The sequence below is a fragment of the Amblyomma mixtum genome, chromosome 1, assembly GCF_055824585.1.
Source record: "Amblyomma mixtum isolate Tamu chromosome 1, ASM5582458v1, whole genome shotgun sequence".
In the NCBI taxonomy this organism is placed as follows: Eukaryota; Metazoa; Arthropoda; class Arachnida; order Ixodida; family Ixodidae; genus Amblyomma; species Amblyomma mixtum.
This window is the reverse complement of record NC_143012.1, coordinates 295,383,504-295,454,022: the sequence shown is the minus strand read 5'-3', so window position 1 is coordinate 295,454,022 and position 70,519 is coordinate 295,383,504. Positions and strand designations below refer to the sequence as shown.

At 49.5% G+C, this 70,519-nt stretch overlaps 4 protein-coding genes across 5 annotated transcripts; 1 reads left to right on the top strand and 3 right to left on the bottom strand.

Annotated features, from left to right (window-relative positions):
• The first annotated feature begins 5,856 nt into the window (after window positions 1–5,856).
• LOC149372130 (uncharacterized) lies at window positions 5,857–18,449 on the top strand. The gene is made up of 7 exons (XM_089585815.1): window positions 5,857–5,959; window positions 8,095–8,209; window positions 12,814–12,925; window positions 14,905–15,023; window positions 15,552–15,606; window positions 17,239–17,372; window positions 18,206–18,449. Exons 2-7 carry the CDS (start codon window positions 8,111–8,113, stop codon window positions 18,356–18,358), a joined length of 672 nt encoding a protein of 223 aa, XP_089441941.1. The 5' UTR covers window positions 5,857–5,959; window positions 8,095–8,110; the 3' UTR covers window positions 18,359–18,449.
• Window positions 18,450–23,194: 4,745 nt separating this feature from the next.
• LOC149372129 (phospholipid-transporting ATPase ABCA3-like) lies at window positions 23,195–57,182 on the bottom strand. Of its 2 annotated transcripts, XM_089585806.1 has the most exons (24): window positions 56,937–57,182; window positions 55,364–55,608; window positions 54,232–54,469; window positions 53,307–53,495; window positions 51,822–52,003; window positions 51,411–51,542; window positions 50,351–50,644; window positions 49,648–49,803; window positions 49,132–49,342; window positions 47,077–47,237; window positions 42,770–43,069; window positions 38,821–38,981; window positions 38,041–38,254; window positions 37,169–37,405; window positions 35,817–35,991; window positions 34,508–34,633; window positions 33,531–33,694; window positions 32,661–32,781; window positions 31,876–32,138; window positions 30,216–30,431; window positions 28,927–29,114; window positions 27,693–27,866; window positions 25,196–25,338; window positions 23,195–23,499 (listed from the first exon to the last, which is right to left on the bottom strand). In XM_089585806.1, exons 1-24 carry the CDS (start codon window positions 57,121–57,123, stop codon window positions 23,255–23,257), a joined length of 4,722 nt encoding a protein of 1,573 aa, XP_089441932.1. In that variant the 5' UTR covers window positions 57,124–57,182; the 3' UTR covers window positions 23,195–23,254. The 2 variants fall into 2 exon arrangements, with proteins under 2 accessions (XP_089441932.1, XP_089441926.1); XM_089585800.1 differs by lacking the exons at window positions 23,195–23,499; window positions 25,196–25,338; window positions 27,693–27,866; window positions 28,927–29,114; window positions 30,216–30,431 and having other exon boundaries at window positions 31,762–32,138; window positions 50,351–50,626.
• A 186-nt stretch (window positions 57,183–57,368) lies between these two features.
• On the bottom strand, window positions 57,369–58,918 carry LOC149372128 (uncharacterized). The gene is made up of 2 exons (XM_089581702.1): window positions 58,501–58,918; window positions 57,369–57,423 (listed from the first exon to the last, which is right to left on the bottom strand). The coding sequence occupies exons 1-2, from the start codon at window positions 58,881–58,883 to the stop codon at window positions 57,369–57,371; spliced, it is 438 nt and encodes a 145-aa protein (XP_089437828.1). The 5' UTR covers window positions 58,884–58,918.
• Window positions 58,919–60,646: 1,728 nt separating this feature from the next.
• LOC149372127 (uncharacterized) lies at window positions 60,647–66,100 on the bottom strand. The gene is made up of 2 exons (XM_089581690.1): window positions 65,121–66,100; window positions 60,647–60,651 (listed from the first exon to the last, which is right to left on the bottom strand). Exons 1-2 carry the CDS (start codon window positions 65,875–65,877, stop codon window positions 60,647–60,649), a joined length of 762 nt encoding a protein of 253 aa, XP_089437816.1. The 5' UTR covers window positions 65,878–66,100.
• Window positions 66,101–70,519: the final 4,419 nt, after the last annotated feature.

Genomic DNA, 70,519 nt, shown 5'->3' with positions numbered 1-70,519 from the left:
ACACGATGCCAATAAAAGGTTTTATTAAGTCATCTGAAGTGAACATCCGCCTGCGTGACGGCAAACTCAAGGCCTGGGCTTTCCTTCTTCAAGAGCACAATTCCCTTCCTCGCCTCTCTGGTTTCTGCGCGTACCATTCTCCTTCCATCCCTGATCGCCGCTGCATCGCTTCCTCCCTCCATCCCGGTAAATCTGCAATTTATGTTCATCGTTCGGTTCCCCATACACCGATCGATCTTTCACGGTGGTGCAACACTCGCCAGGAGGTCGTTGGCCTTCTCGTAAAACCTGCACATACACCACTGATACTTGTATCTTTCTATGGTCGTCCGGGAACAGTGTCTCCCAACCTAGGTTGGATTCGTTTTCTCCGTAATAACTACTCGGGCACCCCTATTTTAGTTGGCGGAGATTTCAACGGCGCTCACACATCGTGGGGCTACCCTTTGGATTCCTCCCGGGGTGCTCACATTCATGGCACCTTTCTAGATCATTCATTTCAACTACTAAATCAACCGCAAACTTCAACGCGCCCTCGGGGTGGTCCGTATTCGCCTGATTTGTCTTGGTGGTTAGGGCCCAGCTACCCTCGTTGGAATGTTGAACCAGACACTTGGGGCAGTGATCACAGCCCTATTTTAATCTCCATCACAACTTCGCGTCTCCGGAAAATACGCCGCAGCGTGCGCTTTACATCATGGGATTCCGTACGCGCAGATAATAGGTTGTCTACGCTGAACCCATCTACTGTTCTGTCTACCCACTCAGCTGTTTTGTCCACTCATACATTCGCCACTACTGTAAATGAGGATGATCCGAACCCGGACATGCATCTCCTTAATCTCTGGGCTCTTCGTCGCAGGGCGGATCATTATGCTTCTCGTAATCCCGACGACCCTTCAGCTCTTCCAGCTCTTCATCGGGCTACTGCACGTGCGCGGCGCTACTCAAAGCGACTTAGCAGACAACGCTGGGCTGCATGGTGTGCCCGCCTCTCCTCTACACAGGGTAATAGACATCTTTGGCGGGTATTTCACGCCATGGAACGCACTTCTCAAGTAGCTGATTATACCGAGAGCATTCGCTTGGCTCTGAATGTGGATGAAACTTCATTTGCACAACAAGCAGCCCGTCAGTTTTTCCCACATCATGACTGCCTCCCCACCCCTTCTCCCATATTATCGATTTCTGAGCCCCCTGATGAGGTTACTTCAGATTTTACCATGGCAGAATTGCTGGCCTCCATAGATCGCCTCAAAACAAGCACTGCTCCCGGGCATGACGGTGTACCTAACTCGTTGTTTCGCAACTTGGAAGGACCTGCTCTACATTCCCTCCTTGATACATTCAATGAGGTGTGGCATTCTGGAGTTATTCCTGCAGAGTGGAAACATTCAATCGTTGTCCCAATCCCCAAATCAGGTCAGCCGCCGGTTTCTCTTTCGGCCCTCCGCCCTATTTCACTTACGCCTACTATCTGCAAGCTTTATGAACACATTCTAGCAGCTCGCTTGTCGTGGTGGCTGGAATCGAATGATTGTTATCCAGAATCTCAAATTGGGTTCCGCCCTCACATTGGAACAGAAGACGGTCTGGCTGTTTTGGCTGCGGACGTACTAAACCATTCTCCCCATAGTCATCTTGTTCGCACGGTGATCGCGACTGACATCACAAAGGCATATGACAACGTCCTACACTCTTCTATTCTTGGCACCCTTCAAGATCTCGGTCTCCCGCATCGCTTTCTCCTTTCAATTCACTCATTTTTAACAAACAGAACCTTCAGTGTACGTATCCATGGGAAGCCTTTTGGTCACTTTACCTCCAACCGCGGTGTACCCCAGGGCTCCGTCCTCGCCCCCACATTATTTAATGTAACTTTTATACCTCTTGTCCGAGCCCTAGAGAAAATTCCTTCTGTGCGCGTCCTTGCGTACGCCGACGACATAACCTTGTGGTCCTGTAATCCAGATGCGTCTGTGCAACAGTCGGCGCTTCAGCAAGCGCTGGATGCCTTAACATCACGACTACCCCCTTTGGGTCTGACCCTCTCGTGTAATAAATCTTGTTTCATTCGCATTGGCAACAGAAGTGGCTTACGGAAAGCAGCACCTTTTAGCTTTACGGTAGACAATTCTCCAATTCCTCAAGTTGAAAGTGTGCGTGTTCTAGGTCTCCTACTTCATACATCTGGGACTGGGACTCCGTGGCTAAACGCGACCCGTAAATCGGCTCACGCTACTCTCGGTCTGATTCGACGCATAGCTATGCGCTCTGGCGGAGCGCGTTTTGATACTGCCCGTCAGCTCGTGCGCTCCATCCTTCAGCCGCGGATTGTGTACCAAGCGCAATTTCATCGCCTCACCCGACGACAGTGGGACTCCCTTGAATCAATCAATCGGGAGGCTATGCGCGCCATAACTTATCTTCCGCGTATCACACCCATACCCATTCTCCAAGAGTACGCTCAACTTAATACATTGAGTGAACTTATCGACCAGCGTGAGGCAAACAGAGCACGCAAGATGTCGCTTCAGCTTCATCGTTTACAGACTCTTCCCCCATGGTCATACTGTCAGCTCACAGACAATCGCCCCTCTGCTTCGACGCCGATATCAGCCGCCCATCTTCCTTCAGGGTGCATAATATACACCGATGCATCACACACAGCAGTGCAGGGAGTTACTGCAGTTTACAGTCCCTCACATCCTCATCTCAACTCCCGCGCTACATATAGCTCGGATACTTGCTCCCCCCTGGCCTTGGAGCTTCAGGCGATACACAATGCCATTGCATCTCTTCCACTCGTACCTACTTTCAATATTGTACACATTTACACCGACTCCCTTGCCGCCCTTAAACAGCTTAAGGCTGTCCGGCGCACATTTCAAGTTACACAATCCATTCACCAACTTTGCACAAAATACCCTTGTCCTGTGCGTATACACTGGATTCGCGGGCATGCCCAGGATCCGCATAATATTCATGTGGATGCAATGACACACCTTGACACATCCGATATCCCGCCACCGTCCCCTCTTCCCTCAGATCCGTTCCTGTCCCATGTTTCCGAGAAACAGTCTTTGCGTCAGCGAACACGCGCTCTAATTCCTCCGTGTTCGTACCCTCTCCCCCGGAGTCTCACTCGGGAGGAGGAGGTATCTGTGCGCCGGATTCGGGCAGGAGCGGCTCTGACTCCTTGTGTGCGTCATCGGTGGCGTGACAAACGTTACGAAGTGACAGACAAGTGTCCCCATTGTGGTGCTGCGCCCGACCTGTGTGATGAAAAACACTTGCTGTGGACTTGCCCGGCTACAGCTTCCGTGAGACGACGTTTATTAAAGGGTCAGTCTACTGAATTTTATCGACCATATTTTCTTTGCGGCAACCGATAGCTGTTTACTCAAATTACTGTTTAGCTAGCTGTGGTGCCAAGGAGTGCGGTAGAACATTTTAAAATAGAATTTATTGATGTGGGAACACATCTGTATGAGATGGTAGTCTCATCTGGCAACCATCTGGATTTCCGCCGCGCGGCGACAAACATGGCGGCGCCCGTCGAAGCCGGACCTCTCGCTTCGGACTGAATTCTCGTTGTTGCTGCCTTTTTAAGTGCGTTCACTGGCCATAAATGGGGCGCCTGTCTTTCGCTTCGTCTCATCTCGCCTATAAGAAAACGCATAAGAGATAAATTTGCTTTATTTTAATAATTAGAGTGACGATTCTGCCGCTCCTAGGCTTGAGTGGAGAGTCGATTTGTTTACAGCAATGGTTCCCGTCCTGACGACCAGATGGCGCCACTATAGGCTGAGTTTATTTTTGCGTCTCTGCTAGCATACGCTGAACTAAAAGCAGGAATGTGCCTGCTTTTTTCGTACGTGTAACTATAAATATTCATGTGATTTACAGAAAAAGCGAGCGGTACGCCTTCTACAGTTTACTAGAACAAAACGTGCGTTTCTCTGACATTGGGGCACACAAATGGTACGTAGTAAATTCACTTATGCTTCTACAAAAAAAGACTACCACTTTCTTGAACAAAATGAACGTTTGGGGTCGCCACCATGCTTTTTTACGCGACTTTTAACGCCGAAATAAAATATAAATTCCTGCCTAAACCGGGCGCAGACTCCTCGTTATTGATGTTATAGGGTGCCAACTACCAGAATATGCCATTATTTATACACTCATCTCGGTGAGTAGACTGACCCTTTAAGAAAGGTTGGCCTGCGATGGGACGTTGCAGACGACTATACCAAGTGGACTCTAGATAATCGCTATATCACGAACTTGTGCCGCTTTTTAAGCGAGGTTTGTTTGCACTCCTTTTTATAACTTTCTCTCCTTTTTCATTATGCCTGATGACAAACAGCTCGAATAAAAAAAAAAAAAGGTTTTACTTTTCCGAAATGCTATTAAAAAACCTCTTAAAGTATCCAAGCAACAACATTTTTTTTAAAACATATTTACTTTTAAAAATGCGCCTGTTAGTTACGAAATATTAGTTTTTTTAGTGCTCATCATTTGGCCAATAGGAAAGCTAGTCATCTCTTATTTTGGGCAAACTTTGCACTTAAATGCTTTTCTGCTCGTTTGTTGCAATCATTAGACAAGATATTGAATGTTAGGACATTTGTAGTTATCGAACAGCTTTATTTTTCTATTATTTTTTGGCCAAAAGTTGTAGTTCTGCAGTCGGTAGCTCACCGCCCCATGATGATTTGAGCGCCCATGGTGGCTGAAGTGGTCTCTAGGGTTCTCCATGCAAACTCCCATAGAAGGGTCGCCAGCTTTCCCTCTAGGTAATAGTAAGAAACTCTATGCACACGGCGGTTAGACGGCGGTCACGGATTTTAAATACTGACTCTATGTTGCGTCCCCCTACTGGAGGTCTGTGGTGCATCTTTTGACAGATACATCTGTATACCTTAACGCATACCTATCGCTAGCGCTGTTTTCTCTCACACGCCACAAGTTCTATCAATTATTTCAACGAATATTTTATTCGCATTCGATTCGGGTAATTCACTTTTCGATCCGTATTTGATTCGGTCGTTAGCTGCACTATTCGTATTCGATTTCGAATAGTGTGCAATTTACGTGCGAATACTTGCACTTCGAAGTGGGCTATAGCAACGCTGCACTATTCGTATTCGATTCGGTTTTGAAAAGTGCTATTCGCACACACCTGCACATTAATACAAGAGCCAGCGAACGCATCCTCTCCCCTCCTTCCTCCCCCCCTCCCCGACGCACACACGTGGGTACGCACCATGACTGCCTATAAGACTATTTAAAAGCTGAAGTCCGAAAGTAACTCGCAAACCTTCGCATATAGTATGAGTCTTTAGCCGTCCTCCACCACACCATTCACTCGCGCGTATAAAATTTCGAGGCGTTTTCTATTTTTTCGCTGGAAGGCTCGTTGCCATTGCGGAGTAAGAGCTTTGCCATAGTATTCCTGAAAAAGTTAATCGCGAGTCACATTTGACACTATGCTCAAAATCGTGCATGCGGAATGTCATGCGGATTTCAGATAACGAGACGCATCTTTGCGGTCGAACTTTTGAAGCTCGTGTACAGTGTCTGCTTGTGGAAATAGGCGTAATTTTGCCACTGGCGCAAAGCAAAGGCACTGTCCTCCTCTACTGGCATGTAGCCAAGCCATCTGCACATCCTGCCCTGCCGTGAAAGCGTACTGGGGAGGCGAAGCCTGCCCGGGCGTAGAACACCTGGTTACAGAGCGCAGCGCGTTTACCCGCCAGGCTCTGTTTCCAGTGCGAATCCATTTCCTGTCAGCCAACGCCTCCAGCCAATCGCTATACGTACACACAGCTCAGGACATCTGCCAGTAAAGTATACTCTCCCCAGCTCATCGCATGTGCTGTTCCTCGTCTAGCCGGCGGCTTCTTACGGTGCAGAGGACTTGCTACGAAACGATACATTCCACTTTCAACAGGTAAATTGCTTCGATGCGAGAGATCCCTTTTGTCACTGTGGATAGAGCTATATATGGATCGAATTGAATGATTGAAGGTAGCTAGAGAGAGAGAAAGAAAACTTTAGCCAAAAGAAGGATTTGCGGTAGCTGGCTGGTCGGTACACCGCTAGTCCAGGGCTCCGCTGGCGGCAGCTACATGTCTTGCGGATCAGCTGGATGATCCACGCTTGCTGATCCACGTTGGCGCTGCTCAGGGCCGTTTCCCACTGCTTGTGTGTCGAGTGTGGCACTGTTAGAGTTTTGTCTGGTTTGGCCCGGCATTCCCTAGAGGTACGATAGAGCGTGTGGCTTACTCCGCCCCAAGGAGAGTATAATCTGAATATTTTGTGGGACTAAACATGAAGTTCAGGAAATGTGCTAGTTTTGTATCCTCCTCCAGTCTATGCCGTTCGAGGAGTATGGTTGTTTGTGTTGTGGTGAGAACTGTCCTCTTTTTAGCCGGTTCTATCTAGCCTGTCATCGTACAGTCCTAGGAAAGGGCTGGATGGAGGTAGTTGTAGAGGATGGCCCCCTGTCGATAAGGATTTGGGGCCTTACGTCCCGAAGGTTTCGATGCCACGGCTCAGCAGCCTAACACTACAGCAAGTGAACCACCGCCGCAGTTGGCCTAAACGAAAGCATAGCAGTTAGAAAATGCAGCCGTCCTATTTTAGTACCAGATGGAAAAGAAAAGAACGAGCACCATATTCGTATTTCGCTGTCTAGAGGAGCTGTATCAGCATAACTGCTGTTTGCACCGTGAATAATTGTAGCCATTTCGAAACAGTCACCCACTTTTCAACATATGCAATTTGCAGGATTTTCCTTTCCTTTATTTGTTCCTCAGAAACAGTCGAAACGCGCGAGGACTCAGGAATGGCGCTTCATATTCCACCGTTATCTTCATGGATTCGACTGGCTTGTCGCTAACGTTTACTCTGAATGTTTTTCCTGTTTGTATATACGCATAGACGGGGTCCCTCTTGAGCAATGAGGAGCATTTTTACACGCATCACAATGCAGATAACGCGTGTTTTTTTTTTTTTCTTCACGTTTTGTTTCCGTTTCACTTTCCCATATCATATTCTTTTAGTATTCATTTTTTTCCTATCCTATTCACTATGTGCGTTCAAATACGTGACGCACTTCGAAAACATCTGCCCTTGAGGACGTATAGGAAAGATATTGTTATAACGCGGCATCACCATCATCATCATCATCAGCCTGACTACGCCCACTGCAGGACAAAGGTCTCTCCCTTGTCTCTCCAATTAACCCTGTCCTTCGCCAGTTGCGGTCACCGCATCCCCGCAAACTTCTTAATCTCACCCTATTCGATAATGCGGCATACTTAGCTGCATATCTGAGAGCAAGTTTCACTAATTGTCGCTTCTGGTCAGCCCACTTTAGACACTGCTGATCTTTAGGCGCTCATAGAAAGGTAAGCGGGAGGTTGTGAATCCGCGGTGTGACTTTCGCAGTTTCGCACGTGAAGGTGTACTTTTCTTGCGAGCTAAAGCTGAATGCGCGAAGGTGAATGCGCGGCAGTGCTTAGAAACTAAAAATAATTTCAACGCGATAATGTTAAATGCCCCGCGTTCACAAGAAAATCCAGTGTAGACGCTGTCGGCGTCGATGTTGTGAGCGAAAAATCATGAGCATGGCTCTGGCAGGTGGTCCCCAGAGAGCAACCTAGGAGGAAGGTACAGCCACCTAGGTCACGTGATCTTGCGGCGTCATCACAAGCTGCCCACCAAGGCAGAAGGCAAAAGCACTGTGCCAGGTGGGGCATGAGGGCTCCCAGGGATCTATGAACGTAAAGTAGAGAATGACCTTCCGCATATATGGGAATTAACCCAATACGCTATCTCGTCGTACCCTTAAGGCGGAGCTTATTGTGAGTCCCCTCCAATATTTCCCCTTGAACTATGAGCATGGTTCATACGCTGCCAGTGCAAGGAATCAAATATATGCCCCCCTAAGCGAGCATGCTCATTTGCTTCAATATATTCACAGCACTCAGAGGCGTCATTAAGGAAGCGCAGAACAAGGGTAACACACAGACAGAGACCGCCTCAGTGACCTCCGCAGTATAACGGTTTCGCTTCTTCCAGATAACCTTGGCGCACCATGGACGCTTTCGCTAAGACTTCTCTGTACGCTGGCGACGCCGGGGAGTACATCCTTCGACACACGACCCTTCACCCCGTCGTGGAGAAACTGCGTTCGGTAATCACGTTTTCATGAACCCAAGTGTGCCACGAGCTCCGGCTCGTGCAGGACTTTAGATACTTATCTGGGCACTTCGCATGGGTACAAAACAATTACGAGACATTGCGTTGCAGTTCCCATTGTCCATCTTGCATCCTGAAAGTCCAGGATTCGTGGACATCAATTTTAAATATGAGGCAAGTGTGAAACCTTATAAGATCTGCTGAGGAAATATTGAAGGTAATGGTCTAATCTTCCGATGCGTTGCAAAATCTTTCTTTTAAAGATTGTCCTTCACTCGCATCGAGTATATACCCATAGAAAACTAATGGGAAACGTGTTTGACGATAGCAAAAGCATTAATAGCAAAAAACTATAAGCCCGAGGTTAAATCTGCGGATTTACTTATTTTTATAGGGTAATCATACGATATGTGACAAAACTGCGTTCATAAAATGCTTCCCGCTGAAAAATGCTTTTCTCCGGAATTTCTGAATACGAAAATGTTTGCACAGTGAATAAAACAGCTCTTTTTTCGGCAGTTCACGTCGAAGTACTTTGGTTTGGGCTAGTTGGTTCGTAGCAATGTTGGAAACAGAGAAGGCGCGAATGGGACGAGGCCAAGACGGAACGTAAAGCGCCTGTCCGGTTGGCTAACGTTCCTTCTTGTCCTCCATTCGCCTCCATTCTTGTCCATTCGCGCCTTCTCTGTTTCAGGTGTCCTGGATCTATGAGACTCCAGTGACGCGGCTGGTGGTGGTGAAAGACATTTATTAGCTAAAAAGGAAGTCCCCTGTGCGGGTTGGAGCCCTCAGTCCAAGACTCCTATAGCTTTTGTTGTCAGCTGGGCCTGGTGCACCTGCTGCCGTTGGTCTTTTAGACTAGAAATGCTCAGTGCGGCCTCCCACCGCTCAGGGTGGGGTTTGGGATTACTGGGGCTGCTTGTACTTTTGGGCAAGTCCATGTGGTGTGGTGTGAGACAGAGTGGAAGAGGCGCCGCAAAATGTGTATTTGTCAGGGTAGAGTGTGGGTTGTATGATGTGAAGGAGGCTAAGATGTTAAGCCGGTTAAACGAATTACATGCAGTGTACTGAAAGCCTTCATCATCGTGTGGGTGCTGACAAACCAACACCTACCGGGTGTTGCGAGCTTTCAGTACACTGCATGTAACTCGATTAACTAGCTTGGCTGCAGCTTTGCCGCTATGTCCATGACGACGGCAGATGCGTCCAGTCGAACAGGAGAGCTCCTCTCATTGTCAGAAGCCTCCATGCAGAACGCATTCACCAGAACACTATGTCCCTCGGGGTGTTCGGCTGACTGTTCCAATCCCATGCGAAATTCCGCGGTAACTTTTTGAAAATCCTTCTATTTTATTGAGAGCAACGGCTCATAAGCACGTACGACTTTCATCTAGTTCATTTCTGTACTTTTGTGTATCTTTCATGAACGCTTTGAACGTGCCTCTCTTATATATTCGAGGTTTTCCTCATCGTTATGCGAAGCATCAAAAGAACAATACAGCAGTAGAAACGCGTTCGCCATATAAAACTAAATCAATCGCGGAATAGATTCCAGGCCGCGGAAGGAATTTAACATAGGTGTACAAAAATTCACGATGAGTTCAGAACTCAAAAGAAAGAATACGTCGGTTTTGATAGGCTAAGGTCGAACGGCTAACTGAATAATATATACGCTACAGGAGAGACTGAATGCTGAGCAAAAGATGAAGGGTTGAGCGGCTAATTGACAGATATGCAGTATGCTCACTAGGGGAGGAAGAGGTGAGCAAAAGGTGCATCCTGATACTGTTCCGTGCTGTATTGATGCAGCTGTGAAAGCAATGTTGACACTGAAAACAAGGGCGCTGACTTAATGATCTTGATGCACCAACCCGTGTCGTAAGCAGGCAGTCACAACCTGATTGAACACTTTACATAATGGCAGGAAATTGTTCTGTTCATGTCCCACAGGTCCCGGTGATGGTGAAGTAAATGCCGGTCGGACATCCCTGTCCGAATGGCCACCGTGCAATGATCGCTAAAGAATTATATGCTATCATCAGGAAATGTGCCAAACGAGTGCTAGGGCTGCCCATTTCCACGTCCAATGATATACTGGAGAAAATGGGCCTGCATAACAATTGGGGAGGACTTACTGAAGCGGTTAGAACATCGCAAATCGAAAGGCTATCATCCACACCCGCAGGAAGGAAATACCTAGAGCTTGCGAAATGGGTAATCGTAGATAACACAGTAAACACTAGAACAGATCTCGGAAGAGAAATAAGAGAGCATCGTATTACCGCTCCCATACCGAGAAACATGCATCCCATCCGCGACACCGGCAGATGGAAAAGCAGGGTCGCACAGCTGGCTACTAAGCTAGGCAAGATGCCACTGGGAACCGTGGCCTACACTGATGTCGCGGTAGGCACGCTAGGAGACACCGTCTCCGTAGCCGTCGGAGAAACAGGCAGAACGTTAGGCGTTGTACGACACCTTGACTTAAAACCCGTTGTGGCGGAGGAGGTTGTGTTTGTAGGAGGTACCAAATACGTAGTAAGCGACTGCAAAGCCGCAATTAGAAACTACAGCAAGGGACGCATTCACGAAATGGCGGCTAAATATCTAAAAGACTTCATCCCAGCCCACAATATTCTAATCATCTGTACCCCAGCCCACTCGGGTCTGGTTGGAAACGAGGCCGCCCACAGGCTCGCCTGCTCCTATTTACCCCGGGGAGCCGTGGACACCTCATATAAATTCAGCACTAAAGAGGAAACCAACACATTTAATAGCATCACAGACAATCAGAAAAAGAGCAAAGGGAGCTATCCTCTTCCGGATAGATCGCTTAGCTCGGCTGAGGCCTATGACTGGAGAAGACTCCATACTAGAAATTTCGCATCCCCGCTCTGGAGGAGCTGGACAGGAGGTGACGCGAGGGAGGATGCGGAGGTCTGCGAGTTCTGCGGGCATACCGCTACACTCGAACACATACTATGGAGATGCCCCAGTGCCCCTGGATATGGCAGAAATAATAATGCAGAGTAATGGGAGACCATACTCAGTAGTGCCGACCTAGCATACAACGATACGCTACTCGCCTGGCAGCAGAAGCTGCGCGACTATATCGTTGCTAGTCTTCCAGCTGCGACGCTGCCCCTCCCAGGACGCCTGCGTGCGGACCCGGAGGGGCACGGGTCTTCTTCTGGCGGAAATAAAGTTTCTTCACCTTCATCATATACATCGTACCCACTAGTCGTGCAAACGTAGAATATTTAGCAGTAAGGTTAATCCGTTCAAGCCGAGCGCTGGATAACGGAGATGGGGCGAATCAAATACTATGGCCCTTCTGTCGACTAAGGTCAACATTGTTGAGTTCAGAAAGAGATAAGCATAAAAGTAGCGCTGTAGTAAAGGTACGTCACGTAGAGAGGTCCTCATTACTGCAAACGGAATTTATATCCCCCCAAATGAATGTAGCCTGCCAAATGTATACGTTAGGACAATAGGACAATAGTTAGGACAATATAGTTAGGACAAGCATACAGACGGATAGCACAACATTATTTATGTGAAACAGCACGGTCGGTGCATATAAATCACCGATAATAAGTGTACAACTATAAGATGACTTGTCCAATGCTCCGATAAAAAATTTGACATCCACCTTCCTCTCGAGCGGTTGACTATGTTGCTGTAATCAGGTAAACACGCACCAAGAGCGACTTGCATTTCTTCCGCAGCATACGGCTTGGCTTCCTTAATGGCAGCAACACTGATGCTAGATTTCTCAGCTGATGCTGCCTCTGTCGATTCCGCTTTTCATTTTCACCACTTCTGGTGCCCGCCTGACTCAACCCCGGCTCCCGAGGGGAAAGGCTCAGCCAAGTAGAGCCATCATCAAGGCAGCCTCTTCGGAATTCGAGCATGCGATCATGAGAGCTAATACCAGCAGTGCATTGTCTATGGATGAGGAAGCTTTTCTGACTTTACACCTGGAAGGCGACAATGATGACGATGAGCACGAAACTTGCATGGCGGCAATGGCTAATTGTTCAAGTCGATCTTGCCATTTCTTTTTAGTATGGTATGGTTTGGTTGTTTTATTGGGGTTTAACGTCCCGAAGCAACTCAGGCTATGAGGGAGGCCGTAGTGAAAGGCTCCGGAAATTTCGACCGCCTGAGCTTCTTTAACGTGCACCGACATCGCACAGCACAAGGGCCTCTAGAATATCGCCTTCATCGAAATTCGACCGCCGCGGCCGGGATGTATGGTATGGTACGGTATGGTATGGTATGGTATGGTATGGTATGGTATGGTATGGTATGGTATGGTATGGTATGGTATGGTATGGTATGGTATGGTATGGTATGGTATGGTATGGTATGGTGTGGTATGGTATGGTATGGTATGGGGTTTCATATCTCGAAACGACATATGGCTTATCAGGGACTCCGTAGTGGATTACTCAGGATTAATTTAGACCACCTGGGGTTCTTTACCTGCGGGCATTTCTCTTCTGTGTAGTGCTACGGCTACGGAATAAAATGCCTTTTTTTTTGTTTTTTTTAACTGACGGGGAAACCTTTTCACAACTTCACGCGACACAACAGAAAACCTGGGAGCTCCTGGGCAACCACGGGTTCATGCTGTCTGACCCGTCTTCTCTGAGTTTGTTCGAGCTTCTTCTGCGCTCAACGGGTGCCAAAAGATACCTGGAGATAGGTAAGGAAGCCTTCTGGGTGTTCACACAATTGGGTTTGGTTTTAAGTTTGTTTTTGTTATTAAGTGCTAACCTGTCCGTGCTCAGAAGGCAAATTTCATTCCGCGGATTTACCACTGAGAAAGTTTTACGTGAATATATTTTCGTGGGAAAGATTGCCTTCGCGTGCACAGTACGCTTTACCCCACGTTTTCCTGTACAGTACTACCAAGGTATAATAGGAAGATATGTTTGCAAATGCTAGACTGACGTCAACGAATCGTGCTTAATGTTTCCTGTAAACGAAAGCTACAGAGACTGAGGGGACAACTCGAGAGCGCGACTGCATCAGGTCTTCGACCAGCGTTACATATGCTCATATTTAGGATGCAGTATACATCAGTAATAAGTCCCATGGTCACATGGCTTTCCTTGGTTCACGTATACACGTGGTTTAGGAATTAGCCAGGCATGGCTTTCTGGAAACCAAGCTAAGATCACGAACAATACGACACACTGTTTCTGGTGAACTTTTTACACTTGTTTTAAATTAGTTCGTTTAGAACTAGCCTTTAATATAGTTCATCATACAGTTCAGCAGCTTGGCTTGTTGATGCATAACTCAATAATAAAGAAAGCGAACAGCACGAATGCTAATGAGCACTGTCTTTCGTCTTTTATGCTGCGCTAGTTTTCTATTGTTAATCATTTTGTTGCCTACTCGAGATTCAGCCAGAGGGCTCTGGAAAAGTCATGATTACGCGTGACTGTTTCTACGATGTTCGAGACGCTTGTCGGTGATTTAAGCGCCTCGATCATCGCGAAAGTTCGTCGTCACATTCAAGTTCAGCGCGGCGAGCGGCACTGTAACCTTCGGTGAGTGCAGTTGCTGCATAATTGGTCAAGTCTTTGTGAGGACACATTCACCTAATAAGCTTTTCTTTTTTTTTTTTTGACGACTGCTATGGCAGCCTGCCCTCCTTAGTCCACACTGCCCGCGACTGTCGTCACACCATCCGTGACAATAAATTTAGTTGAGTTACATCCTTTACGGATACTCAATAGAGCCGCCTTATGAATGAACTAAGGCGTTTCTAACGCCTATTCTCAGGTTATAGAGTGCATACTCGGATATAACGAGAGGCGCTGGAAAACTTAATGACGTGGCAGTGCGTCCCGTTAAATAAGCTCCCGGTAACCGCGGAGCAAAGAACCACTTTCGGGTGTAACTAATGAGCATTGGCACTACGCATGATGTCCCGCTTTCTGCACGTGGCTGACATCGACGTCTGGCGACAGTTTCCACGCAGCTGGGGTCGTAAAGCGATCGTTCTATTACGGTCAGTGTCACGAGGCCTCGCGCCATTTCCACCAGCTGCAGGGTTCCATTCGTGTACGGTTTAACGATAAGCTGCGTTTTAACGCGACAACGTTAAGGAGCCCGTGTCGCAGAAAAGCCGGCGTCGTCGTCGACGTCGTTGACCGCTAGCGAAAAATAGACGAAAAAAAAAATCGCCGGAGAAGCAACCTAAACTGGGTCGCATAAGGACCTCCGCTGGGAGTGCCTGCTATCGCAGGTCAGTGGCGCATCGCTTAACCGCTGCTCCAGTGCGCCAAGAGGGTTACGGGGACTCCCAGGGATGTATGAATGGAAAGCGGAGGATGACCATTTCGCATATATAGGCCTTAACCCACGCTATGACCTAACACAGTGTCACCTCCATTTCTCTTTCGCTGTATAGTCAGCGCTGGAGTGACCGAGTAATATCCTTGACCGTAATCTGTCCGTCATTCCCAGAAAACAGTTTGCTATAGAAGGTCGCTTTCTGGGGTTGTGGGAGCTGCAAAACTGTCTTTAAACGCTCTGTAGACAGCCTACAGACTGTGTACTGTAGGTTTTTTAAGCCTAAGGGTGAGAGTTGAACAGTTCGCCTGAGTTATAAACTCGGCACTGCGGAGTCGTATCGAGAGTCATGTTTGAGGTGATGCTGATCTCTTGCAGGGGTGTTCACTGGCCTCAGCGCGTTGTCAGCGGCCCTAGCACTGCCGCCAGACGGCGTCGTGGTTGGCCTCGACAACAGCCAAGAATACGCCGACATAGGGAAGCCCTTCTTTAAAGAGGTGCGTTCCAACTTTGTATAAGTCCGATATTAACAAAGATTATTGATTTTTTAAGCATTTATTATGTAAAAATTTCCTAGGGACACGTAACTGCACTATGTGCTTACAATGCGATAGCATTAGAAACTGTTGATGAATTTACCACAAGTGACGTCACTTCCGGTCTGGTAACGTCACTTCCCTCCAGCCAAAGGGCGAATTTTATGACCAACGACGCATTCTGGCCCGATAAGGAATCTAATAATATCGCATTAATAGAACTTTTATTCGACTGCAATGAGTTTGGAACTTTTTATGGGCAACACTTCATGGACAAACGAACAAACAAACATGTGTATGTACTGTTTGTTCGTTTAAATAAACTGATTTTGATTCTGAACACTGTTTCACGGGAACTTGAACGGCCCTCATACATGCGAAGCTCCGTCCCATTCATTCATTCATTCATCTTATTATCTTTTCTTTCTATCGTACAAACCAACGCCTAATGATGCTCATTTGTGAACATGCACATCATGCTCAACGCAGGCTGGCGTCGATCACAAAATCGACTTGCGGATTGGCGACGCCGTGCAGTCCCTGGGTGAGCACATCGACATTTACATTTAGCATGCTGTTGCAAAACGTGCTGCGGACGAGGGATGAACGCAGTTTCCTAACTGACGCTTCCAGGAACGCTGGAGATAGCAGAGAGACTTTATTAGCGCGCAGCCTTCTACGTGTTACCTTAGATGCAGGAAAAAAAACTTCGGCTTCGCGACGCGTTCAGTACGGCCTTCTCAAGTGATTGCCTGCGAGAGCATGTGGAGGCTCCTTGTCGGAAGGGCTGGCTTTTTTATGTGCTCATTTAGTGCGATAAAGTTTTGTGGCTGCCTGTTTGGTACTTCAGAGCGTCGATGCGTACTCCGCCCACGTAGCGGGCTGAATATTTTCCCTCTCACCTGCAGTGAGTTTAGAAATGGGACAGAAAAATAAATTGTCTGCATGACCGAAAGCTCGCTTTTCTGCTCATGCTGCCACTCGCACTTGGGTTTGCTCAACACGTTATCTCTCTATCGACTTTTTATCGCGTGATAACGTTCGTTGATAACGTTAAGTAGCCCGTGTACTAAAGACGTTTAGAATAGGGTGACTCTATCGGTTAGGGGCATAGGGGAATAATGGGGGGCCAGTGCGCAGGCACAAGACAATGACCAGAGAAAGGGGCGTTATTGTCCTCCCCCCCCCCCCCCCCCCCTCTATTCCACTATGCCCCTAACCGATAGCGTCGCCTTAGTCTAAATGTCTCTACTATGGGATCTATGAAAAAGTTTAATTTCATTGTCACTATAGGATTGGCAACGTGTAACTGAAAGGTGCGCAGTCAGAACTCAACTGCGGCTGCGATCAGTATCAGTACATTGCTTCTCTTCGAAAGAAAATGCAATAAGAAAATACGAGTATAACAACACATAAAACATACAAAAACTATAAAAACAAGAAAAAAATTATCTGTGCGTAAGTTTCAGAGCCAATGAATGCATTTATTTGCGATGATGCGCAGCATAAAAAAAGAATTTTGCTGATAATACAATTTATTATCTGCATGATTTATAAGGATAGGATAGGAAAACTTTTATTGTCCAACAGAAAGAGGGTAGCCAGAGGGCTACCCGCCTAGACGACGGCCGAAAGGTCTTAACTCTCGGCGGCGGCTTCGGCCAGTCGGACGAGTTGTAACTGAGTCGCCGGGTCGGAGCTCAGTAGTAAGGTCTCCCATTGATCTTTTGTGTTTATACCTCGTCCCTCCCGGGGAGCATGAGGACATTCCCATAGTATGTGGTCCAAGGTGGCCCTAAGTTCGCAGTTTGCGCATGTTTCTGAAAATTGCCCTGGGTACATAAGACTCCAGAGGGCCGGGTTTGGAAAGGTGTAAGTTTGTAACCGGCGCCAGTTGATGGCTTGGTATCTGGACAAGGATCTATCCGCTGGAGGAAATCTAGCTCGTTGGGAACGATAGTGTTGTGTAATTTCTCTGTATAACAATTCAGCAAGGCGTCTTGTCGGTGACCAGCCAAAAATAGGTTTTGGAGGCACTTCTCTTTAAATGATTTAAAACTGCTGTCATTTATTGGATATCTTTGACTCTTGTTAACATTTTGTTCAATATAGAAATAAGGCAGCTAGCTCTTAACCAGCATGTAACCTTTTCCTTTTTTTTTCTCGCCACCTTCAGACACTCTGATCTCCGAGGGACAGTCGGGAAGCTTTGACTTTGCATTCATCGACGCAGCAAAACAAGAATACGACAACTTCTACGAACGCTGCCTGAAGCTAGTGAGGAAAGGTGGAATCGTGGCATTAGACAACGTAAGTCCAACGCCAAGTGCCTGGTTTATCACTCAGCAACTAATGGAGTGGATACACGATGGTTCTCTATGCTCCGAAAATCTATGTAGTTCTATAGAAACAGAGACGGTGCTGCTCAATGAGAAAAAAGTTAAGGGGGCACGTAAACTCCGCCTTTAAGAGTATATGACGCCACAGCGGTTCCTCTTGTCCACGCAGACACGGACATTGTTTCCTCTTTCACAGCCACAGTAATTATGTGAAATAGCAAACGGCATATACATATAAAGCCCCTCTCCAACCAATCCTTACGAACGTGTCTGCGAGGCGTAGCGGTAGAGTTTCTGACTCGCGTCCCAAGAATCCGAGGACCAGGGGTTTCCGATGCGCAGCTGATGTGGCTGACGCCATCTATAGGAGCCTGTTGTAATCGACTAGTCCTAACTTTTCCGTCACGCCGACGGCAACGCCGACGCCGTATTTTCTGCGACACGGGGCCTTTAAGCTTCCGTGTAATATTGTGCATGTCGCACCAAGTAAAAAGCCAACCGTCACTGCTTTGAAGTAAAAACATGCTGAAACGTTACCACATACAGGAAGACCACTAGAGAAGGGTATGGCGCGCATCGCTGCGATATATATCTCTGGGCAACCTTATAAAGGAAAATTCCTTAGTACAACAGCCCTCGCACGGAGACGACTTAGGTATTTTGGATCGGTCGGTCGTGTCATGAAGGAACAGGCAGCAGACGACGCCACAGGCAACAGGAATTTCGAAATAGTCGCAAATGAGTTCCGCTGGCAGTTATCACATCATAACGAGAACATATGTTTCGTAAATTCTGCTCTTGCAGGTCCTTTGGCAAGGAAGCGTGTACGACGAGACCAAAACCAATTCTTATATCGACGCACTTCGGAAGATCAACGACAAACTCTCAAAGGACGAGCGAGTTCACACGTGCATGCTGCCCGTGGGGGACGGGATCACGCTGGCGCTCATTAAGTAGATAAACCGCCTGTGCCGGAAACCAGGCAGCTGTAGAGAAGCCAATGTCTTTCCAAAAACCAGGCACCTATGCCTGTACGCAGCAGAAATGACCTCTATAGAATAAAGGCATGTGCGGATTGTGAGACATCGGCGCATCGAATGTTGTGTTGATTTTTCAGGTTGTTAAGTTTAATAACCCGCCGCGGTGGCTCAGTGGTTAAGGCACTCGTCCTGCGTGCCTGCGTCCCGGGTTCGAGCCCGACCGCGGCGACCGCGTTTCGATGGAGGCGAAACGCAAAAGGCGCCCGTGTTCTGTGCGATGTCAGTGCACGTTAAGGATTCCCAAGTGGTCGAAATTATTCCGAACACCTCCAATACGGCACTTCTTTCTCTCTTTCTTCTTTCACTCCCACCTTCCTCTCTTCCCTTACGGCGCGGTTCAGGTGTTCACCGAGACATGTAAGACATACTGCGCCATTTCGTTCCCTCAAAACCAATTTTTATTTTCAGTTTCTAAATTTAATGAAGCGCTGACTGCACATTTCCAGCTTTGTGACCGTCACGACGAAACTGTCGAGCTTATAACATTTCAGCTCTAGGTTTAGTCATTCTCAACTAGTAATTAGTAAAATGAGAATTCAGTGAGAAAGTGGTTAGCGAACCTGTTGATATCCAGCACCGTTAAACTGGCCTTGAAACACTCTTTGCGAAATAGTTCAACGGAATTATTTCAAACCTCTGCCGTTTTTCCAGGGTTCTGTGGCCTAATTAAAGATCGTTCTGTCCTCACTAAAAATCTGGCATCATCCTTCGTCACGCTTCTCTGTACGAGAAAACAGAATGACTTATTTACTAGCGTACCTTCAAGAACAACAATGAAAAACATATAAATGCGATTTTTTTTGTCTTTTCACATTAAGGTGCTCTTCAGTATAGGGAATCACTCGCAATTGAAACAAACGGATCAGATCTCTCTGGATCCTTCACAGCCACCAAATCCGAAGTTGATTTCCGGAAATTTTCACGAGAAACAGCCGCGATCGTTCAACACTGGAGCTCAAAAGTAGTGAATTCAAAAGATTTTAGGCTTCTTATCGCGTGAACTTAAAACTTCAGCACTGCTGCAGTAATCAACATGTGCGGCACTAAGGAAGCCTTTGTCGATAGTAACATCGCAGTGCGAGAACACTACCTCACGAGGGCTAACCGCCTCACCGAGTTTGTGTGAAACTTGACCTTGAAGGTGACCTTGGCAAAACCTAGCGTAGCAACGGCCCATACAGAAATAAAATATTGCCGCGACTGGGCGGCGCGAACAGATCAGCTTCGCTGGCCACTGCACGACGGAACTTTGCTATCGCCGCAGCCAATCACGCCCCGTGTTAAACTGCAATACACTTTCGAGATGCATTGCACATGGTCTTCACCAACTTCCATCAGCAGCGCGAATAAATCAGATCAGCTTAAACTCGATCGGAGCTTAACCTGAACCAAATACCGTCGACAGACGTGCCGACGACACAGCAAAGCTAAACCATGAGCCAACGAGGCTAAACAAATGCTTTCGCAAGTCTACTCGATTTAGCGACGTTAAAACCCTACGCCTTTCTTTCTCCCTGGTTGTCCTACTGCCAAATAGTCGGCTGCGAAGAAGACCGCGTGCGCTCCTTCCACGAGTAAGAAGAAGCAGAAGACTACGAAGGCGTTTCTCTGGCTGGTCGCCACCTGCATGGCTAGTTATGTCCAAATCACCAAGCACAGAAGTCAATCAGCCGCAAGAAGGCAGCAGTGCCGACAGTGGTGCCTCATGGTTCGTCAGGACCACCAGCCGCCTTCGCTTGCTCAACGTCTTACACGCTACGCGCGGGAAGACCTCATCGACCGCTGCCGCTAGCTTGCCGAATGCACGCCAGAGTTCCCCCCTCATCAACACGGAAATCGTGTCTGAAGCAACGGAGACCGAGGACACACGCAACGCAAGGCTTCCGGTTGCAACCACCGCCAGTCGCCATTCGCCATCCGCCAGTCGCAGTTCCACCTGGTTCCCCTTCAACCGAGAGCATCCTGAAGAAGGTAACTTGCCGCTAATTTCCGAAGAAAGCGCGTTTTCAAGAACACGAAACGCATCTCATACCAACGCGTTTGTTCGCAAGAAACCAAAGGTGCGAGCCAAAAGTAGCGGGGAATGTTCTTCCTTCAGCGATATCGAGGACATCGACGCAAACAGCGACAAATGGAAGACATTCGGGCGCCCTTACTCCTGCGAACAGTGGTTCTTTCTGGAAGCAATAGGGAAAAGGAGCTCGGAGTGCTCGGACAACGATGACAAGAGCGTTTGCGGCAGCATTGTTCAGCGAGCAAGCAGCCCAAGGACTGGCAACGCACTTCGTGACGAGGCGCTGGTGTCGATCCTTCCGGGAGAGAGCAGATGCTCCGGCTCTAGGAGCTCTGCGTCTAGAGGAGACACGGATGCTCGGTCGTCTCTTGGCACTTTGTCCGAAAAGATCGCAGTCCTACGTAGGATGCAGGTACCGCTCACGGAGGCCGTCGAAGAAACGCCTGCAGCTCGTGAGCACTGGAGCGCTAGCGAGCAGTGGCCCTTCGGGGAGACGGCAGACGTTTTCAGCAACGAGTCGATATCAGTGGGGCTATCGCAGTCTGAAGAGCAAGACCTCAAGGAGAAAATTGCATCCTGGGATCCTTCCCAGGAAGATGGCTACGGCCTGTCGATGGCTGAGGGAATGTTCGAAATAGCTGGCCATGAAGAAACGTCTGACCTAACGCAGGAGTGTACCTTTCCGTCTTCTCAGCACGCGTCCGACATAGACAAGTCAAGCACGGTCCTTGCTGGCACGCTGTGTGCTCCACGGTCAGACAGCTCTTCACGCAACAATGCGACTGATACAAATCCTTATGAGAATCTGCAGTGGCTCACTGAGGACTGTGACAACTTGCCTCTGGAATCTCCGCTTCGCAGGGACCGTGTGGTCAAGAGGAAAGAACACTTTTATCCTTTAGGTTCGCCAGGCGCTATCGCTGCGATTGACTCTGCCGCTGAAGCCTTTCTGCCAGCGGCAGAACTCTCGCGGAAAGCGCCTGCCTCCGAGCAACGCTCTGTGGTTGCGCAGGCAACAGTTAACAGAGACGTCGAGACGCCGCTTTCCGCAGCAGCCTTGCGCGCGGCGCCTACCCGTACCGAAGAGAGCAAAGAACCTGCATTCTTCGAAATTTCACGCGAACTGTCACACGACGTGGATCAGCCAAATAATAAGCATCGAGAAGAGATGCCTGTCGCCTGCAGTACACAACACAGCGTAGTTTCGACGGCTGCTAACGATAAGAAAGAGAGAGGGAATAGCGACCCCGGGGGAGTCGATTCCTCTAGCAGCAAGGATTCGGAAGGTCATCACGACCTAGTTAAAGCGCAAGTAAATGCAAATGCCTTTGGACCCGGCTTTGTCAGCGCAGGAGTTAGCGGCGTTGAGGTGAAGAGGGACGTCTGCGCGGACAGCAATGGTGAAGCAGCGAAGCCGGCACAGTCAGTGTCCAGCAGAAAAGAGAATCTCGCACGTCTCGTGCAATCGCTTCGTCTGGTCGACGATGTACCAGGCGCCAGTTGGGATATAGCGCCCTTGACCAGCGCCAAGGGATCTGCTCTGACCGCCCGAGAGTTCGACAGCGACGACATAACGGTCACGGACAATGGTGACATCAGCATCTGCATCCGGATGTCGACGAGAAGGAAGTCCGCAATGCTGTGGCCTTTCGGTGCCGCATCGCTTAACCGATCGCCTTCGCCCCCGCAATGACAAGGGCTGAAATGCATAATAACGGGAGCACTTCAACAACTCTATAAGATTTCGATAATGTTAGCAGATTCCTGCCGTTAGCGTTCCTCCTCAAATAAACCTCGAGTTATCAATATTGGTGGAAATCACGGCTTGACTATTCGTGTCTTCTCTGGGGGATAGCAAGCGCAGTGCCAACTTCACTACTCGGCTCTCCCTCTATGAGCTACCATGAGTATTTCAAACCTTGCTGCCAAAAGCAGCATACTACTCGTTGCTTGCGCGCGCCACGGGATATTCCTTTAGCCTAACTGTTTGATCCAGTTACAGTAGTTTTGAAAAGTAGCGAGGCCACCTTGCATGCAGGCAGGATCATCCAAACCGCTAGAGGAGACCACTACACAGATCGATGGCTCTATTGTGCCGGTCATGAGCAAACTAGTGAGGAAATTTTTCTAATCCAAGTATACACAAGCCGCTTAAAAAAACTCAAAGACCGCAGTTCGCTATTCCAGGAAGCTTCACTCTTACCATGGTGTCCCAGTGGTTTCGGCATTTTACGTGCACGATGTTCAGCCTCAGGCGCTCGAAGCATTTCCGGAGAAGTACAGTACGGCGTGTGGCATAACCTCCACGCCAACTCCAAGTGTTAGGTGATCAACTGGAAACTGTGCCCGCTTAACTTGTAATTCTTGTGCCTGTTCTCTGACTCATCGCACGAACAATTTTTATTGCGTAAGCAATACTGCTCCAGGTTTCGAGCCGTCGCGTAGCTCCCGGCGATGGCCGAGGTCAAACAGGTGGAGCGCCGTTGCCATAGCAACCATTTCAGCCGCGCTCCACCAGACGGCAGGACCGTCTCTGCGGCGGCATGTGGAGAGAGGAGAGAGGAAGCGGGAGGGAAACGGGGAATGAATACGCGCGTTCGCCTCGGGCAAAACAGTTGCTGCTTGCTTACGCAACTTGCCCGGTTTAACCAGAGCTAAACCTCAGCTAATTTTTTTTTTAATAACACTACAACGTCACATGGGATGACGTTCATACACTCATCTCTGCTCGTCCACATGTCAAGGTATGGAATTCTATAGCGAACTTTATTGTCTTCAACCGATATGGCAGCGGAAGGCCTACAGGTCCAACTGGGCACCGACGTCCTTCCGACTGTGGGCGAAGTGCAGGAACACCTCGGTCAGGCTGACGTCGCTGACCAGGTACTCGGAGACCAGGCCCGCGGCATGCATCTCTTCCATGCCGGCGAAAAGCCGGTGCCAGGGCTGCGCCGGCACGTGGAAGCGCAACAGGGCGCCCCCCTGGTGCCGCCGCCGAAGCGTGCTGCCCGGGAAGCGCAACTCCAGTTCGTGCGACACGGGCCCTGCGGTGGGCAGAATCTTAAAGTGCGCACGTGTCTAATTCCAAGATATGAGCAGGCCAGAGCCTGACACTCCTTTTTAACGCAATCGTATTAGAAGCCTAATCATCGAAAAAAAAAAAAGAGGTAGGGTTTGAACGTATTAAACAGAGTAGACGTGCGAAAACATGTGTTTTCGCCTCTCCTTTCTGGCATCTGCATATGCATGCAGCCGCGTCTCTCGCCCTTCATCGTCATACCCTCTCTCCACTCGGCGACAGCTGGAGCGACGCCCTCCTCCCATTGGCTACAGCTTGCGCGACGCTCCTCCGAACTAACCCGATCTTACCCGAGTTACTCCGAGGCTTCACACAAGATTCTTAGTTGGTTTTGACCCCATTAAGTAGTGTTTTCCCACTAAAAAACCTTGCGTTGAGGTCTGTTATAAAATTCGCTGATTGGTCGAGAACGTTGACATCTTTAGGTCACGTGACCTGCCCCCTCCCCCACTTCCCCTCTCTCCACTGAACAGAAAACTCGATCATCAAGGGAAAAACCCAGCGTTGTGGTCTGTCATAAAATTCACTGATTCTAATGCTATCCCATTCTCCACATTTAACGTAATTAAGTGTCCCCATACATTTTATTTTCGGTTCGTAGCTGTCATAGGCGCGCGCCAATTTTTTTAAAGGTACTGCACAAGGCCAAAGGCTTCAGCTAAACGTACTTAATTAGTCCGCTTTTTATCTAATGCTCCGTGGCCCTATCTCCCCGCAGTACACTATATACAGCACATGCCACGTGTCACGACCTTCGGCAAAGGCGCTATTGTGTCGTTTCTTGGTGCACGGTTCTCTACACATTAAAAGCAATATACATTGAATGCATATTCACTTGCCTTGCAGGAGGGAGCAAATATGACCACCGCGCCTACTCTTACGATGCTCTAAACGTAAAGGAGTAAAAAGGGAGTTAAGTTGTCCTCTAGCCCGCACTCTCTTTTATGAAAGGGAGTGCACTAGAGGACAATTTACTCCTTGTTTTACTCACATGTAGCCGCATTCGTGTTTAGAGTGTAGGTGGTTGTCGTCAAAGCCGTAAATATGCGGCACATCAAGCCTGCATATGTTATGTGATATCGATAATACCCTGACTTTCGTGTGCGTGCGGTCGCGCGAAGCTGCTGCTAGCGTTTTCAACCCCTCCCCAAACAAACAAGAAAATGAAAAGAACAGCCTAGGGTAATTCGTGAAAAAAAGCAGCACAGGCAACCTGTAACACATCAGGGTTCACCGTAGAGCACCACTGATGACGTGGCACTGCCTTCAATTTTATCGCCTCGTATTTGTGGAGAGGTTCATAAACGAAAAGTTTTCTCTGCTACGGTACGGTTAAAAACCTGCAGTAGCTGAAATTCTTGACAATCTCTCTATATATAACCAAAGCTTTGAGCAGTCGACGTCTTTTCTTCGATTACACTTACATCTGAAAGAAAAAACATAGCGCTGCATTTATTCCAAAAAATGCACCCACAAGACTTCTGCAGAAACACTGTGCGCGGCTATTTGAAAAAATACTATCTACAGTGAGCCGCAGGACGAGCATACTTTAGTATAATCATTTCGCATCATTGTTTCTTATCATATCGGCAGACCAATGTAGACATGCACGTGTCATTCCGATCTCGTGTCCTGTAATAAGAGAATAGTACGACGCTCACCTGGGTCCTGGGGGGCGCAGCGCACGAGCACAGTGGCGCCGCGACCGATGTCCTCCTTGAGCTTCCGCGTGGGACCGATGCAGGCGAAGCGGCCTTGGCACAGGATGGCCACCCGCGAGCACAGGGTCTCGCATTCGCGCATGCTGCGCACGCACCAGGCAGCGTTCGGATGCTCGGGCTGTTAGGACCTCCACTACGATATATTCAAGAAAACTTTGCACAGAATGACACAAGACGGAAGGGAGAAACACGTACACACACATGAGCCCTCGTGTGTGTGTACGTGTTTCTCCTTCTGTCTTGTGTTAATCTGCGCAAAGTTTTCTTGAATATGTCGCTACACAAACTGGCCCAACGTTCTGCTCTACTAAGCTACACTACGATCCACGGAGTATTCGACTACAGAGCCGCTGCATGCGGAAGGACCTTCGTTATCAACTTTAGGACCTGCTGTAATTCAATTCCAGTTGATGGCTTTAGAGAGTAACACACTAGGCGGCAGTAGTTTATGCTGCAGAACGATGAACACGCGTGCGGTCACACCCAAGATGGTCAACAATCATTTCTACCCAGTGAATTTTCATGCGTAAGAATAACTCCCTCAATTAGACCTAAAATCCCATTTTCAGGCTTTTTTTTTACCTGCAGCAGCCTGAAAAGTTCTTAAAATGGCTAAAACGTCGTAAAAAATGGCCTTTTCACCACATTTTACTCCTAAAACATGTCCACGATTCTTGGACATTAATTTTAATTGTGAGGCAACTTCGGAATATTGTAAGGCACTGCTATGCAAATATTGAAGGTAATGGTCCATTCTTGCAATGCGCAACGAAATCTTTTTTTTTTTGTCCATCGCTGGAACTGACTATAGTTAAAACTGCCATAGAAAACCAATAGGAAAGTTTTTGACGATAGCAAAAACATGAATATCAAAGAGATGCGAGCCTGCCGAGGGGATATGTGCGGATACATTGATTGTTGTAGTAAAATCTTACGATACACGAAACAAATGGGTTCATAAATTATTTTCCCACGTAAAATGCGCTTGTTGACAATTTCTGAGTATGCCCTGAAAAAAGGAAAAACTGCCCGAACGGAAAATCACCGTTTATACTTTCTACGAAACACAAGGAACTTGCGTTGCGATACAACGGCAGAGCGAGTACTGAATGGTTTGGTTCCAATGTCGTTCGTGACCGGAAGTCCATACGCCTGTCGGTCCAACGCACTTTTAGAACTTCCTCAGAATTAAAAAGTTGCTTCTCACTTACGACCAATTTTAAACACCCGGATCCCCAGGTCTATATCGACGCAAGGACACGGCAGTTGAACTGTCGTCGACTGCGAACGGCACTATATCTCGCCCCCATCCTCACCCACATCAGGAACCGATACGTCACGGAAAACTTCCTCGTGAGGGCATGGTAGGGCTTACATTCTCTTTCTCAAGCAGTTGACCCTAATGGAGCCGAGCACAAAGCCAAGGGAAAGCATGTACCCTGTAGAAACTGGGAGAAACCTGCACTGGGGATCAAACCCTCACATCCCTCATATGAGGCGGATATGCTCAAGCAACTTGGACACCGCTCCGGTGCACAGGCAAAATTCTGGAGTATAGGATGAATGATTCAAGCCGAAAATGAGCGTCCTGACTTATCTTTTTCGTCCTAATTATTATCCGCGAACGGGATAATACGCAATTATGTACTCTTCTCCACCCTATCTGCCCTTTGGCGCATTACCAGCACTCTAAAACATAGTTCTCCGCATGGGGATCACGACTAGCTAGACCCGTGATGAAAAACGCTGTCATCATTCGCGCAAGTAAATTCTGCAACTCAACAAGCTGTTAAAATTTGTGGAGACTAAATAATGTGCCATATAGCGGGTCAAGCAAAGGATTGAGATGATGATGATGGTTTTTAATGGCTTAAGGGCAGCTTGAGCGCCATGGCGCAAGGTATTTTTCGTCTACACAGGGTTGGGTCAAGCCAGGGGAAAGTTTGTACTCATTGTATCACGATGGGTACCCGGCGGCACTGGGGACTGAACCCCGCTCCTTCCGCATGCTAGGTGAACGCTCCACCGTTGCGGTCAGGTCAAGCAACGGAGCCTGCCGTCCACAGGCGTTTGGCCTTAGTTACAACACCGACCCGAGAAAATGTGGATTTGACCTACCCATCCGCGCCTTACTCCGAGCGTGACTTAGCCATATATCTCCTAGCAGCTTCCCCAGGCTGCAAGTTACACAACACGCAGAAAACCGATCCATCCACGAACCGTGCCCGGCAATTGATGCACTTCAAACATCCTTCGCTAGACACTTAATTTGCTCAGAAGCAGTTTTTTTTTTCATTTCTGTTTTATCTTTCACATCGCCCTATGTCTAGTCCACTACATTCTTTCGTCCGTGTGTACCCACGCTGTCACTACTCGTCGAAGACCTCCGAAGATGAGGTCCTACAAACGTAACTTCGCGAAGCGTGCACACAAGTACCAGTGCGAGGTGAGCAGGATGGCGAGGTCCAGACGCTGCTTGGCGGCGATCAGGATACTCCAGATGCGCCTGCGCGCCGGCGGGTCCACGGCAGCCGTTGGCTCGTCCAGAAGAACGACGTTCGGGTTCCCCACGAACGCCACGGCCAGTGACAACTTGCGTCGGGTGCCGCCGCTGGAATCAAACAGTCCGCTGCGTAATCTCATCCCGTGCTACAGCCAATAATCCCTTCGCTATAGTGTAATGTGCCATGCCGACAACATTTTCCTTGGTCCGTGCGGAAAATGTGTTTAATGCCTTAGCACTCGCCCATCATCGCAAAAAGTGTCCGGTGTTGGCATGTGATGCTTCGGTTAACAGAAGGCATAGTGGAGAGAGAAATTCATCTCTCCACTTTCAGGGGAGAGGAGTGAGGGAGATGGTGAAAGGCTGGGAGGCTGAGAGGCAATATGTGGCGATGGGGAAAACCGCGGTCACCAATCAGAGTCGGGGGGGGGGGGGGGGGGGGGGGGTGTACGGCGCGTCACGTGCGTGATTTACGGATTAGATCACGCCACTCACTCGCGCGGTCTGAGCACGTCAGTCACAGCGGATACTACGTCCGGAGAGAACCTTAATGCTAACGCACACCCTGCCACATGAATCGCATTGATCGTCTGCGAATTTTTGTTCTATACATGCAAAGCGGAAATTTGCAGCGTGTTAGTACTCTCTCACACTGAGTATCGACCGAGGTCGGACAGAACACAACATCCTGATACGATTAGTAGTTTCATCCTTGCTCTGCCATCCCTTTAACGTTTTGCCATCGCTGAAAAGGTAGGTCAACACTCGGTAAGAGGTTAAGAAATGAAAAAGGATCGTCCAAGAGCTGCTTAAGGAGTAAAACAAGTATTACACATTAGGACAACCTCCAGTAGGCGCTCGAAATGCATCACGAACCAGACAGCAAATTTTAGTGGTCGCGATGGCTGCTTACGCCCTCATATATAGATCGGGAAAGAAAATATAAGAATTTTTTCCCTAACCTATAGGCAACGGTCAAAGTGTAGAAATTACAAACGCGGGGGGGGGGGGGGGGGGGGGGGGGAGTCATTCGAAGTACGCGTCATCGCGTTTAGAAGCCTGCTAAAAGCAAAGTATAGATAACGTTGAAGTTCTGTAATGCATATAGTCCCTTTAACAAAACGGAGCTCCGGTTAAGAGACACTGTTCTAGCGCTTGCCTGCCGCACCTGTACTTCCCGACGGTAACGTCAGCGTACTGGGCCATGTCGACGAACTGCAGCGTCCGGTTGACCACCTGAGGTAAGTCGGCCTCACGGATTCCACGGAGGCGGCTGAACAGCGCCAACATCTCCCGCCCAGTGAGCAGGTCAAGGGCCACATCTGTCTGAGGGCAGTAACCGATGCGTGTCTGGTACTGCGCATATGCCCAGGAGAACGGAACCGTTATTTCCTCCCCACACATGAACAAAAAATACGTGCATCTAATGTTGGCCTCACAGATGTTAGACAGACCACACATACCACTGCGTGAATAGTTTATCACAAGAAGTCCTGCAAAGCAAGCCGTTAAGCTGCGCTTTAGTATTGAGTGGTCTTCTATGTACCACGGCCCTAACTGGCCTCAAGCTATAGCATTCGCAAGCCACTCAGCAAGCAGAAACTGTTGCAAAAAGCCTTCTGTAGAGTTCGATGTTGTCACTTGCTAAAGAAAAAATTTCTGGGGACGCCTAAGTAGCCTTAAGAGTAATGCGATAGCGTTGCTACGTGGCATGAGGTGGTCGCACAAAGCCCCTAAACTATCGCGCTGAACGAACGTTCGGTGCGAACGTTCAGTGCGAAAGGTGCAGGGGTCGAGCTCCCGACTGAGCATTTTTCTTTTCAGTGCAATTACTCTTCTTTCTTCAGAGAGCGTATTGGTAATTGAATGACATCATTATATTGTATACAAATTTAAAATTATAAAGCGGCGTCATCACTCTCATACTGTGCGATCATTGTTGGCTGTTCGAATTACCCGCGAGAAGTCACGTGGTTTTGACGACATGTCCTTGTCGATCAATATGAATTTCGTGACACCACCGGATTTTTTCGTCGGACGGGGCCTCTAAACGTTATCGCGTTAATGGGAAGGTTTAGAATAGGGGTCCCCAATCGGTTAGGGGAATAGCGGGGGTGCCAGTGCGCACGCGCAGAACAATAAACCGAATGGCATTATTTTCCTGTGCCTGCGCACTGGCTCACCGCTATTTTTCTACCCCTTAACTGATCGGATCGCCCTATTTCAAAACTCCCTCATAAGCTAGATGTCGCTTCTCGACACACCATAAACTGAACGACTCCGGATGCAACCAAAGCCTTAATTTGAAGCACTCTCCTGCAGATGGATCTCTAGCCACCATGCTTCATGCAAAGAAAGCATCTGCCTGCTAAAAGTAAGTAAAACTATACAATTCAGCAAAATGCTGCTATCCGCGGGAAACCTCGGCGTCCCCGAAGCCACGCCATGGCCACTCGCCTTCCTCCGGCTGCCGACCAGGTCGGCGTCGCCAATGTGGGCGTTCCCCGTCGTCGGCGCCAGGTCTCCGGCCAGCATGCGGAACGTGGTGGTCTTGCCGGCACCGTTCATGCCGAGCAGGCCAAAGCACTCGTGCTTGCTCAACGCGAACGAGAGACCGCACACAGCCTGAAAGCTGCCGTAGTTCTTGCTGAGGTTGGCAACGCAGAGGACAGCCTGCGTAAGGCACTCATGAAGTGGAATGCGAGCAAATGAGAGAGAGCAGTGAACGTGCACCACCACGACACGGTTATCTCGCCGTACAGATAATATTCCGCACGTTTATGAGTGGATGAACATGATTTTTGCTGTGTTGCGAGGGAACATGCATGCAAGTGGCCAGGTGTGACATCACGTCGGTAACTCTGTTCGGCCGTATAGATTAGCGCATGAGCAACTTTGCCGCCGTACTGGGTCATACTCATATCCGACAAGTCTTCCGTACACATCATGATTAAAATTTTATAGCCAGGCGAACTCGGAAGAGGGCGCCCCCAAGAATTTGGCCGGTATGGTGGTGTGCTCCATGTGGCCCCGGCCTGTGCCTGCAGCCTTCGGGTAGGCGCTGTTACGGAGCGAGGGAGCAGTAGCGTTATCACTTTATTTGTTGGCCCAGAATGAACGCTAAAAGGCGGTGACATGTATTGTTGTTGCTGTTGTTGTTGGGCTTGTTTTGTGTGCAAAGCGAACACGAACGAGTACTACAAGCGCAGATGTGGAGCGGAGTACAGTTCAAGTTACCGAGCCATCTGATGCAGCCGTCCCAGGAGCTGCAGCCTCTGCTGAGCCAGGCTCGTTCGCCTGCGCAAGAGAGAGGAGCTTTTAAAGTTGTTCCTTTAATTAAAATGCGAACTAGTGATACGGCTGACTAAAATGCAGACAGAATGTCCTGTATACAAAGGTAACTACAAATGAAAATAGAGCTCTCAATAAAATAGTTATAAACGAGAGGTTGAGAATGAGCGACAGCGAACGGAGTCTTTACGGTGCGCGTCCCGCGATCTTGCACAAAGAGTTAGTTGCACATGCGAACTTGTCGCTTCGAGGGCACTGGATCACGGAACGCACTATATGCTAAAACTCTTCTGATACTGTCCAGCGCAAGGAAAATGAGTCTCGTTCAGTAGCACCGAGGTGTGAAACACCACGCGAGAACCACACGCCGTTACATTTTGTATCCTCTGAAACTGTGTGGTTCAGCCGAGAGTTAGTGTCGTCGAACCGCAGCCTGGTGCGGAAGAGGCCCTGGCGTGCAGTGCTCTGCACGCGCCAGTAGCACCCGTCGCAGCGAAATTTGCGAACGTGTCCCGAAAGAGCCACGAATCTTGGGTACGGGTACAGGTAAATATAGTGTGTGGGAGGTCAAACCATCTAGTTCCCTTCAGGCTTCCCTGTGAAAATAAGCAGCGTGGAAGCAGCGAGATGTAGCTTGGTCTCCCGCCCATAATATACAACATAAGTGTGAAAATTGGGGAAGAATGTGTGTCAGGGCGTACAAAACCTGGTGCGTTATCGTTTAAGCCAACGCGACAAAAAGCTAACTTTCGATTTGGCTGCAAACACACAGTGGTCAATCGCTTTCATTTTCGAACCAATCAGGAACAACGACGTGGCGCCTTGCCTTCTCACGACGCCCATGCCCGACGCGCTCCTGGACGCGCGCGCGCTCTTCGAGGCTGGCGTGCTCGCCGACGCCGACCGCGGGGTCGCGGCGTCGCGACGAGCACGCCCCGTGGACCAGATGTCTCAGCCAGCCGGAGTCTACGGCCGTGACGAGCGTCAGCAGCGCGGCGCCGACCAGCAGCATGAGACAGAGGTCGCGGCCGGCGCTCATCTTGTCCCAAGTCAGGCAGCCCTTGGACAGGATGCAGTCGCGGCACTTTTCTGCGTTCGTAACAGGCCGTACAGCTCGCGCTCTATAGTTGAGTATTGGATTGCAAAACATTTATTTCGTCAGAAAAGGCAGAATGCAGATGATCCGTGCTAGATGACTGTCAGGCCACGGCTGACAACAACCTGAGTAGCCCACTCAATGGCCTGGTTTCGAAAGCCCAGGTCTGAGCCTCCCCTTGCTCGAGAGTAAGAACTTGTGTTAGAGATTCCGGTGGAGGCTCCTCTTTACAGTTGCAGAATATGTGATTTTAAGTGGCTATTTCGCCACATAGTGTACATTCGGGGTGGTAATCACCGGGATAGAATTTTAGCGAACACGGCTCTTGCGTGCTCTGCACAATAGATAGTTACAGCATGGTGCGATCCGCGAAACCATTCCTGTTGAACAGAATAGAAATAATCACTATATTTTTTTGTCTGAGCCCACTGTATAAAGCGGCAACAAAGCAATACAATTAACTCGTGGGTTATTGCTACTGAAAACAAGCATTGGTCCGCGAACTACAAGCTTACCTGGACAACATTCGATGAAACGGTTCAGGTGATCAGGGAGTTTTTCCAGTCCAAAGTTTTCGCAAAATAGGAGGCGGTCAAATGTTGACATGTAGCGACACATCACACTTTCCTGAGAAATCTGTTGACGAAATATGCAGTAAAAGTTTGTTTGCTTTGTACGTATGCCACCTGAGCCGTTAAAAGATGAAATGGATATAGAATGCGTGATTCAACATTGACATAAGAACTGAAATTATAGGCGCAAACACTAGAGCAAGACAGCCGAAAGAAATGAGCTCGGTAGTTGAGTGGTTACGGTGTGGGATTAGATTCTTGTATGGCATGGCGGCCACACTTCCATAAAAGCAAAACGCGCAAAAACTCTCAGACTTTGAGCTCTCCTCAATCCCCCCCCCCTATACTCCAACCCTCGCGGATGCATTGACTCGCATTCCCAGATACGTCTTGCCACTTACCCGCAGTGCCTCAATTTAAAAGGGGCGCACGGGGCATACAGGGCGTTTAATTTTATTGGATACAGATTCGACCTAAAAGCAGGAAATGACCACCTGGAACAGGTACGGTAATTAATCATCGTAATCATCAGCCTGACTACGCCCACTGCAGGACAAAGGCCTCACCCATATCTTCCAAACTGCTCAGTCTTGTGCCAGCTGCGTCCACCCGATTCCCGCAAACTTCTTAATCTCATCCGCCCACCTGACTTCAACAAGGTTTTCACCATGGTATAGACAACATAACTTCAAAATCTGTGCTCTTTAGCTATTACAGCATATTCATGAAAAGTATGTAATGGATAAACTGAAACACTATGTAAGTAACCTGGCGCTCTTCTTGACTCTGTAGTGACTGACAGTGAAAACTCACTTGAAGGCAGTTGGATACACCCCAGGCGAGGGAAAAGCTGGGTATGCCCCTGAAGACCCACAGGGCGACGTCCAACCCTGACGTATCTCTCGTCTCGTTGTTCATTGGTTCTAGCAGCGCCGGTAGCAAATAGAGCAGCGACATGCTCACGTTCAACAGCATACCTGCGTGCAGAAAGCAGGCATTCACGATGTAGGCAACGACGGCCAGATGTGTCCTTGGCCCCTTACAGCTAAAACATGCCTTACAGAGAGATCAGTCTGAACGAAGAACGCAGCGTTGAGACAACACACACAAAAGGCGAGGACATGAGTAACGCCTTTCCTAGCTGGCCACGCTTTTTCCGTGTTGTCTGAACGCTACGTTCTTTGCTCAGATAGTATGTCTGATCAAATTGCCCCTCAGTAGGCAGATATCAATAGATATCAGTAGATACCAATAGATATCAGTAGATATCAATCTACCTTTGAAAGCAACACTTTTACTAGCCACACTGTCGTGCACCCCGAGGCTATTCAACAACAGCGCGAATACTACGTCTTTAATGGCGTTTGCGAAGAAAACGTCGATAAAAATAGACGCCAATCTTGCTAGTCGGTTCAAGTCAAAAGGCCACCTCTGTCTGCAGCACAAAGAGGGCTTGTAGCGTGTTCGTGTTGTACGTTAGTAACAACATAGCGCGAAACCAGAGAGAATCTGTTGATGTTTGATTGTTTTACTGTTACTGCCATTATTTTTGTGTTCTTTTAGTGAGCCTGCATACACTGTCACGCGTGCACTCAGTTGGCTTGATGTTAGCGTGGAAAGTATGACTGCGGAGACCATAAACAGTATCCGGAAGGCATGCAAAGCAACACGGTATGTGCAGCAAGACCGACATCAGAAACATTCGTATTTTAAATGACGTGCGAGGTATAGTTCCTATAGAGTATGGTAAACAGCGCGCCTCATTTAAAAAAAAAATCGCCGTGGCACACCTGCCACTATGCTGATGCTGGCGATAGTCACGTATCCTGTCGACGGTTGGTCGCAGAACAGCGACACCACGTAGGCCAGGGGAATCGACGCGCACCCGTAGCTGATCATCAGCGCATAGACAGGGCCTGGGAAAGAGGGACAGAAATGAAAAGGACTCACAGCATGCACGGTGCGGAGATTCTTTTTTCCTTCCACTGACAGCCGGCCAAATCTTAAGCTAGCTTGCACGAGGGCCACTTTTTCTGCGCTCCTGAGATTTACGGCGAAGCAAACTTGCGGAAAGCTCAATATTAAGCAATGGTTTAGTGAGCCTTTACTTAGATTTGATATTTTTGCAAGTCATTAGCTGCAGGAGCACAGAAAACGCGGCCATCACGCACGCCAGCTAAAGATTTGGCCTGCTGTACGTGTTTCTGCTTTAAACCAATTTAAAACGGCAATGCCTTCGCCAGGGAGTTTCTACGCGAGTAAAAAGCGCTGGTCTACACACCGCGACTGTTTTTCATCTGCCAAGCTTCTAAGGTTCCTCACCTTGCATACAGGCCTCCCTTTGAAAGCATCACTTCTGTCTAGCGTGAAAAGCGTAAGCATAAAATTACGGCGTAAGTGAAGCTTACTTGTGACACCACTGCTTACGTCGTTTGACAAATGCGTGCAATAGCGCGTTTCACTTGTTTGTCACAAACTTAACGACGTGACCTTCTTTGATTTGTCTCTTACACGCGTCTAACGTGTTTAGGGGTCGCGTGGTTAACGTTAAGACACGTAGATAATAGCAGAGATTAGGAAATAAACAGGATGCACTGATATACCAATATAGTAGCTGGAATAAATGAAATTAGATGTACCTGGGAAGGATATCTGTAGAGCAGAGGCTAGGGGTCGTGTTTTGCAACGACCAATTCCACGATTCATTAGTTCGCCCCTTCATTATTGGCAGTTGCCGCCTGTGAGGTCAGGGTCGACCGCCAGAAAGCAGTGTTGATTGCCGGCTCTGGCATCAAAGCGGCGCTGACCATAGGTGAGAAGGTAAAACGTTACACCAGCAAATGAGCTAGCACAAAATGCGGCACTAACGGTCCTGTAGGGTAATGCAGAACGATGATGAGAAGTAAACCACAGCAGGAAAGGGCAAACAGTCAGTTGTGGGGAGACACATCAGACGCATTGCCACAGGGTACAGTTAACTGCACATCAATGGGAGAGGCATTTGTCTTGCAGTGGACGTATTTATGCTGATGACGATGATCGTGTTGAGAACTTTCTCAACGAAAAGCGCGAAATGCCATGGTTGTCGTGCTCGCGTACCCAGCGTGGAGGCGTCCGTGTATAGCCGGTGCCAGTCCAGCAGCACAAAAGGGGTGAGCAGCAGCAGCGAGCAGACAGCGTGCAGTGCCAAGTCGACGGCGAACGCCGTGCCCCAGAAGGCCGCAGGGCTGGCGCCCGACAGGAGCTGCAGCAGCTTCACGTTGCGAACGCGCTCCTGCGACGAAAGGGCGTTCGTTCGAAATGCATTCGAGGTGCGTCGAGTGAGGGAAAGTGAGAGCAGCCGGGACAAATGCACTAGAATTTGCGAGCCCCCAGCTGCACTGTGGCTGAGAAGTATGAATCCGCAGGGACGATGCATTCATAGCGGAAGAACTCCGGTGTAATTTGGACCACCCGGGAAGTTGAGATGCGCCGAAATCTCAATACATGGGCGTTCTCTCTTTTTGACTCTCGAAATGAGGATGCCGAAGACGGGTGTCCAAACCAAGTCTTTGTGCGCATCATCAGACCTCCATGGCCCCTGAACCAGTACGGTGGGTCTGAGAAAAGCAACAACGTGACTACAGTTCCCCTTTTATATTGATGTTTCGAGAGATGGAGAACTGGGATTTACGTCATTTCCGGAAGGTTGCAATCAACACGAACACAGAGAGAGACAGACAAGGATAAGTGCGCGTCCTTGTCTGTCTCTCTCCGTGTTGACTGCAGCGCTTCCGGAAACGATGTATATGCACCAAGTAGTCCGATCTGGCACCCTGCATGGGATTATTGTGCCTCTAGCTCACAACTTCAGAAGACAGCGAGCACAGAAAGAGGGCAACCGGAATTTCGCTCGCGTCTGATCCTTACACTTCTTACGCCGTCGTTAATACGCTTTGCATTTCAAGCGCCAGAGGCAGCGCGAGAGTGGGCGGCTTCCCGCCAAGCTATCGCATAACCATACTCGAAAGTGGTTTGTCATCCGCTATCGCGTCATAAAGTGAGGAAAATCATGCACCCCTCGTCGATACGTCCAGAACCCAAATAATCATCGTTTTGATTCAAAGGTCAGCGCTACGTTGACTGGGTCAGGAACCATCGCAGACCTCATACGCTCGACGGAAGACGTGGTCAAAGCACGAAGAAAAGGAGTGTACTTTGCGGTACCAAATGGATGGCGGTCAGCAGACATTGCATGAGGATAAGGGTGTCAACCTCCACTGACAGGGGCCAGTGCTTTGTATAATGCTTGCGCTGGAACTGAGAAAACAGGCCAGAAACAGCCAGTTCAGGGCACGCAATAAGGGAACTGTGACTGTACAGTATATGGTTCATGAGAAAACAGGCCAGAAACAGAGAGCTCATTGCATGCAATAAGGGAACGGTGACTGCACAGTACATGGTTCATGTACCTGGACGGGAAAAAGGACGTAGGTGGCAGCGACGAAGGCAAGTCCGACGGGTATGAACACGGCGCACATCATGCGCGTGGCGAGGACGATCAGGGGATCTGGGTCGGGCTTGGGGTTCTCCTTGGGCAGCGGGTGGTTGACCACGCGCACCTGCCAGCCGGGCAGGAAGGCGCGCGTGGCCGCCACCACCGACACGGCCGACGAGTGCGGGGAGTAGGCGCTATGCCACGCTGTCACCTGCGACCAGACCGACCACATGCACCCACTGCTTGACAAAGCAGAGAACACAAGCCCTGACCGACATGGAAACATAGTTTAAGTGATCAATGCGACTCTTCACATCCCAGAATGATATGTGTAGGACATGAAGCTAGAAGCACGTGTGCTAGATATACGCATATATACGCTAGGTACTTATGTTGCTCATCGCGTTTGTGGAAAGATGGTGACGTGTGGTCACTATCCAAAAATAATGGGACAGTGATTCATCCCTGCGGTTACTCTTTCTGTTGCTGATCTTACTTTTATCATTACGCTCACTCTATCCCTTCAGCCGCGCTTGCTACTCAATAAAATAACCTCTCTTCTTTTTTGTTTCTGCTTTCTACGGATCACCTACCTTTTGGCATCTTTTAAACCTAATATTTTTACGGACACAGTCAAGTATTTCAGCCGCGGTCCGAAACTGCAGTTTTGCGCTTTTGCTCATATAACCCAGAAATCAAGAAATGAGTTAATCGAAGCGCGCGCCTCCGCTATAAATGGCGCTAGCTAAAACGGTGGCGCGTGAGATGCCTCGTATGTCTGATTATGCATGAATATAAACGATCGCACTCCAGAAGCCAAGTACGCATGCGCAGTGCACATCACACCTCGATGGCCGCCTCGCTGTCTTCCAGGTGTCGGCCCAGCAATAAGGCGCCTTCGGGCAGATGCGATACATTGGAGGCGACCCCGAACTGGGCGCCGATGACGAACTGAGAGCGGTAGCGGCGGTAGTTGCTCAGCGCTTGGTGCTGTAGCCATTGTCTCGGATCATCGCTGCCTAGATCGTGCACCTCGGCCCCTTGCTCCAGCCGAAGGTACCTGTATATGCCATGTGCTTGTCTTTCGCACGCAATATGACAAACAAAGCTTCAGCCTCCTATTAAGATATTCATTTTATGTCTCAGAATAGGATAGTACCACACTGTGCAAAGCACAGCTCTCGTCAGCAGCTAAACATGCATCTCCTTGACGTGGTCATAAGTTAGACGTTTTAGAGAAGTTTCAGAGGAAACGTCCAGCTGCCGACGTCTATGAGACGTTTCAATCTAGCATAAGACGCCTGTAGTGATTTGGAGCTGTTTAAAAACGTTTCTAAGACGTTTAGTGTTTCATGGGCAGGGGTCAAAGTCGTCAAGCTGTTCAAGTGTGTAGGTCATTCAATTGCTGCTGCCGGCACCTATCTAGCTTTTGTAACAGTATTCTATTCAAGGTTACCGCGAGCGCAATTCTTATGACAATTGTAACAGCAGTCTCCAACACCCTGCATCAAGAACCACTTGCCGCTTTGATTTCACTAGTTCAGAAGGAGGGGGGCACCTCATTTAGTGGTGGCAACACAGCTGTTTGCTGAATGCTTACTATTGGTATGACAATACGAAACGCACTTTTCGTATTCTTGAGCAACACCAGCCCTCGTGGCGTCGTCGGCAGCGTAGAAGGCAACCGTGTGGCCGAAAAAATCGAGCAGTGAGTATTCCACGGGTCCGGAATAGCTAAGCCTTCGGGAGATGTGCGTCTGATTGACGAACATGAACAGGAAAAGAACCTGCGAATGCGCGAGGTGACATTCTGTAAGAAAATAAGAGCTGACCCTCTGAAACTCATTCAAATCACGTAGGCCGTCCTCGTGAGAACCACCACGCACCACCTAGCGAGAAAATAACAGACCGCATGTCTACGGAACAAATCTGTGGCATCAGGCATTGTCGCGTCAATCACGTGTGATGTTTTATTTTCAGAAAGTCAAATCAAGTAAATTATTTATTGTGGTACGTTAGCATTCACAGATACAACCGTACGCTCCCCAGGGATGTACGAGGTCTGTTAGAAAAGTATCCGACTTTATTTTTTTTTTCCGAACACTTGATGGATATCAAACAAGCGCGCTTGCATAAGCCGACCTTAAAGGTGCACTGAAGAGGATTCTGAACTTTTCTTTTTGCCGCGGGAACTCGATCTACACGTTCCTAGCATTCTTAGAAACCACAACTTATTGCCTTGTATGGCCGATTTCCCTAATTCCATCGAATTAACCGTCCGGCTCCCGCCCTTTTTTTTGAATTCTGCCTCGTACGATGGGCGGAGTCGACCAACGCGTGAAGTTCCTTTCAGCCAGCTCCGTGGAGGCTTTGCTTTGGCTTTATTTTGTTTTTTAGGTTTCCATGAATAAATAGTTTCATTCGCAGATAATATAGCTGCAAAATAAGCCCGCAGAAATAAAAATACGCGCGGACTATTTGCTACTATGGACTACTACGTATTACTCCGCCGATGGCAGAGCGGCAAGCCGCCACGGGACTGGGTGAAAGGCACTCCACGCGTTGGTCGACTCCGCCCACCGTACGAGGCAGAATTCAAAAAAAAGGGCGGGAGCCGGCCGTTAATTCGATTTAATTTGGGAAATCGGCCACACAGGGCAATAAGTCGCAGTTTCTAAGAATGCTAGGAACGTGTAGATCGAGTTCCCGCGGCAAAAAGACAAGTTCAGAATCCTCTTCAGTGCACCTTTAAACCTTCGTGCGCATGCACGAATTTTTTCCCGCCTGCTGATAGCGTCAGTCGCTGGGACGCAGCGTTTGAGTGAGGCAGTGCGCAGTGCTCTCGTCGTTTTTTTATTGCAAGGAAAATGGAGGAGCGACAGGAGCAGCGCTACTGCATCAAAACTGGCAAAATTGGAAACCATTGGAAACCAAAATTGGAAATTGGAAACTAAGTGGAAACCATTCGGAATATTCAGACGGCTTTCGGTGACGATGCTATGAGCAGCACACACATGAAGCAGTGGTACAATTTGTTTAAAGACGGCCGCACATCGGTGGAGAGAGAGCCACGCTCCTGTCGGTCATCAACATGCCGAAATGACGAGGTCATTGCCGAAGTGAACGCTGCGGTGATGCGGGACCGTCGTGTGACTATCCGAGAACTTGCGGAAGAGGTGGACATCAGCAATTTTTTCTGCGCATTCCATTATCACTGAAGATTTGGCCATGGAGAGAGTTGCGGCGAAATTCGTGCCGGAGCTGCTCACGGTGGAGAAAAAGCAGCTTTGTTTTGAAGTCTCGAAGGACATGCTTGATTCCACAAACAGTGACCCCGACTTCATCGACACCATAATCACTGGTGACGAGTCTTGGGAGTACGGGTACGGCCCGGAAACCAAATCCCAGTCGTCACAGTGGAAGCATTCCACGTCACCAATACAAAGAAGGCCCGCCAAGTACGCAGCAATGCCACTGCTCTCTCTGACTCTTTCTGTGTGGCACACCCCCAGTACGCACCGCATAGGGTCAAACAATGACCAAAGAGTACTACAGAGATGTCCTCGGTCGCCTACGTGGCGCTTTGCGGCACAAGAATTGGCGCATCTATCACGACAATGCTCCTGCACATTCCTCGCACTTGATTCAGACTTTTCTGTCGAAAAACCAGACTCCTGTAGTTCAACAGACCCCTTACTCTCCTGATATGGCCCCCTGCGACTTCTGGCTGTTTCCCAAAATGAAGAGGCCATTGAAAGGAGCGCGATTTCAGACAAGAGAGGACATTATGGCTGCAACGACAGCTGAGCTAAACTCCATTCCGAAAGGGGCCTTTTCGGAATACTTCCAACAATGGCAGCACCGCTGGGAGAAGTGTGTGGAGTCCCAAGGAGACTACTTTGAAGGTGATTAGGTTTCTAACGTTCAAGTTATGCCAGTTTTTTTTCTCCGGCCAAAGGTCGGATACTTTTCTAACAGACCTCGTATAAGCACATGACACGCGGATGAATGGTCAGTGGTTAGCGATGGCAATGACTGCGGGTGATTTCGTGGTGGCAATGCATCCAATTAAAGTTTTCAGATATGGTATTTCGAACACATTGGCTGGCACATTGTTTCAGTATGTAGCTGAAAGAAATGAGTCCCAAAACGGTTTTATAAGGCCTATCTTAACTTTGCCCGTCACTTGAACAATGAAGGTGCTATACAGATTACGGAACTTAAATTTCGCAGCTTCAGTTTTCCATATAAAGGAAGGTTTATCTGCTAAAACTGAGTAATGCAACAAGATTTTCTCGGGGAAAAAAGGCTCCAATGGCATTTTCTCCGCGACTCTGCACAGTAAAGCCGCAACCAGCGACCGCCTCATGAAACTGCACATGTGACGTCACAACACCCCCGCTGCTCTCGCGCGATTCAAATCTTTAAACACGCGTGGTTGACGAAGTAGTTATCTGTGCAAGTACACGCTTTGTTTAACTCTGTTTTCTCGCGGTCGACCTTCGTATATAATGAAGCTCTCGGTACGGCGAAACAAAATGACGAGGTACAGCTGGTCCAAAGACCGTCACAAATCGTTGCTCGAGGTACACCTCGCATACGTTTCTGAGATGGGATAGCTCTGAGGATTATGCAAATAGTGCCGTTGTGCCGAGAATGATTGGCGTGGCGCTCGAAAGAGAACGTCTCAAAATAGCGCTATTCCATTTGTCTTCTCAAGGAAGTTCAGAGAAGAGAAGACCAGCCACGCGGACCAGACACACATGAGCTCATTTTTGCCTGTATGAGCGCGCTCGAAGTTAATTATTTGACCATGTATTCGGGCTCTCTCTCAAGTCAGATAAGCGGAGTTCGCAATAATTCAAGTCGCAGTAATGCTTGCGAAACAAGACAGGCGCTAAGGATTCACCAAAGGCAGCGAGTGAAAGCTCTCCATTCCCTCTACGTCTTGTTTTCGCTATCGTAGCTCAAGTTTTTATAATGTGTGCAGCGGGAAACTGTCGATACGGGTTAGATTTTTATTTTATTTATTTATTTCTCTCTGGAAGAAATCGAGCAAAATATTCGCCATATTTACATAACAATTATTCAATCTAGGCCACCGCAGTGGCTCAGTGGCTATGGTGCTCGGCTGCTGTCCCGAATGACGCGGGTTCGATCCCGGCCGCGGCGGTTGAATTTCTTTGGAGGAGAAATTCGAGGTCCGTGTACTGTGCGATGTCAGTGCACGTTGAAGAACCCCAGGTGGTCGAAATTTCCGGAGCCCTCCACTACGGCGTCTCTCATGGCCTTAGTCGCTTTGGGACGTTAAACCCCATAAACCAACCAACCATTATTCATTCTAGGAGCTTCCGGAAAAGACAGTTTCAAGGAGATAGCGTTCCACAGAAAGCATATATATAGGAAGCTCGAACAACAGGAAATAAGCAGCAAGGTATATCAGCATAGCAATGCACCATAATATCAGTTGTATAAAATACGCAAGGTTTTAATAGTTTTCTAACAACATATTAACGGCTACGGCTGCCTAAGAAGAAATTATGGATGTAAGCCCTCTATAAGCTGTCACACCGACCGAAAGGGGCAGCAACACCATCAGCATGGGCAGCCTGAAGTCGCGGCGCCCGTACTGCAGCCTCTTGATGACGAGGGCAGCGAGCCGCTGCGTCAGGCTAGGCCGCAAGTCACCCGCTGAGAAGTTCGCTTCGATCAGGTCGAGGGGGTAGTCAGGCGCCTGCTCTTCCACATCACCCGTCGGCCGCTGCCGGTCCTGACCCACATCTCGTTCTACCTGCCGGAGCACGTCTTCGAGCGCTGCCACGTACACCGAGAGCCACAGCAACCCAGACCATTTGTCCTCCAGCTCTTCCAGCAACTGCACGGCGCCAGGATGCCGATGAATAAAATTTGGTAGACACACTTAAGACTGCTTACGTGTGGGAATGAGAAAGCTTTAGTTTTTGCGCGGCCGAGCTTCTTACATTAAAGTTCTTTCTGCGAGATGGTATTGTTCGGAACTTCAAGCTGCATATTGCCTTGGCGGTAACACTCTCTCGGCCTTAAAGACAGTCGCCGACGGAATTTTGTCTAATGGGACAGTCACGAATTTATCCCTCTCTTCGATGTCGTTGTTGATGTTGTTCTCCTTGATGTTGATGCGGAGTCGTAGAGGGCGGGTCTCGTGAGTGACCCGGGGGACGTACTTTGCGACTGGTGGGTTTAGACAGGTGTGCAGGTCTTCGGATGGTGAGGCACTTGGAAGGCTTTCTTCAAGAAATTATTTATTACACATGTATATACAACTTATTTACATATGCCGAATGATTTCGGCATCTCCACTTTAACTAAATATAAAACCTCAAAACTTCCACGACTCCGGACCACCGCCGGCCAACACACGGCCAACCCGTCCGGCCGCCGCTCAACTAACTCGCGTCTCCAACTCTACGCTTTCGGCCCCTGGACCACCACCGGCCACACACGACCGATCTGTCCGGCTGCCACACACCCAACCTCGGCGCTCTCCTTCGCGCGCACCCATCTCGTCACATTCGCGCCAAAACTCCATCCTCCGCCAATAAACAATCCTCCCGCCAAAACTTACTTTCTAGCCAATAGACGACTTTCCCGCCGTCGTTTAGAAGTAAGAGGTCACAAGGCAAAATACAAGTAAACAATATAAAACACGCCTCGCTGTAAGCAGCCATGGCTAACTAAAAGCTATTACAATAAAAAGAAACAAACACAATTCAAAACACACGCTCCACTGTTAGCCGCTCTGGCCAGCTAGCAAGACGAAAACAAGAACAGCGCCAGTCGTCCTGTCGTCGTCTCGGGTTTCGGACCGACTTCCTAGAAGAAACCATTCCCCACTCGCTTGGGCCGAGAAGCGCGACCCTCGCACGCTACGCCGTTTTAAGTCCTTCTCCTTTTGTCTGCGCATTCCCCTGCTCCCTTTCGGCGACACTCCTCACACTTTACCACGACGCACGCTAGCTGCGGCGTGACACCTCCCCCCTTTTTCTCAATTCTTTCCCCGACCTTTTTTTTTTTTTTTTTCGCCAGTTCCGAACAAAGCATGCTTCTCCTTTAGGCTGCCTCAAGCCGCCGCCTCTCTCTCTAGTGCGAGAAAGCACTAAAGCTTCCCCCCGAGATACACTCCGAGATACACTCTGAAAAAGAATACAGGCATGCCAGTACATGAAAACAAGGCACACTTCTACACACCACACCATGCGCCACAAGATTACATGTTTCAAGGGAAGGTTAATGATACTAAAAGCATGCATGCACACAAAAAGGAAAGCAACCACAACAACAGTCCACCAAGGCGAGCCTCGAACATCGCTGCTCTCGTGTTTCGTGCTCAGGGGTTTCTTCTGCTTGACCAGTTCATTATAACCATTCACTGTCACCAAGCAGTCAATTTCCCTCGTCAACTCCTCTGTCACTGCGCACAAGATGCCCACGGCTGAGCCCCCCGGATCGACTCTCAGCGGCACATACGCGAGCTCAGCGTCAACCTGGTGCCCGAAGGCTCCCTTCAATGCCACTTTGCCTTGTGTGTCTACCATTTCCTGCGGCAGCAGTGGCTTCCTGACCACAGAGATGTCTGCGCCCGAATCCAGTCGCGCCAAAATGACTGATTCGCCCGAACAGAGAGAAATATCGCCTACCTTATGTGTCTCCGCCCGCTGAGTGCTCGCTTTTGGCTCCTGATCCTGGCACAGAATTTCAGCTTCATGAGTGTTCACCTCTATCACTGTGGCGGTAATTCTCCTTGTCTCTGTCTCTTGGCACTCCCCGTCCATATGCCCTAAACGGCCACAGCGGTAACAGGGAGACGACGCATTGTTCTTTCCCCTATCCTGCTCCCATTTCCTGCCAGCAGAATGCCCCTCCGTAGCAACGTTACGAACACCTGTATCTCTGTTTCCACTCGTTACTTCTACTTCACAACACTCCCTAGCCAGGTGACCTGAACGGCCACAACGGTAACACTGGAGTGCCGTCGTATGTGCTTTAAATGGCGCATACTTCACCTCCCTCTGTTCTTCCCTGTGAAGTGGCAACGTCGCAGCCACCTCCTCGCTTCTACATCCTCCACCACTGGCCGTATTCATGTGCGGAACGCCAGCCCCCAATGATTTCCCTTCTGACAGATCAGCTGTGCCTCGTCTGCGTAATTTCTCTATCTCGTATTCAATTTTGGCCCTCTCTAACCTCATCTTTTCAATTTCCAATCTCATTTGCATAATGGCTCCAGGTTGGCCCCTTTCCGTGCTTGGCTCGCTCATTCCCCCAGTCGTGCTACTATCCATCTCTGGCGACAGTAGTTTACTCTTTCCCCTCGAAAGCATAAAGCACAAAGTTTGAGAGCAGCGCTGTTCGCTCACCGTTTATCTTTCGCCGCCTTCTCTTCAAAGATCGTCAGTCAAACCAAGTTCCAGAGTTCTCTCACTATAAAATTCACGCTGATACGCCACAAGTCCTGTTACGCAACGCCGCCGCACTCTCAGGTCCTCTTCAATTTAAGTCCGTCCTTGTTTGCTCTGTTGGCGTACACGATTCCTCTCCCCACCTACACTGGTGTCGAAGCTGCGATGATCGGTGATGATCGTCGAAGATCCCTCTGCTGTCTCTTGCGCCTTCGTTCTTCTTTCTTGGTGGCCGGTTTTCCACTCCTCTTCGCCACCCAAGGGCAAACGTTCCTTGTGAGCTCACCAAATCGACGTCTTCTCAACCTGAGTTGCCTCTGTCTTCCTCGTTCCCGTCGCAAAGCAGCGTCCCTTGTGTCGAATCCTGTCGACTGCGCCAGTCACGATTTTTCTCCCTCTCTGCTCTGTCGTTGTTGATGTTGTTCTCCTTGATGTTGATGCGGAGTCGTAGAGGGCGGGTCTCGTGAGTGACCCGGGGGACGTACTTTGCGACTGGTGGGTTTAGACAGGTGTGCAGGTCTTCGGATGGTGAGGCACTTGGAAGGCTTTCTTCGAGAAATTATTTATTACACATGTATATACAACTTATTTACATATGCCGAATGATTTCGGCATCTCCACTTTAACTAAATATAAAACCTCAAAACTTCCACGACTCCGGACCACCGCCGGCCAACACACGGCCAACCCGTCCGGCCGCCGCTCAACTAACTCGCGTCTCCAACTCTACGCTTTCGGCCCCTGGACCACCACCGGCCACACACGACCGATCTGTCCGGCTGCCACACACCCAACCTCGGCGCTCTCCTTCGCGCGCACCCATCTCGTCACATTCGCGCCAAAACTCCATCCTCCGCCAATAAACAATCCTCCCGCCAAAACTTACTTTCTAGCCAATAGACGACTTTCCCGCCGTCGTTTAGAAGTAAGAGGTCACAAGGCAAAATACAAGTAAACAATATAAAACACGCCTCGCTGTAAGCAGCCATGGCTAACTAAAAGCTATTACAATAAAAAGAAACAAACACAATTCAAAACACACGCTCCACTGTTAGCCGCTCTGGCCAGCTAGCAAGACGAAAACAAGAACAGCGCCAGTCGTCCTGTCGTCGTCTCGGGTTTCGGACCGACTTCCTAGAAGAAACCATTCCCCACTCGCTTGGGCCGAGAAGCGCGACCCTCGCACGCTACGCCGTTTTAAGTCCTTCTCCTTTTGTCTGCGCATTCCCCTGCTCCCTTTCGGCGACACTCCTCACACTTTACCACGACGCACGCTAGCTGCGGCGTGACAGGGACTGTAATAATATCGCAATAAAATAAAAGGATACAGAGAGAGAGACGTAGACCACATTGTTTGGTGCTCTGAAGGGCTTTGAAATTCTGGACTGTATACCTGCCGAAAGACTCTTTCCCCCAACACCAGCATCGAGGCCGTGGCACTTACCGCGATGAGGGCACAGGCGCCGATGTCTCCCACGTTGGCGTTCAGCGTCTTGACAGCGTCCTCTTGTACGTGGGCCTGGGGAACGTGCTTCCGTATAACGGCGACCACTTCGTCGCACGTGACATCTTGCTCTATTGTCGCTCGGATCCAATAACCTGTGCCTGTGCACAAGACGTGGAAAGAAATGGTTGCTGTTCGGTAGCGCTCCCTGAAGTTGGGGGTTGCATACACGCGGTACTTCGCTCTCCGAAAACACTAAGGTTCTACGGAAGAAACTAAAACAGCCATCAAGCCCTAGAAACATATATCCCAATGGGCACCGAAACTTCCTTGGACGTCCCATGGACGTCCTAAAAGTCCACCGGATGTCCAAGGGAGTCAGTGCCCACTGGAATAAATACATTTGTTCATGCATCTAAAGGGACACAGGGGGCAACTCCATCGAATTCTTGTAATCAGAAAATTGATTCTATGGCTCTTTCTGCGGAAGTTAACGTTCGTTCGGCAGCAAAAAGATGTATTTATGGCGGATAAACTCGAATGTAAGTAATTTTCACTCGATTCAAACCTGTGACGTCTACACCAAGAATCCGATTGCCGCCGTTTTAGAGTGAACGGCGGTGTAGAATAGCGTATGGGATCCGCGCAGAAAATTCGGCATCGACGCATGCTGTTTACCTGCGAAATCGGCCGGGTGGTGGCGACACCTGCATTTATCAGCGAGTGTAGTCTCTTTGTCGTTAGAATGCCGTAGTATATCAATACAGTTCTACATTTTAAATTAAACGTTCTGTTTCTTCGGTGTTGAGATTCCCACGCTTGACTGAAGTGCGGAGGAAAGAGACAACTAGCACTTGCGCCCGTGACGGTGCTCCAAGGCAGGCAGGCTGATTGTCTTTGTATCAACCACGTACAACATTCAGTAAATCGCGGCGAGCACTGGCATACGATCACTACAGATCTCGGATGCAAAGCACCATAGACGAACTCTTTCAAGCGATTCCTCGCGATCAATGTGGTTGAACTATAGAACGCCAACCGACGAAATACAAGGACAACAGACAAAAAGGATCACAGGATCACAGATCAGGAGCAGAAATCTGGGCCAGTTGGACTATAGATCTCTGCTACCCTGCAGATGTTTTGCGGGCTTGAAGAAGGTGTTAGTCGTAAAGATGACTCCTCAAACGTCAGCAAAGAGCCTTGGCTGCGCTTTGCTCCAGAGTATTAAGCAACCCCAAATTCGAAAGGAAAAATAATGCTGTTGCCGCTGATCTGTGATTGCAACACCGACATATAAAGCTTCATAACAAAATGAAGACGGTATTTTGATATACTTCCCTCTCAGCACCTATCAACACAGTTCTACATATATGTAGCATGAACTATGCGAGAGTGAGAACTGTTCTCTGACTTGAGCGTAAATATCATGTGTCACACGTTTTAATTCAAGATTTCCAGTCACCGAAATTGCCGAAAGCTTAGGAGTACCCGCACTGACATCAGCTTTGACCGCGCAGTCATGGGGAGTTGGCTGAAAAAGTCAAGCCCATTCCAGCAGCGCTGAATATAACTACGTTGACTACACACGCCATATGTGCAGTGCTTTCTCCGTTTGTGCGTGTTTTTTTATATATGTTGTAGCAAGAGCTGGACACATACTGAAGAGTGCTCAAGGGGTCAGCTTCTTGACACTGCAAGCTGCCAAGACGAATGAAATGACGGGCTAATAGGACGCCTCTATCGAACGATCCGTCACCAATTCGCCCAGTATTCCAGGTTATCCTGGAGTAAACCAGCTCCCTCATAACACCGATCGCTGAACGAATGACGACGGAACTAGTGTTTATTAGATGGAGACTCGTTCTGCACCAGCAAGAAGTGACGAAACATGAACCAGACGCGCGTATACATCATAAACATAAATAGGCATTTGCGATAGTAAAAATGGAGTAAGCTGTCCTCTAGCGCACTCAGTTTTATAAAAAATGAGTGCGCCAGAGGACAGCGCACTCACTTTTCATTACTTTCTGTTCAGAGTGTGTGTATATATACCGTAGGTGGTTCGCAGGAAGAGCGAGGAGCCGCAGCAACGCAGCCTCCCAGCGGCCAGCACGGCGATGCGGTCTCCGAGGGTGTCGGCCTCCTCCATGCTGTGCGTGGTCAGCAGCATCGTCCTGTTCTCGTGGAACCGCAGCACGCACTCCCACAGGGCGCCCTTGCACTCGGGATCGGCGCCCGCCGTGGGCTCGTCCAGCACCACGATCTGCGCGGAGCAAGCCGAGAAGGCTGTCCCACAGTCCGCCAGAATATAGAACGTGAACACTGCACAAGCATGGGGAATCAGCTTTATCGTTCATCTTCCAGATACAACTTGAGCTGTCCCGTAAAAGTGGTACAAGTTCATCGGGATACTTGGCAGTCCACGGTCATACAAGGAAGTGCTATTTCCTCAGTGGTTTTCGAGATTGCCATTGAGGGAAACAAACATGAGCATTACAATTCTCATGTTCGCAGATTTAAAAAGTGCAGTCATCGATATATGGCGCAGTGAGCGAGTGACCGGCCGACCTGTGGATTGCCGACGATGGCGATTCCGAGCTGAAGCTTCCGCTTGGTGCCCCAGGAAAGCGAGCTGGCTACGGTGTCGCGCTTTTCGGATAGGTTGAAGGCCACCAGGATCTCTTCGATGGCATTGTTCGCCTTCGCCCACCTATCACTGCGGATCTGCGCAGTTCAGACAGAGAATATTGCAGGGTGCGCATTTTCAAATCAAAATAACACATCACGCGTAAACCTTGTGGGAACAGTATACAAGGAAGAATGTTCATCTCAGATATTACCAGCTTCCTTCATTCCAAATTTTCTTCAGCACTACAAAAAATTCTCGAAAGTTCCTGCAATTTTACAGATTTTTTAATGACGTAACTGGTAGCTCTTCTTTCAAATTACTCAGTGGAACAATTAGCGTTTAGGATATATTTGCCTAAAGATAGCAGAGGAAGATTCGTTTCTGTAATGCCATAGATAGGCTTATAGTATACCATTTACCCTCGCACAAACTACCTGTTATTCTCTTATTGGCACACCCCAAGCAGCGGAACCGCGTCTACAGACGTAAGTTCATTGACCTCAGAGGAATGACAGTATTACCGGGTATTCATTAAGACATGTAATATCCAGCCAGTAACAAAGTTGTAATAAGCGGGGAAAAGGAGGGAGTACGAGCGCGGCGGCTTTGCCGACCTTGGACTTGGGAAGTCCAGTGGCGCACCTTGGCGAAGAACTGCAGGTGCTCGAGCACGGTGAGGCTGAGGAAAAGGATGTTCTCTTGCGGACAGAACCCCATAGAGCGCCGCGCTGCGTCTGTGTCGAGAGCGATATTGCGTCCGGCCACGTAGACGCTGCCATCGGAGGCCTGCTCGAGACCCGTGATGAGTCTCAACAGTGTCGTTTTGCCAGCCCCGTTGCGGCCGAGCAAAACGGTGACGTCACCGGGGTACGCCTTGAGGCTAACTTGACGAAGCGCCACCGTTTTGTTCGGGTAGATCTGGAACAGCGAGAACGGCTACGCCGATCACATTTAGAAATGGTCCGGTAAAAAGTGTCATCTCATATTTCATCAGTTTTTACAAACCTCCCAGTTACGCGCTAGCATTTGTTGATGAGCACAACTGCTCCTTGAGTCTCCTCTCCTTGGGTGCCGTCTATGCACGCAGGCTTCTTTTCAAATGCATCAACTCTACAAATTTTTTATTAATATTTTTATTAATATTTTTTAACCAGATGTAGCGGCATAATTGTTGCATACACATGCAGTATGCGTGTGTATAAAGTATGCCCAGTATGCACAGTATGCATACACAGTATGTAGTACGCAGTATTAAAATGAATGTATGTACCTGCTCTCCCAGCATTCGTAATTAAGTGCACGTTTTCCTTCCTCTATAACGTTTATTAGATCTCTAAGCTTAGCTGGTATTACGAAAATGTCTGCGGCGGACGTGCACGTGTGTGCAGATACACTCTGTACAACCAGCCCTTTTCAGAGCTTGTATGTCCTTTGCTCGCGAAAAAGTCTAGTCACGTGGCCAAATATATTATTCGTAGTAACTTAAGGACAGATGCTAACATGCAGCAGGAAGTACTCTCCCTTGGGCAGCATGTAGTATTGTTTGCTATGCGCGCACAATTACACAGGGCATATGCATCAATCATTTACAAAGGCTCAAAGGAAACCAGACGTCACAGACTGCGCTAGCACAAGTTGTCAGCTAGGTTAAAGCTGGACGAGCAAACATATGTTCGTAGTTGCGTCCCTCTTTCAAGCTTACCTTTGTAACATTTTCCAGCACTATGCCAGGGTTGCCGCGTTCTTCGTCGCCTTCGAGCGGGATGCTTGCTTCTGGGGCATCCTTGCTTTGGAGCTGCAAGTCTTCAGACGCTCTGGGATACCAGTAGCTTGCCTGCGAAACCACCGAAAGATCTTGAACTGCGTTGGAGAAAAGCTGCACATAACAGTGAGGAGGACTGAGAATGCTGATGAAAGAAAACTTCACATGCATGTGCACTTATTTCGACGTTAACGCAGAGGTGTTTTCTCTCATGTCCTTCTGTCCGCCAAAACCAAGCTGATTTTTCATACGTGTCGATCCATATGTTACTGCTTCGCTACCCAGCACCAACGGCCACTGGTTGGCGCCTTACCGATATGACCGGCCCTCCGTTAGGCAGAAGTTTCTCACTTTGGTAAAGAAGAGGGGTTCCTTGGGGATTCCGTACTGCCAGGGCCATACGTTGTCGAGGTACCAGACGAGGGTGGCATAGGCCAGGCAATAGCACAGGATCGCGCACAGCATTCCCACCAGGGTCACGTTGTCGTATGGCGAGCCCGGCATGTGCAGGTTGCTCCAGTGAGCGCCTTGATCTGGACAGAGGGAAAGAGAAAAGAACTTAGCATGGCGCGCTGCGGGCCACTGAGCACTCCAGTCTTGTTCATAAAACTCGCGCATAAATCACTTGCTGTCTTCCGGCCTTCCACAAAACTGCCAGCGAACCCGAAACTGCACGTCAAGAGGTACTCGAACCACCCTGCGTTCGCGGGGCCGCACACGAACCAATAGGTTTCCAGAGCTAATCGCCTTTTCGCCTTACGTTAGCCATCCTGTGAATCGGTTGGTCGAAAATGAAAGTATCCAGACCTAGAGTCAAACAGAACTGCGCGAAGACGACGGGACAAAAAAAAAAAAAAAGCACGAATACACACACACAAAGCGAACACAAAGGTTCTGTTTTGCTCTAACCATGAACCGACTAGCCCAACATCACGTCCTACTTCAAAATCCAGACCTATGAGCGACTTTTCAATCGTTTCCAACATCGGGCTTCGAATTAAGCTTGAAATGGCCTATGCATGCCTACATTCACTTACTGTTCCTTGCTTTTTGATTCGTTTCAACGCCGCAGCTTCCCCATTGGCCACAACGCGTAAGGAAAATGCGCTGCGAAGCGGTTTCTACTCCACACTTTACGTGAATACTGCCACGTTGATTGTTCTGTCGGCCAATCGAATTTGACACACCTTAGAACTGAACTGAACCCGACCGGCGATATTTTTATAACCTTATTACGTTGTCTTAATTGACTGCTTGAGTGATCCTAGTATTCACTCTATATACATTACTGCAAGACAATGGCGTAAATGCGACTACGCAGCGCTGGCTGTCGTCCCGTGCATTTTTAATGAGATAGCGTTAAGGCTCCCGGGTTGTGTAGGAAATTCGGCGTCCTTCGGTGTTGTCGTCAGCGTTGCGAGCGAAAAACAGGGTGGCGTAGGGCGGCCCAGGTGGCCGCACCCCGGAGAAGCAACATAGGTGGGTCACGTGACCTTCTGGAGCCATCACAATCTGCCCATCGGATTGTGAGCTAAAAGACCACCTTGGCGATTAAATTAATGGTTGATCGCGAGATCATTAACGCTATGGCGTCATACCCTTAAGGCGGTGCTTAGTGTCCCCTCCAATTTGTTCGCTTGCTTTCTTTAGGCACGTTAAAGCGAACTAATTAGCAGGGAAGGCGGGCTTGTGCAATCAAGGCCGGTCAAGGTCAACTAGCTGCTGCTACACATGGAGCACTTCGCTAATTCCGTATCGTTTATAAGAAATGCGTTTAAAAACACAGAGCCTGAAGGCAATTGCTTAACATTCCTAATTGGGAAGGGTATACTCAGCTGTTTTCTTCGTGGAGGTTGATGATGCGGACCATCCAGTGCAGCGCCATGTTGGGGAAGATGGAGCTGCGAAGCTTCTGACCGAGCGACAGGTCTTCGTAGGGGATGGAGCCAGGCGCGTCCATGAAGAAGATCGGCACCTCGTACGTCAGCATCCAGAGACACACGGTGGCGAACACGGCGTACACCGCTGCACCGGTGATAGACGCGTGGAAGAGCGGCGGGTGAGGAACGGTGAACGCTTGAACCAGCGAGTTCGCATTTGTCTAAGTACTCATAGCTCGGCATTCATCGTTCGAAGGAATAACGGATAAATACAGCGGCCGAATACAGGGTGCGGAGTCATATAATGGGCAATTTAAATTAAAATTAGCAGCCGCCGATGAATAATTAACTAACGCCTACCGACCAAAACTCACAAAGTGAACAAGGGAGGGGAAAGCCTCTGGGTGCTTGGCAGCGTTTCGACAAGAGGGCTTTGTCTTCGTCTGGGCAAACGCGTTCATTATTGGCGGGGTTTAAATAGGGCCTTCATTCCAAGGACGAAGGCCCGGTGGCGCGGAGTTTAAATAGGGCCTTCACTCCGAGGAGTGGATGAGGCCGATAGAGTGTGAACAATTCAGTGAATGAATTCGTACCTTCTGCGATAATTCACTGTTTAAAATACATGTGAGGTAGCTAAATACGGCATGCATATGAAGCACCCGAAGGCAGCATACGTCACACGTGAAACCTGCCAAAGCCCTCGCGGGGCACACCAGTGCATTTACTCTACACTGTGCTCAGTGGACTGAAAGTACGCCTGTAATAAATTATGGTCAGCACTAGAACAATAGAGCTCAGCTGTTCAGTGATGATTGTCAGTGACACCAAATGACCGAGCCTTGAGTGTGGGAATGACGGCGAATCAGCGAGCCATATCTCACGGGTCTTGACGACGCAGCTGATGAGCAGGCAGAAGAGGTCGCAGTACACTGCGTACGTCATGATCACGAACAGCACGAGAGTGAAGTCACTCTGAGGCAGCAGCGAGGGCGCACAGAAGATTGGCAGCTTCACGAGCATGGTGATCAGGATCGTCACCAGCGACATCACCAGCAGGCCGCTCAGGAAAGCCGACAGCCAGTATACGGCATCGGAGACACCAGCGATGCGCAGCAGCTCCTGCGCGACAGCGAAGCGCGTGCAGGCTGTGAATGTGCCACTTGATGTTGAGAAATCATTGGGTAGCGTGTTGCGCGCACTATTGCCGCTAAATTCGCCAACAAAATAGCATCATTATAGAAGGTGTGAAGAGCCCCCTTTAGAGCACTTCATCCTGAAGGAAAGCTCTTTCTTAGGTCCTCATTTTTGTACGACTTAAGAAAAGGCAGAGGTTACAAAATATTCAATCGGACACCTAATTGCATTATGTGCTGGCAACTCAATAGCATGAGCAGGTTAGAGGCAGTGACGTTAGTTATGGTCCAGTGACGTCACCTTTCTCCGGCTAGTGGGAATGCTCCAGTCTGGTAATGCCCCTTTCCTACAGCCAATGGGCGAATGACTGACAACGCGTTTTGGTCCTATGGGGCTTATAATGCTAACGCATTGATATGCGCTTCTCGTTCGAGGCCGAAGGGGTAGAAAACGAGACAATGAGAGAATAGCAAAACGGCACACGGAAAACTGAAAAACGCAGACAGGCAGCCTTTATAAAAGTTACTGGGCCCAAAGGGCCTGCCGACAGCAAAATGCTAGCAAGAAATGCATCGAAGGTTTTCGCTGCGTTGCGGGAAACATCTGTCAGTAAAAGCTCTGTGGCACTACCGAACTCACACCTATTTATAACGCCTGAGTGAATTCAGTCGTGCCCCTTTCTGGTCGGCATTTTATGTGCAGTGAGCCCATTCACGACAGCCAGGAAGGAATCTCTGAGCCACGAGTATAGTCTATAATACACACGTAGACAACAGAGATTAGGCCACTGCTGCAGGATGTGCAGCCACGCTAGAGTCTAAAGGGTCCTCTATGCGCAAGCCCTTCAGAATGGTACGGCGTGGCATGTGTGAAGCGTACCTTCATTCCGACTGACTTTTCTTCGGCGATACGTTTCACAGCGACGGGTCCCAGGACGATGAATCCGTACACGACGCTGAGGTCTGTAATCTTGCGGGCGCTCCTCGAAGTGTCGAAACTCTTCGGAGACGGGAACCGGCGTGTCTTGAAGTAAACAGGCAGCGCCTCGGCACTGCCCTCCGCCCGCGGCACCGCAGTTTGTGCCACAGCCAGGTTAAGCCTCGACATCATCGGCAGTAGGATGCCTGGCATAGACAGAAGTTATATAATACAGCGTATAACGCGCATTAGATTCGGCACTATATCTAAACTCATGAACGTCCTCCATCAAGAGGCTTTTAGGTCAACTGTGGTCTGCAATCTGCAGTGGCAGTTGACCATTGCTAATTTCGGCAACACTTAGTTTTTAAATTGAACTATATCAGGTGTTTCATGACGTTCAAAAATTTTCAAAAATAGACTGTTTGGGGTTAAAATATGGCTTTTGCGGCATAGTATTATCAGTGTTGGCGGACACCGAAAAGCCGATCAATTATCTTAAGTGGCAAGCTGGTTTACTAATTACTGATAACTAACTTTTTAACTATCACAGATAGGCAACTGGTTGCAATTAGAGATTTGTAGCCGATCGTTAGTAATAGAAAATGAAAATTGGTTTTGAGGGGAGGAAATGACGCAGTGACTGTCCCACATGTCTCGATGGACACGTGAACCGCGCCGTAAGGGAAGGGTGGAAGGTGGGAGTGAAAAAAGAAAGAGGCGATATCAGTTTTTAGAATTTCGAAAACGCGATTAATCAATTTTTCCTCGCCGCTGCGCTTCGAAAAATTTCGAAAATACATGCGCTTTCGAAAGCATGCAGGTAAAGCAACCCCTCCAGTGCATGTAACTAGTCGAAAAGGCCGAATTTTGTCGAGCCACAGCGCCAAGGGTAATCGCGTTTTCGAAATACTAAAAACTGATATGGCTATTACTAACGACCGGCTAAAAATCTCCGATTGCAACTGGGCGCCTAACTCTACTAGATAAAAAGTTCACTGTTAAAAATTATTTAACCAGCTTACTACACAAGCCGGTTTTCTGGTGTCCGCCAACACAGCTAATACTATGGCGCAAAAGCCATGTTTTTACACCAAAAAGCCTATTTTTGCTCATTTCTGAAAGTGTTCGCTGACCTGGTATGTTTTGCATGAGCTCACGGTTGGTTTCTAGCGAAAACAGCGCGCGAGAAACGGGACACAGACGAGATCATGGTAGGCATCGTAGACATCGTTTCCTACCATAGAGGTTGGTTTCGGTCTCTGACACTCCGCTTCTGAATGCCGAGTGACACGTTCAGCGATCTGAGTCATCATCATCACCAGCAGGACAAAGACCTCTCTCATATCCCTCCGATTAACCTTATCCTGTGACATCTGCAACCACTCTACTCCCGCAAACTTCCTTATCTTATCCGCCCACCTGACCATATACACGGGAGCTTCCCGTGATTTTCAAGAGTTTTTCAGTGCACATTCAACAGGTATCTGACACCCAGAAGACGCTCATTTGTAAGTGCGTAATAAGGGTATACCTGAGAGCCAAAATGGCGGCCGTCGGCTAGAGCTAGTGGGTCGCATTGTTTCTCTGGTGTAGAACTCCTGCCAGGATGGAAAGCGCAGTTTGTAGCTGAGCACACCCCCCTCCGCTTGCTTGAACACCACGCCGTAGTTGTCGGTCAGCCCCAGGGCGTTGGCGCGCACCGACAGTTTGGCCACCATCTCGTCCTCGCCACCGAACTCTTCCACTTCGGCCCCCGAAAACGCGTGACGCAGCAGTTCTTCACCGGTGACGTTCCCTGCGGCATGCGACACGCAATGAGCTTCGTGTATTCCAGGTAGAATGAGCGCATTTAAACAATTTATATAAAGTACATGACAAGTTTTTTGGCTGTGCAAGTACACATGCCCAGTCCCCGCATCATTAGGGCGTGCTCCAAGGAGTTGTCAGGCCACACCTCTGCTAGTTACCTAGACGATGTTGTGGTCTTCTCACCCACGTCCACCGTACCGGTGCCGAAACTGGGGAGAGGTATTGAAAGAATGGGGCTGCGTGCACTTCCTGTGGGAATGCAGTAAAGGTACGAGTGCGTGGCGACGCGACTTCTATAAGTGCACTGCGCCCACACACAAGTCTGAAAGCTAACGGCTTGAGCTCCTACTGTACTACCACAGAAAGCTGTCCCTGAGAAAAGGCGTTTCCAAAGGACTCTGCTCGTAGCCATATACCTGGCTGGCTTGTTGTGAGCCCGTTCGGTAAGCACGGGCAGGGCAAACGGTAGAGACAGCGGTCTGTACAGGGGCTCCGGAATAGGTGTGGGGGAGCCCCCCACCATTTCAACATAAGCGATTACCCCCCCCCCCCCCCCCCCCGTCTCCGATTGCTTGCACTAGGGTCAGATTTGTGACAAACGCTTCAATTCTAAGAAAGCACAGAGGGCTTGATCTAGTTGGCGTCGCAGCCAATAGTAAAGCATTTCGTTTGAGTAACTTGAACCAATCATGTCCGAACAAAAGTCGTTGGCTGACAGAGCTCTGCTCATGATTAGCGAAATTAAAACAGACTGTTAGCAAACTTTTCAAATTCTGTTGATCACTCATGTGTACACCTTTAAAAAGTTGCCCGTTTGAATATAGCTTTATGTGCGTTGACAAATTGCACCTTTCAGGAGTGCAAAGTATGAAAAATATAAAAAAATAAAGTTTAACGAATTCTACAATAACATATAGAATAAAAATAATAAAAACAAACTTCTTGAGTCCTGACCCCCCTCCCACATTTCGAAATAAGTTCCGGAGTCCTGGGTCCGCGCGTGTTCGCAACGCTATAAAAAGCCAGCCTTGACCCCTCCTGCATGAACAAAGCCAATGTAGAATACATGCTTCGCACATACACACACAAAACTCAGCTTCGTAATCTTGAAGAGTGTTGCTTCACTAGCTACCAGCTGTCGGGCGACGGAAATATTTTCTATACATTCCAGGAGTGTCAGTTTTCCGTTCAGTTATTAGCTAACAGTAATTAACTTTACCCAGTGTATAGTTGGCAGCCATTGAGTCGAAACATATAGGTTACGAACCAGTTGATTAGACACGCACAGCGTAAGTATAAAAGCGAAAGTTACATAGCGTATCCACTCTGTAATACTCGCCAGCGATGGCCAGTGGCTAGAGCACGTGCCTGGTGCCGGCACGAAGGCGATCTTCTTGGGGAAGAAAAGCGACGGCTTGACCACGTTCTCGGCGTCGGTGTCGGCGCCTACGAAGGCGGAGGCGACTGAAGGAGTAACAGCCTCAGTCTCCGACGGCTGGTCGCGGCTGCAGTGCAGGTAAGTGTTCACCAGTGTCAACAGCAACGGCGTCAGCACCTCCAGCGCCGTGATGGCCCAGTTGCGCCGCAGCTTGTAGAGATAAACGCTCTTCCAGAGCAGAAGCTGCAGCTGCCGCCACTGCATGGCCCTGTGCCGCTGAACGTTTGACATTCCAGCGCCGTCAGCGACAATTTCACAAGTCCTTAATCCACTAGTCCTAGTCTACAGAACGCTCACCACCCATCAGAATGCCGCGTCACTGTAGATGGCTGCAGTTCATGCGCCTTTCCTCTCCCCATAACCTCCTTCTAGAACCTCGTGTCACTCAACTTATTGGATTGAAAAACATTTATTTCGTCAAAAAATGCAGATGCAGACGGTCCGCGCTAGATGGCCACCAAACCATGGCTGGCGGCTGAAGTACCCGAGTTTGAAAAGTCTTGAAAATCGCTTTTTGAGGAAATCAAATGACGCAGTATCTGTCTCACATCTCGGTGGGCACCTGAACCACGCCGTAAGAGAAAGGAGGAACTTGGGAGTGAAATAAGAAAGGGAGAGAGTGGTGCCGTATTGGAGGTGTCCGGAGTAGAGCACTGCACGGGCCACAATCTGAGGCCCAAGCCCGGCCCGGGCCCGACACCTGAAGCCCGAGCCCGGCCCAGGCCCGCGGCTTCAATCCCGGGCACGGCCCAGGCCCGCTAAATTATCGCTCTGGCGAGCCCGACCCGGCCCGTGAATCCCGGAGTGAAGCCCACCCTGGGACCGGCCCGGTCCGCTTCACAGTAAAGCTTGAGATACACTGCTCACTCTGAGCAAGTAGACTGCTGCTAGACCGATAAGAAACTGGCCGACAAAGGTTCTGAAACCACAGTTTGGCTAGCAGAAAGTTGGTTCTTTTTAACCCAGAAGGAAGTGATTAAGAGTAGTGCTCGCCAAGCCCGTCTTTTGGACAGTGATATCTTGTAGGTGCGCAAAGATAAAGTACGAAGTTCCGAGAGCCAAGTAAAAAGGGCTGCATACGAGTGTAATAGATTACTTTGCATTCCCGATGATTTTATCAGTTATATTTTGACGACCGCGAAGTATAAACATTAAAGCTGCCTAGCAAGTAGTGGGATGACATTTATTTAGTGAACGCGATCTCACAGGTTGAACTCATAGCCCAACTGGTCGCCTTTCAGCAGAAACGAAAATCTAAAAGGCTTGAATATTTCACGGTGTGTGTTTTGAAGACTAAAAGCGTCCTAAACGAATATGTTCTTCCCGAATGCATTTCTAATAGTGTATAGGCATGTTTTGGGATTACAACGATCAATGGCCAATTACGACCGGTTGAATTTTACTCTTACTTTTGGAGAAGAAGATAACGCGCGAAACACGTGATAACTTACAGGGCAAAACACTTGTCATGACAACCAGGCTGAAGAAGCGAGGAGGGATAGATGTGGTTATGAGATGAGATGTAAAACTCTCGCGAGCTTTTGTGGCTATTTCATTTACGAGACGTTCCGGTCAGCTGATCAAAAAGAAAACCAAACGCGCTTTAGTTTGTGAATTTTCTCACATGAGAAAAGTATAGCTATAAAATAAAAGCTATGTTTTTGGGGCTTAAGGGTCCAAGGGGAGTCAGGCTGTGAGAGGCACCGAAAAAGAGGACTCCGGATCATTTCGATCACCTGGGTTTCTTCAACGAGCAATGATACTACAAAGTACATGGCTGTCATTGCTTGCCGCCTAAACAGAAATGCTGCCGCCGAGGCTAGGAGCAAGCCCTGATTCCCCGGCTCCGTAATCAAGCGCCTTGACCCCTAAGACACCGCGGCTTGGAAATAAGGAATTAAATAAGTCAATGAATAAAGCTTAGTTTTTTTCTCAGCGCGTACTATAACCCATAGCTCATCCGTGTCGTTGCTCCAGTGTCGCAGTTGTGTACTTCATTCTGCAATAGAGAATGAATATGTACACCAGCCGTTTCTGTACGGACCGAAGCCCGGCTCGGGTCCGCAGCTTTAAGCCCGAGCCCGGCCCAGGCCCGCAACTTCAGGCCCGGGCCCGGCCCAGGCCCGCCAAAACAAACCATCCGGGCCCGGGCTTTTGGGCCGGCCGGAGCCCGTGCAGTGCACTAGTCCGGAGTACCTCCGGAACACGATTTCATTGGCCGCCACATACTCCGACGCAGCGTACACAATGTCGGACTCGCAGCAGGCCTGCCGAAATTACGTACGGGATAGGATAGCGCCGCTCGCCCGCAGAATACTATTGTTACAGGTTCTATTTACAAATACTATTTACAAGGCAGGTCGAGAAGAGCCTGGTGCGCCGGCGGCAGGATACTGGACTTTCTCTTCTTCTTCCAGCCGCCGCACGTCTTCTTTGTTCCTCAGAGCCCATGCGCAGCACGTGACATTTCCCCGTTCGCAGACGAAGCCCTCTGGGCCAGTGAATCAATCGGGATCCCGAGAGTGGAATGGCTTCAGCCGTGCGACATGCACGACCTGGGTTGTCCTTGAGCGGCGTCCTTGCGTTGATTGGGGAGAGATGACATAGTTGAGGTCATTGAGGCGAGCAACAACGATGAACGGGCCTGTGTAGTGGGATAGCAGCTTTTCTGATAAACCACGCTTGCGTAGGGGCGTCCACAACCATACAACGTCACCGGGCAGGTAGGAGACATCCTTGCGCCGGCGGTCATAACGCTGCTTAGAGCGATGCTGTGATGCCAAGGTGCGTATCCGGGCAATCCGACGGGCTTCTTCAGCGCGACATAGAGTGTTGGCAATAGAAGGCTCGGTGTCGAGAGAGAAAGGTAAGATGCTGTCGAGGGAGCTTCGAGGCGGACGGGCATAAAGGAGGAAGAATGGGCTGTAACCAGTTATTTCATGCCTCGACGTGTTATAGGCGTATGTAATGAAGGGAAGCACGTCGTCCCAGTTCTTATGGCGGGAATCGACATACATGGCCAGCATGGTCGTGAGTGTCCGATTGGTACGTTCAACCAGTCCATTAGTCTGGGGGTGGTACGGCGTCGAGTGGCGAAAATGGCATGAACTAAGACGCAGAAGCTCTTCCACAACGTCTGCCGTAAACTGGCGACCGCGGTCACTGATAACAACTCGAGGAGGTCCATGCCGGAGGATGACAGCACGAAGAAGGAAGAGCGAGACCTCAGCAGCGGTGGCGCAAGGTAGGGCGGCGGTCTCACAGTAACGGGTGAGGTGATCAACGCACACTATAATCCAGCGGTTACCGTTGGACGAGCGGGGAAACGGGCCGAGCAGATCGAGTCCAACTTGTTCATATGGCGTGCTTGGAGGGGGCACAGGATGCAGGCGTCCAGGCGAAGAAGTCGTGGGAAGCTTGAACCGCTGACACTGCACGCAGGTGGCCACGTAGCGCTGAACCATATGACGCATTTTTGGCCAGTAAAAACGTTCTTTGATGCGGTTAAGGGTCCTGGCAAACCCCAAGTGCCCAGCCGTGACGTCATCGTGCATTGCCTGCAGAACAGAGGAGTACAGAGTAGCCGGAACGACGAGGAGAAAGCGCGCACCTCCAGGCGAGTAATTCGTTCTATAGAGTAAACCGTCGCGAATGCAGAAAGGGCTTGCGGATGTCGAGTCACGGGCTTCGGCAAAAAGTGGCGCCAAGTGCTGATCCTTGCGTTGTTCCGTCTGGAAAGTGCCAAGATCTGGAAACTCTTGGGAAACGGCAGCGAGATAGTCGTCGAAGTTTTCATCATCGGAAGTAGTAACCGTGAGCGGCAGCCGCGAGAGGCAATCTGCGTCGGCGTGTTGGCGGCCACTTTTGTAAGACACTTTGAAGTTAAACTCTTGGAGGCGTAACGCCCAGCGGGCCAACCGACCGCAGGGGTCGCGTAGATTGACCAGCCAGCACAGAGAATGGTGGTCTGTGACGACTGTAAAAGCACGTCCATATAGGTACGAACGAAACCGTTGTACGCCGAAAACAACGGCGAGACACTCTTGCTCTGTTACAGTGTAATTGCGTTCCGACTTGCTGAGGGTGCGACTTGCATAAGCGACAACGTGTTGATTGCCCTCATGGCGTTGGATAAGCACAGCACCCACGCCGATGCCGCTGGCGTCAGTGTGGAGTTCAGTCGGTGCTGTCGGGCAGAAATGACGTAATATTGGCCGCGAGGTGAGGAGAAACTTGAGCTGCCGAAACGCGGAGTCGCATTCGGGAGTCCAGTGGAAAGGGGTGTCTTTCTGCAGGAGACTTGTAAGCGGGTAGGCTAAATCAGAAAACTTGGGAACGAAACGCCGAAAATATGAGCAAAGTCCTAGGAAACTCCTGAGCTCTTTCACTGATTTGGGTTCTTTGACACTGCTTACAGCTTCAACCTTCTGCGGGTCGGGTCTGACGCCATCCTTGTCAACGAGATGACCAAGCACAGTAATTTGGCGTTCACCGAAGCGACACTTCTTCGAGTTCAGCACGAGGCCCGCTCTCTCTATGCAGTCTAGGACAATGGCTAAGCGGCTGTTATGTTCGGCGAAGGTCCTACCAAAAATGACAACATCGTCCAGATAACACATGCAAACTTGCCACTTCAGGCCACGTAAAAGCGTATCCATAAATCGTTCAAAAGTGGCAGGAGCGTTGCACAGGCCGAAAGGCATAACATTAAATTCATACAATCCGTCAGGTGTCACGAATGCTGTCTTCTCTTTGTCTTGCGGGTGCATCGGGATCTGCCAGTACCCGGACCGTAGATCCACCGAGGAAAAGTAGGAGGCTGAGTGGAGGCAGTCGATGGCATCATCAACGCGCGGGAGCGGGTAAACATCCTTCTTTGTGACAGTGTTAAGCCGGCGGTAGTCGACACAAAATCGCCAAGTGCCATCTTTCTTTTTGACAAGGATCACTGGAGCAGCCCACGGGCTTGAGGATTCCTGAATGATGCCGCGGTGCAACATGTCACGGACTTGTTCATCGATTATCTGACGTTCGGAAGGCGAGACGCGGTATGGCTTCTGTCGAATCGGCTGTGCAGATCCAGTATTGATCATGTGATGGGTACGGGAAGCTGGAATCGGCGGTGGTTGGTCGCGACCAAAGTCAAACACGTCAGCATGCTTCATAAGAACGGCCACTAGTACCTGGCGGTCGCTAGTGGGTAGGGATTTGTTGACCATGGCTAGGAATTGAGAGTCGCTCAGATCGCGGCGTCTAGTTGGACGAGACACGTTGTCAGTGATCGCGGCAACTGGTACAGAAAAACGTTCTTCAAAGCCGGCAAGTTTTAAACCACATGGCAATACTGCAGGTTCGTTGGAGTGATTGACAGTCCAAAGAGTGGCATGGCCCTTGGTGACATGGACGACGCTGCGGGGTACTAGCACACTTTTCTTTGCACAGTTAAGGGAACAAGGTTCCACCACAGCATCGAAGGCATCAGAAATCGTGCTCGAGGACACAACGGGAACGAATATGGCAGACATTGCTGGAACGACGGTATCTTCAGAGACAGAAAACACTTGGGCAACCACTGGCGAGTCTTCTATGAGAGCTGACCGAAGGCCAGGACTTAACGATATGCCACCACTGCGGAAGTCGAGAGTAGCGCCGCACTGGTGCAAAAAGTCAATACCGAGGATGATGTCATGCGTAGAACGAGGGAGCACCGTGAATTCAGTGCGGAACATGTGGCCAGCGATCACTACATTCACAAAACAAATACCAATCGGAACCAATGATTCTCCCCCTACACCCCGGAATATAACAGCACGATCCCAAGCGAACATTATTTTACGACCCAGGCGGTTCTTGAAAGTTGAACTCATCACTGACACCGTGGCACCAGTGTCCACTAAGGCCATGACGCAAATACCGTCCACTAAAACTTCAAGGCGGTTCCTTAACATAACAATGGGCAGAGGAATTGGCACTATCGATGATCCGGCGACCGCACCTCCATCGGCCGCACACGCTAGTTTCCCGGGGACGGTGGGGAACGACGTTGGGGAGAAGGCGAGCGGCGAGAGCGGTGCGGAGGTGGAGTCAGACTTCGGTCAGAGGCAGGGGAGTCGTTCCGTGGTGGCGCGTAACTGGATGGACGCTGAGACGATGTGAAGACACGGTCATGAACAGGCGCATTGAAACTGGGGCGAGGGTATGACCATTGGCGCTGGGAGCGGGAATACTGGCCCCGGCGACGGCAGAATCTAGAGATGTGACCGACCATACCACAGCGGTAACAAAGTGGTGGGTCGGGGGGGCACTCGGGATAACACTCCTCGTAGCCAGTGTCGAAACGACCATCGTACTCCGGCGGCCGCAGGTGGCGTTGCGGACGAGCTGGCGCCCTGGGGCCGGGGCGGGTGATCCGGGGAGCGTCGCTGTAATCAATGCGAGGAGCACTGGTAGGGGCCTGGCCAGACAAACTCCAAGGGGAGGAGCGGTAGGCGGGAGCCGCCTGCAGAGAACAGCTCTCATATGGGACCTCACTGCGGCGCGCAACATCTTGATGCCGGGAGAGTTCGTCACGCACGATTTGACGAATGACGTCAGGGAGAGTCGCCGCATTCACAGGCTCGTGGAAATCCACGCTGGCGACGGTGGTGACGTTAGGCAGGCGACCGAACTTGGGAGTAATTCGACGCAGTTTTAGAGCTTCAAAGGTGCGGCAGTACTTGATGATATCCGTGGGCGAGTCTAAATTTTCTTTACTAATAAGAAAGCTGTAGACGTCCTCTGCGATGCCCTTGAGGAGATGACCAACGCGATCTTCGTCGGACATACTGGGATTAACGACTTTGCACAGCTTCAAGACCTCTTCTATGTAAGTCGTGCAGGTCTCTCCAGGCACTTGCGCTCTCTGAAGCAAAGACTGCTCAGCGCATTTTCGTTTGGCAACGGTATCCCCGAAGCAGCTGCGGAGCTCTTCCATGAAGCGGTCCCAACTCGTTATTGATGCCTCATGGTTTTCGAACCAAGTTAGCGCGGTGCCATCGAGAAAGAAGACGACATTGGCCAGCTGAAGAGTGGCATCCCAGCCGTTGTATTTGCTCACCCGCTTGTAATTGGTGAGCCAATCATCCACGTCTTCGCCAGCCTTCCCGGAAAACGTCCGCGGCTCACGGTAGTGCTGCCAAGCGGGCGTTGCTGCGCCGGTCGGACGTGCGTCGGCTTCCTTGGGCATTTGCACGGGCAACGGTGGCAATCCGGCGATTCTTCGGCTGCAGCGGTTGCGAGAGGGGTCCGTGGTGATCGACCCAGCACCTGCACCACACTGTTACAGGTTCTATTTACAAATACTATTTACAAGGCAGGTCGAGAAGAGCCTGGTGCGCCGGCGGCAGGATACTGGACTTTCTCTTCTTCTTCCAGCCGCCGCACGTCTTCTTTGTTCCTCAGAGCCCATGCGCAGCACGTGACACTATTTTGAAAGCAATTCGGATTCGGCTGTGAGTAAAAAACAGATAGTATGGGTGCCCGGTCATCAGGGGGTAGAGGGGAACGAGGCCGCTCACGCGGCTGCCCGAGCGTTCCTTCTCTTGGGTTCCGCTCAATCCTCTGGTTCTGCCGCGGCAATCATACCGATTCCGCTAATCGCTTTCGCGGATATTACAAACCATTTACAGCTCTGCAGGAGGGTACTCCCGGGACCCGCCAAGGGTCTCGACAGAACCGAGGAGTGCCACCTTAGATGGCTCCAAACCAGGTCTTCAATCCCGCCGTACTAAAACACGTGGACCCGACATTCACGGGCAGGTGCAAATTCTGCAGGCAGTATGCTGACCTGTACCACATGGTGTGGGCCAGTACAATGCACATATAGCCGTTATTAGTCAGCCAAGTAGGGAGGGCTGGGAGGCGGCCCTGTCCAGCTCGGACCTGGAGGCCCAGTGGGCCCTGATCCAGAGAGCCTGGGCAGCGGCGGCGGCCAATGGCGTCCCGGAATAGGACTGCCACCCAGCTCAACGACCATCCCCACCTCCTTTTCCCAATACAGCAGAGTGTTGCAATAAGCGACGTTAAACCCATATAAGCCAAGCCATGTTTCTCCTCCTCCCCCACAACCTAACTGATCTCACCGATAAATATAATTTCCACCACCAACAAAATCCGGCCACCGCCACAGGGTTCGAACCCAGGTATCCTGGCTCAGTAGACGAGCGCCCTAACCACTGAGTCACCGCGGTGGGTCATAATGCGGTTTACGCTCGATGCGACGGGGAAATACTAGTGCGTAGTATTTTTGAGGAGAGGCCCGAGTTGTACTACCGCGGTGGCCGAGTGGTTAGGTGGCTCGGCTACTGAGCCGGAGTATCCAGAAAAGGCGTCCATGTGGTCTGCGGCGTCAGTGAACGTTAAAGATCCCCAGATGGTCAAAATTATTGCGGAGCCCTCCACAACCGCGCCTCTTTCCTTCTTCTTTCACTCCCACCTTCATCTCTTCCCTTACGGCACGATTCGGGTGGCCACCGATATGCGAGACAATTACTGCTCCATTTCCTTCCTTCAGAAACCAATTTTTCATTTTTTTTTTCCTATTTTCACAACCAAAGCATTCGATAATGTGCAACATTCAGCCATTTTACAAGCTTTGAGCTCCCTGCACGTGGGAGAACGCACCTATGCATATGTGAGAGCTTTCCTTACGGGCAGTACCGCGGAGTTCCAAATCGGATCAGTCACATCTCCTACCTTCCCACTAGGCAGCCGTGGTACGCCACAAGGTGCAGTTCTCTCACCATTTTTGTTCAACATCACGCTCATCCCTCTTGCTCAAATCTTGTCTAAAATTCCCCACCTCTATCACTCCATCTATGCGGATGATATCACCGTCTGGACGAGCGCAGGAAACTGCGGTGAAATAGAGGAAACATTACAAAATGCAACAAACGCGGTCCAACAATATGCAAAAAGTATAGGCCTGGCATGTTCCCCTGCCAAATCAGAACTCCTTCTAATCAGACCCCGATACCCGGATCCTGATCCGCCACAAATTGTTATCAAACTTGAAGACATTCCAATTCCAATTAAACCCGTCATTAGGGTTTTGGGTATGCTCATCACGAATGACGGCTTCAACACGACCACCATTAAATCACTCCGCCACACTGTACAGAATACGACTGCGATCATTCGTAGAATTAATAATAAACACCGAGGCATGAGGGAGGCAGACACGCGACGTCTCGTTCAAGCCTTCTGTATCAGCAAACTCATTTATACTCTCCCCTATCTGTATCTCACTCGGACAGAGCAGGAGCAGATAGATAGAATGATCAGGGGTATATATAAGGCTGCCCTTCACCTCCCGAATTCAACCCCCACCAGCAAATTCCTCAAACTAGGCGTGCATAACACCCTGGCAGAACTAATTGAAGCCCACCTCACGGGGCAATACTATCGCCTATCTCGAACACCTACCGGACAGAATCTTCTGAAAAGACTCAAAATCACCCTCGACGACCAAATTTCGGATCAGCATAGCATTTCTCTAGACCTTGCAAAAAATCTTTATATTCCACCTGTGCCTAGAAACACTCATCCTGAGCATGACAAAGATCGTCGCACAGCTCGGGCAACAGCCCTACATAAGCACTACGCTAGGGATCGAGCAGTCACATACGTAGATGCTGCAGAATATTCTACCACCTCAGCCTATGCAATCACGGTACTTAACTGCAATCATAATCCTTGCTCATCCCTTACTCTCAATCGCGTTCAACATCCCGTCGAGGCTGAAGAAGCAGCTATAGCCCTGGCCATTACTCAAACAAATGCCAAATACATATTCTCGGATTCTAAATCAGCCATACGAAATTTCGCCAAACAACGGGTTCACACGCCAGCACATCGCATTCTGAACAGTGTTGTACCACCGAGTCGGCTCATTACACTCATCTGGGTTCCTGCGCATTGCGGACACCCGGGGAATACGGCTGCACACAATCACGCCCGAGGACTCGTCAACCGGGCGGTGGACGGCCTCCCCTGCTTCCGCAGTGCTAGGGAACGCATGATGACGTACCATGAAGTCACGCTTCACTACCGGGGTTCCCGACTAGTTTACTCCCCTCCCCATAAATCGCTAAATAAGGACGAGCAAGTCGTTTGGCGACGGATTCAGACAGACACTTTTCCGAACCCTTACCTGTATTCCCTCATGCACCCAGGGGACTACCATCCGTCCTGCAAATTATGCCAACACCCTAAGGCGGATGTTCATCACATACTTAGGGCTTGCCCTAATACTCCAACTCCCCCTTTTCTGAGACTCGACGACCAGGAGAGATGGGAGGCCGTGCTGCACAGCTCACAGCCGGAGGTTCAGCTCCGGATGGTGACCTGGGCCACAGAGGTCGCCAGGGCCCATGGGCTCCTGGCCACCTAGCGCGACCGCGAGGGCCCACCTGTTCCTGCAAACCCCTTATCCTTATCCCCACCCTCACTGGCTTCCTTTTAAGGGTTGCTTAATAAAAGTTTTTCCTCCTCCTCCTCCTCACAGCCAGTGGCTTTCGTAATTCGGATGGTCGGCTTATGTGCTGCACAGCCACCTTGAAGAGACAATCCTGAAATCAGACACTATATAATTATTTGCTGTCCATTATTTGCGGTGACCGTGACGTGACCGCATCGGTAAAGGCACGTCTACAGTGGTGCGGTTCGTAGTTCGCCTTCGCAAAATTGTAGAGAGGCTTAGCACGCCTGTTGCCTCGGAACGAGTCCCCTTTTGAAGGCACAAGTTACTAGTCCAATTTCAGATAGCGTTCCAGCGAAGGCCTTCTATGACCTTCAATACTTCTCGTACTTCACCTGTTTACTCATCCAACATCAAAGGCATGCCGACAGACGCAGAATGCAGGCGAGATACACAAAGGCAAGCTGAAGCTTGGTCATAAACGAGCATCGTAGCTGAGCAATTACTTATGGGGAAGGGCGTTGCAGACAGGGCCCATGTGGGTGAAACAAATTAGTCACCGCCACCGGGGCCGTAGCGACATCACCATTCTGCTGCTTACAGAACTGGCAACACAGTACGATCGCACGTCGCCGCAAGTGCGCCCAGCATGACATCACACAAAGCAACGCTTACTTGACGAGACGCTCTCCTGGCAGACGAAGGGAGAACGGCAAATGTTTGCCCGTTTGGTTGTTCGCTATATTTTGGTCTCCGATGCTAAACCCACTTATGGACCCTGCAGCTACAAGCTTGATGATGATGATGTCCTCGGGCTGAATGGCGAGACAAGCTTATGCGCGGCACGGCAACTTCTTTTTCGTAATATCTCAGCTTCAGCTGTCAAACGGGACGAGAAAAAGAGACAAGCGCCGATGATGGCCATCACCATCATCGTCGATTGTGGCTCTTGAGGCAGGCTGGCTTTTACATTGACGACGAAGCAGTGATTACATCAGTATTCGTGCCTCATGTCTCTTTTCTCTCGTCCTGTTTGTCAGTGCTTTTCGCAATTTCGTACAACCTAATTTCGTACAAAGCTCTAATTTATAATTTCGGTAGCACATTTCCATCTTTGTAATGACGCGCAAGGCATTTATGGCACCACGTCATATTCGCAACCCACTTACTTTATAATCGAATTTCTTCTCCCATCTGTTTCAGTTTAGACAGCTGACTGACGAAAAAAAAATTCAGGGGGGCACTTTTTTGACCTAAAGTGCGGTAAGGCGAAAGCCTTAAGCGTGGTGCTGCTGCTTGTGTCCCTGATGTGTGGTTAAGATGTTAAGCTTCGCCTCTAAGAGGGGGTTGCAGCCTTCGGGCTACGGCCGCTTATCTGTTTTTTCAGCCAGCGTCCGCTTCGGCGGACGCG

Coding starts and splice junctions, on each gene's coding strand:
- LOC149372130 (XM_089585815.1), top strand. CDS start 8,111: ATGGACGCTTTCGCTAAGACTTCTCTGTACGCTGGCGACGCCGGGGAG. Junction 15,607..17,238: donor CGACGCCGTGCAGTCCCTGG/GTGAGCACATCG, acceptor CGCCACCTTCAG/ACACTCTGATCTCCGAGGGA. Junction 17,373..18,205: donor GAATCGTGGCATTAGACAAC/GTAAGTCCAACG, acceptor CTGCTCTTGCAG/GTCCTTTGGCAAGGAAGCGT.
- LOC149372129 (XM_089585806.1), bottom strand. CDS start 57,123: ATGGTGGCCAAACTGTCGGTGCGCGCCAACGCCCTGGGGCTGACCGAC. Junction 53,496..54,231: donor CAGCTGCGTCGTCAAGACCC/GTGAGATATGGC, acceptor TCACCGGTGCAG/CGGTGTACGCCGTGTTCGCC. Junction 29,115..30,215: donor TGGTCGGCAGCCGGAGGAAG/GCGAGTGGCCAT, acceptor GCATATGCGCAG/TACCAGACACGCATCGGTTA.
- LOC149372128 (XM_089581702.1), bottom strand. CDS start 58,883: ATGTCAAACGTTCAGCGGCACAGGGCCATGCAGTGGCGGCAGCTGCAG. Junction 57,424..58,500: donor TTCGCTTTTATACTTACGCT/GTGCGTGTCTAA, acceptor ACCTCTCCCCAG/TTTCGGCACCGGTACGGTGG.
- LOC149372127 (XM_089581690.1), bottom strand. CDS start 65,877: ATGCCCAAGGAAGCCGACGCACGTCCGACCGGCGCAGCAACGCCCGCT.